The sequence below is a fragment of the Magnolia sinica genome, chromosome 3 (genome assembly GCF_029962835.1).
Source record: "Magnolia sinica isolate HGM2019 chromosome 3, MsV1, whole genome shotgun sequence".
NCBI classification, from domain to species: Eukaryota; Viridiplantae; Streptophyta; class Magnoliopsida; order Magnoliales; family Magnoliaceae; genus Magnolia; species Magnolia sinica.
Window position 1 is genome coordinate 18546336 of NC_080575.1, and position 72089 is coordinate 18618424.

Consider the following 72089-nt stretch of genomic DNA (forward strand, 5'->3'; position numbering starts at 1 on the left):
AATTCTAAGTTAAATCTTCAATTACACTACATCAATTAAGTTTACTAACAAGTAAACAGGCACTTCACCTTTACTATGTGTGCTTTCCAACAAAGCAAAATGGGACGAGATGTCAATTGACCTTTCAACCAATCATGAAAAACAATTTCCCTGGATCCTTTCACAACCACACCTTGTCTTGGGAAAAACTTGAATCATGGATGAAAGGTTCACATTCTTATATCAATGACATGGATAATTTATATAAACCAAGATCACTGAAACATAAATACTCTTAACTAAAATGAGATGAACTAATTTTAATTTACATTGCAGGTGGATTGTTAATGACAAAAATTTTAAGAAAGGGGACTGATTATATTAAAGTAGAAAATAGGAACAAAAAGTAGCAACCATAATTATTCGTTGCATGTTCGATGTTTCAGTTCAAAATTTCCATTTTAATTTTTGCTGCGTTGAGAGAATTGTTCAGGGCCAAACTAGGAAACTGCCCATGCTCCAATTTCTTACCCAGCAGATCATTCCTAATAGGCAAATGATCCTTAAATAAAAACTGACAGAAACCATTAGGTATAGAAGTAATTCCTAATAGGCAAATGATCCTTGGAGCCTATAGAGATTTATGTAACCTAGAATGTTAAATACAAATCCCAAATAATGCTGAAACAAAGGTTTGACTCAATATTTATGGGAGTTTTATGCCAATTTAAACATAAGGCACAATACCAAATTGAAGAATAAATCAAGTATTGTACCGCTAAACAGAGCAATACATTTTATTTTCAAAGAACTATCAATGCAAGAAATCTCTACTTGAACACAATGCCCAAACCTTTCAAAGTCTTATGCAACTTTCACCATTTTATTAAATCAAAGTCAAAGAAATAAACTACATCATGTTCAATTTGAAGAAGATGATCCACTCTTGCATGACATCCACTCTGCGTAGTTGCTCCAGCTAATGTTGTGAAATGGGTCGAAAAAATTAAGATTTTCAGTGACCACATCCAAAAAAAAAAACAATTGACATACCCCAAAATCATGCCTGAGTAATTCCATGTCCTGCTTGCACCAAAGCAATTAGCTAATTATTCCAAAGGAGTTACAACAGATTTAGAAGGACCATGAATCAATTTTTCATGAACAGTGACATATAATGCAAAGGAGTTTTGAGGCAGTACCTGTATTGCAATAATGAACTCTGAAACCAAAAGATAAGTGGGGCTCACATGGACTGCATCAGAATTTAAGTTAAACCAAAATAAAGAATACAAGCAAGAGATTAATGTGTCCAACCATATTCCACATCACTTCACCTTGTATAACTGTTAAAATAAAATTAATTTGTCCAACCAAACATCACCATCTAGTGGTCCGTATTCAACACGGAAAAGCTCATCAATTGAAGCGGGGATTGTTCAATGGCCCCTAGCACGCAACCTTGCTTTCCAAGCCAAGAGTGTCTACATGAGATTTGGACATCTATTAGAGAGTTTAAATGAAAAAAAAGAAGAAGATAAATTAAGAAAATCAATGGTTCCAATTTAACAAACAAATACCCATTAATAAGAAATCATGATGTCAAACTAATCTGATTGTGATGTACCATATCTGAAGTCGGGTCCACAGGTTGGGCAATTCAGATTAAGCCTTTCATCTGCAAACAAATAAAAAAAGAAAGAACTGTAAGCCCAAAATTGTTAGAGTAAGAACTTATAAGTACAGCCCCAAAATTTACCATTCTCTGTGGGCCTGATAAATTTATTCCAGTAAATCTTTCTTCATCTGCAACTAGTTGTAGAAGATCAATGAAATTACAAATTACACAAACATTAGTTATTACTTGGCTACTGTAAATGGTAGAACACTGATACATTACTTGTGATTTGGCTCAGCTCATATTGGGTTGTATTGAAGGGCATTTAAAATCATGATTTTTTTTTCTATTCTATTTGCAGGAGAACTGTATCAACATTGCTTGCAAGCAGCTTTAGAGAGAGAATGGATGAATTAATCTTGTCTTATTTACAAAGACAAGGAAACCAGTCTACAGTTGCCATTTCCATCTCAACTGTTTCACCAGCAACAGAGTTGGCAACACTCATCATGTGCATATGAACCCTCTCATAACTCACTTGTGAGTTTACTACATTCGAAATCTTTTACATTCCACTTATATTTCATATGTTAGTTACCAAAATCTTCACTTCTTTGTCATTCCCAAAAGAAAACTAAAATAAAAATTGTTGCAATCTTGCATGGTTATAGGACTTAAACAAGCATCAACCAATCCTACACGACTACCCAGCTTCGGGACGGAAAGCGGGACATGCAAACTACCTGATTTATCAGCTTGGGAACAAAAGAAGTGTGGAAGAAAACAGAACATTATGATAGAATAATTATGTGAAATTAACAGCTACAAATCAATAACAATAGAACAAAATTCCAACAAAACTGATTCAAAGCTTGTATGCAATGGCCAATATCTCCAGACCAAATTCATATGTAATATGCCAATATCTCTGAAACCACTTTTTTTCCACCCAATCAATAACACTGCATAATTCCCCTGCTACAACTTTCCCATTGAAACTGCTACTGAAAAAACAAAGTGCTCTTCTGAAAGAGAGTACGTCTGCACCTTACAAGTGCTGAAATCCATTGCAGCCCCAGCTGAAAGTAATCCACGTCCATGGTGATTGCTAAAATGTTGGAGACAGGTAGCCAGATCGGCACAAGGACATTCAGAACTGATCCACTTCAGTTGGACTAGTACCAGCATAATAGACTTGCAGATGACACTTACAATAGAAAGCACTTACCATAAATTTAGTCAAGTCCATGACTTAGGCCCATGAGGATGAATTTCCTGTGACAACTTGGCGCCCATGAGAATGACCTTCCTGTGACAACATGGCACCATGTCAAAAGAATGGCAGCACACTAAAACCCTCATCCTATAATTTGAAAACAAAATCCAAATAGGAGGTGAGATAGAAAGGATTATTAAAGCACACCTGAATCGACCATATGCATCTGCAAAGTCCAGACCACTAAGAGGATGGGCTAACGATGAACATGTAATTACCGAAAAAATAAATTTCCAGATTCAACATATGTGTGTCCCATTTTATGATAGGATTGACCTATCTTTGGACAATGGCATGTTCGTCATGGACACTACTACTTAATACTCGACATGTTTACCATCTAACCATTTATCTTTAAATTGGGATAGTGACTATTATTCATTTTAATCATCAAGATATGTCCTTTAGACAGCAGATTAGTAGTAGGGCCCACAATTTGAGCTGTACAATAAGTTTGGCAGGTGAACCTGAGCTGAAAAAACAGATGAAGGGGTGGATCTTTCACAACCATTACACTGGGAAACACCTAACTTGCTGTGCATTAGCTTTATTCCACACTTGTGTGGGCTTAGCAAAGCTCTATCTGTAGAGATACATGACATATTATCTTCCTGACAAAAAATACATTATAAGTATGTATGTGTTTGAATGCAGACCACGCCATAGGAAACAGTGCTGATTGAATGCCCACCATTAAAAACTTCTCCAGGCTACAGGAGTTTTGGATCAAGTTGATATTTGGGTTTTCCCTTCATCCAGGTCTGTGTGACTAATCAACAGGCTGGATGACAAACAAACATTACAGTGGGCCTTAGGAAGTTTTTAATGGTCAGCGTTCAATCGCTACTGTCTCCTGTGGTGTGGTCTACCTTTGGTGTGGTCTACCTCGACATGGAGGGAGAAAGAGAGAGAGGAAGAGAGAAACGGAGAGAGAGAGGGAGAGGGTGCGAGAGAGAGAGGAGAGGGTGCGAATCGCATACCTTCCGATGCAAAAAATGAGAAACTAAAACCTCTGAAATGAGCACCCAATGGAAACGGAATCTCGCCCGAAATGGAGATCGAGTTTTGGGGTTTCTTGAATCCGAAAATGAGAGCAAGAGAGGGAGAAAATGAGAGCTAGAATCGGGTTTTAGGGTTTCGGTAATCCAAAAATGAGAGCGAGAGAGGGGGAAGAAATGAGAGCGAGAGGGGGAAAATCGTTTCGGTAATCTGAAAATCGGAGCGAGACCAGGAAAACGAATTTGGGGTTTAGTTGGCGCACAGTGTGCGTTTTACACCGTTTGGCCAGTGATGCTGGTCGGTGCTCTGTGGGCCCCACTATGATGTACGTGTTATATCCACACCGTCCATCCTTTTTGAGATATCGTTTTAAGTCATCAGCCAAAGAATGGGGGTGATAAAAATCTGTAGTGGACCCCAGCTCTGAAAACAGCGGGGAGAGTGATTCCCACCATTGAAACTATCCTAATGCCCATTCATTATCTTTTGGGCCCACCGAGATGTGGTTCACAAATCCAGCCCATAAATTATGTGTGTGCCACTTGGATGAGGGGTCATACCAAGTTTCAGACGCATCCAATTTTCAGGTGAGGCCCACCAAGTTCTTTTATATGTTTTAGGCATGTCTTGACATGATTTTAGATGGTATGGCCCACTGGAGTTCCGTATACGGCTGATTTTTGGGATATACCATAATTTAAAGGGGACCCATCAAATTCACAGTGTTGATGTTTTACACACATCATGGTGGAGCCCACACAGCTTGACCTCATGGGGAGTTCCCATGACCTAATTGTGCTAAAATTTTGTATATATAGGTCTAATAGTTTGTTGATCTAGACCATTGGACTTATTCCCCATCATGGATAGATCATACCCAATTTCTCAATTAGTTGATTTGAGCATTTTGGATGATCCAATATTTGACGTGGACTTTCCATTCATTCCATACAATAATGGGCAATGCTCTTGAAAAAATCACAATGATTAGATCATGCAAAGAAATGCCTAATATATTAGGCAATGATTAACAAAATAGCTAGTAGAAATTTACTAGTTAAATTAACTAAGTGGAAAAAATTAATAATTATTGATTTTTGTAGCTATATGTGGATATTTTAAAACAATTTTCATTTATATGATTGAAATAAGAAAATACCAACATAACTTCTTGTTTTTTTTTAAAAAAAAAAAAGTTTAAAATAAATAAATAAAACAACATTACCTGCGAAGATTTCAATCTCCTCATATTGTTTGAGATAAGAGTTTTGGATCGCACGCGTGTGGGGATACCGTTGATACGGTTGTAAGAGCACATGATGTTGCTAACGTCTCCTGGCTTCACACACATCTCATCTCCTTACTTCACACACATCTCGAATGGACGGAAGAACGTTTCCACCATGTCTTGCTCAGTCACCTTCAAAAAAATTATTTAAAAGATACATTTATGGTGAAGATCCAGGACATTAATCAGGGATACCACATCATGAACTTGCCCAGGCCAAGTTTGCTCATCAGTGGGCCACATTGAATTATTGTCACACAAACGTGGTTTTGGGACAACGCAACCATTAGCTTGATCCAAAACCGTTGTGTGCCCGCCTCAAGAAACAGTGTTGATAGAACATCCACTCTTGTGTGCCCCAAGAAACAGTGTTGATGGAACATCCACCGAGATCTGGGATATCCTTTAACATCCTAAAAGATCCCACTTAAGATCTTTAGAGGATAATATCGGATCCCGACGATCTTGAGAACCACTCATCTCACGGACATCCCAAATTACAGCCAACATATCAGGCGAGAGTCCTCCTGAAATTGTATTCTGGTTCTCTTATAAATATATAGGTACCTCCCACTATCCAAAATACGTTCACTGAGAAACCCTAAATACTTGACTAATATTTCTTTTTTGGAGATCCTACCATACTCTATAAAACCTCGATATTGACTTAGGCATCGAAGAGTCCCCTATATTGGCCACGGTCTGTTGGAAAACAGCACCAACACATTTCATGTACTCCCATCCAAACACAACTAGTAAGTCATTTATTCCCAATTCATTTACCTCCATTTTCATTTTCCATTTAACTTCATTTATAGGCTATCGTATGTGCCCTATATTTGATTTGCAACTAAGTACTTTTATCTTTTTAATTTTTTGATGCAAGTAGATTCCTCGAACTTCTTCTCTGTGTGGAGCCATCATGGAGCATATAAGTAGGTATACTGTGTAACTAAGTCGTTGTAGGGCCATTGCAATGGCATTGTAAAATCCATATCACACATGTTTGCTGGTTAATGTCATGATATGAGACGAAAAATCTCGAGTAAGATATAACACTAAGAAATGTACAATCACCTGCCATTGCAACCAATTACATACATCTGGACGGGCCCCATGGTAAGGGCCATCACTACCCAATTCGAGTCCCAGATCAAGCTGATGTTTGTGTTTAATCCATGCTATCCATTTATTTTTAAAGATCATCTTATGACATGAGACAAAAAATGAGGCATGTACGAATTTGAAATGGACCACGTTACAAGAAATAGTGTTAAATGAGCGTCAGCCATTTAAAACATTCTAGGGCCCATAAAAGTTTTGGATCAAGATGATTTTTGTTTTTCCCCTTCATCTAGGTCCGTATGACCTAATACGCAGTTTTGGCGTAGTGAGTGGGCCTTATGAGGATTTTAATGATGGATATCCAATCACTATTGGTTTCATGTGGTGTGGTCCACCTGATATTTATATACCTCTCATTTTTTAGCCCCACCTATGTTTTAACTCCACACCTTCCATCCATTTGGAGAGATCATTTTAGAGCAATATCCATAGTTAAATCCTGAGCTCCAGTGGACCCCAGCACAGAAAACAGTGGAGACAGTGACACCCACTGTTAAAAACTTCTAAAGGCCACCAAAGTTTTACATCAAGCTGATATTTGTATTTTACCTTATTTCATGTCTTTTTTAACTTTTGAACAGGTTGGATTTCAAATAAAAATTATGGTGGGCCTTAGGATAGTTTCAATGGTGGGAATCACTCTCTCCAGTGTTTTCTATGGTGAGGTCCACTACATGTTTTTATCTGCCTCATTCTTTGGGTCACGCTCTAAAATAATATCTCAAAATAGATGGACGGTGTAGATACAACACATACATCATAGTGGGCCCCACAGAAATTGGTGACGTCACTTCAGTAGCCAACTCGCTACTCAAACCTGTATCTAATCCGCGTCCGGCGTCCAGCGTCCAGCAAGAACCTCTCCCCCCTCTCTCTCTAACTAATCCGCGTTCCCCTCTCCTCTCTCTCTCGCCCTAATCCTCTCTCTCTCTCTCTCTCTCTCTCTCTCTCTCTCTCAACCTGTCAGTAGCTAGACCCTGCCCACGCACGCCCTCGCTCTCTCTCTCTCTCTGAAGCTCGGTTGACAGGGATTTGTCGAACGTGAGGTCTCTCTCTCTCTCTCTCTCTCTCTCTCTCTCTCTCTCTCAATGCCGATTTAGGAATTTGGGGATTTATTAATTTATGGATTTTTGATTTGATGAGGACCCTCATTTCGGGATTTGGGGATTTTAGGGCTTACAGATTTGAATGTGGACCCCGAATTGGGGTTTTTCTGATTTTACAAATTAGGGATTTGAGGATTTTGGGGATCTGAGGATCCAACCAGAATTAGGGATTTCTGATTTTACAAATTATGTGGTGTAGTCTTCTTGAGCATATGTGATTTGAATAGTGGTTGCAATTTCTTCAATCTTAGATCCATTTCGTGATGTTTCTCTTCAGATTTGCATATGTGATTTGAATAGTGGTTGGAATTTCTTTCATTTTTAGTTTGTTTTTACTTGAATTTTGTTGAGATGGCTAGCATTGGATTCTCAATTGAATAAACTTCCCTGGATTTGTTGATTTGATTGGGTTTTCACTTTTGATTCGTGGAGCCCACACCCGGACCTTTGCTTTGAATATGGACTACTCCTTTCATCAATTTCTTACTGAATTTAATCCCTTAAATGTTTTACTGTGTTGTCCGTATTTGACCCTTAATTCTTGATATCATCTGGAGTGTTTTTATTACTAGAAAACTATAAGTATGGAATGATTTTTGTATTGAATAAAATTTTCTTACTTGTTAGATACATAGATTTTAATTGTTGGTGCATATTTTTGTACTACTCTACCCAACCAATGTTTTTACATTCTTGTTGGAATAATTCCTTGTTGTCTATCATTTATCTTTCAATGATTCATTCGCCAAATTTGGTGGATTACTCTTATTTTATGGTGCAGATATTGAACTGGATTAATTCTACTGTTAACTATCAGTGCTAGTTTCAAGATAATTGGTAGAAAGTGCCCTTTGATTTTGAATTTTACATTGTTGTTTATAACTGTCATCATGAGGGCTTTTCAAGGACTCCGACGATGTTTGTATCTATTATCTTTATATGCCAAGTTGAATCTCCTGTCATCAGCAAGTAATCATGCAAGAACATTATGTCCTCAATGCATGATGAAATCAATTTCAATCAGCATACCTGAGACTGGAGGTTTGCTAACCCCTCATGTATCCTCCACTAGTCCACATGCACCTCTATTTGGGGCTCCACATGCCAACCTGGCAAATGTTATCTATGTATCACGTGTGAACCAGTGTAGATCATCTAGCCAGAAACTCAAGCTATTCAACTGTCAGGTCAGCTGCACGGGAATAGGCAGATTTGGTGGCCTTGAAAATGACTGTCCAATGTTTTTGTTCATTTGTGGCTGGCCTGAGTGGTTTTCTGGACTGGCTTTTGGCTGGATAATCTACACCGTTTTCCACCTGATACGTGGCCTGGATGTCATATGCACGTGCCCAGTTAGCATGCATAGCCACATGTGGAGGTGCCTGTGGGGCTAGAACCTCAAAGTAGTGAGCAAACATCTCTTTATCTACTGAAACTTAATGTTTTACTGCTATGAATTTGTTCCGCTTCATTTTATGGGTTTTGTATTTGGAATGTGCTGAGATAATGTTACTGGATTAATTATAATCTGGGTATTTTTCATTTTCTGTTGTTTTTATGGGTCTTTTGTTGTTTTTATGGGTATATATGGTCCATTTAAGCAACGCCACTGGATGATTGTTTCGGATTTCATACACATTTACCACATTTAGAAATGGTGACTTTGATACAAAAAAAGAAAAAAAAAAGAAAGAAAAGAGAAGAAAACAAAAGAAAGGTAACTAGTAAACTACGTCAAGTGTTCTAGGTTTTATCTTTCTCCAGCAGTTGTTTCATGAGAAACCCTTGTTTGGATTCTCATGTTGATGGCCACAAAAATCGGATATGGATAATTTCTGATCTGGGTGTTTCATTTCGAAACTTTTCCATGGGGTACTCTTGAAAGTGTGCATGGGGGTGTAAGAGTGCGTGTGTTCTCACATTTCAAAAAAGAAAAGAAAAAAGGAACCATTAATCAGTTTAGCTTGTGTTTGGCTTAGCCTCTGAGAACATTAATATGTGATTTTGGATTTCTACTCTTACACTATTAGTAGAAAATCCAAAAACAGTTAAATAATATTCATGTGGATTTGAAAGAAGTCTTTTGTTTTTTCCTAATACAACACAAAACATCCCCATTTTGTGATTTTTGGAAATCTACTAAGAGTAGAAATTCCAAAATCACAAATTAGTATAGCCACAAGTGCAGCTTTTCACTCAATTTTAAATGATGAAAATGTGTCCTATTATTATAATGAGGACAGAGCCCACAAAATGCAGTTATGTTTCTTTTGACTCCAACTGAGTGTAAGGTGGTTTCAACATGGAGATCATTTGAATGCACAATTCAATTGAACTGTGTTTGGCTCAGCCCATTAGAAGAATAATTTATTTTGTTCGGATTTAAATACAGGCTTATGGACAAAAAAAAAAAAGCTCTCAATTTAAATACAGGCTTATGGATCATTTTGATGGCATGAGAATGTTCAGATTTGCTTACATTGCAGTTTTAGAAAGAAAAAACTTACCAACAGAATGTGGCTTAATTGGTATGCCAGCAATTTATTTTGTTCAAGGAGGAGGTTATTCCAATAGAGTGTTATTGTTCAAGAATGAGGCTCCGCCGTCCTGTCCAGTAGAGGCAAAGGAACTTTATTAAACCATTTTGGTTTGTACTTGAAAAGCAAGCTGCTTTTATTCTTGTCATGGATGATTTGTTTGGATGCACATAGTTGATTGCAAGAATATGATGTTATTAAAAAATCCTCGTCTCTTGATTGAGCTGAATATTTACATTCATTTCTTGTGTGTGTGGAAAGCATTTGATATATGGGTGTTCAGTTGAACATAATTGCAATAATTCAATCTGTTGGGTCATCCATGTAATCAAAAATTACAGTGAGTCTACGACTCTAAATTGCAATAATTGCATTCTTCGGTCATAGCATTCACTTCTAATTCCATCCTTCGTTGCCTTGCCATTCATCTATCTCAACATCCTTGTTTAGCTACACATTATATAAACATTTTGTTGTCTAACATTCTGTTCTATAAAAGCATGGCTGATCTGATAGCTGTCCTATAAAATCTCCCCTTCATTTTGATTGGTATGCAGGGATCACATAAACTTCTGAAGCTCATCTCTCTTTCATCTACCTTCTCTAATTCAATGAGCAACATTCTTCTCAATCTCTCTGTCGTCATGAATTATTGACCCGAGATGTCAGAAATGGTCATTTTGGGTTACCTTGTGGCAATCAATCTTAATTAATTCCTCACTTTGCACTCATATCATTACTAAAATTGCTAAAATTGCATTCCACAAACTCTATTTTTATCCCATCATTTTTGAAACTTTAGATTCTGAAACATCCCTCCATATTTCCAACTTTTAGGCATATATAGGACAAATTAGGATGGCACATTAAAATACCCATATTGATGCCTGCAGGCTTAGTGACCCTCTTATTTAGATGGTCACATTTTCGTTGAATGCAGACATAAAAAGCTTGAGATTGGTTCGTGCTGAAAAATGGATTCACTTTCAAGGCTTGGTGACTTTTGCCTTTACATCATTCCCATTACCTATTTATTTTTCAGATTGTGAAGGAGACTTGGGTACGGGCTGGACGGTGTGTTAGGGATTTCACTCTCTACACTGGCTCCCTTGGGACAGCATTCTTACTTTTCAAAGCATATGAAGTCACCAAGAACAAGAATGATCTCAATCTCTGCATTGAAATTGTGAGGGCTTGTGATACTGCTTCACGAGAATCAAGGTACTTGTGTGAATCTTTTTCTTAGTTAATTTCGTATATCTTTCACCTATCTTACTCGATTGATGTGAATCTTTGCATAGGTACAATATCCAGGCTATCTCTAAAATGATTCTGAAGAATGTTTAGTATGAGAAATCATTGAAAAACTCTGCATTGATCTTTCAAAATAAAATAAAAAATATGCATTGCCTGGGTGACTATATGGTGTAATAACAAACGATCTTGGGATATGCTGTGGATTGTGCGTGAAAGGAGCCTCTAGAAGGAGCATTTTGTTTTAAGGTGGACCTTGACGGGTATTGCACTATTATCATCATGCTGCTTACTGTGTGCATCTTTGTATATGCAGACATGTGACATTCATCTGTGGTCAGGCTGGTGTGTGCGCCCTTAGTGCCGTGGCTGCAAAGAACGCTGGGGATCATGCACTGCTCAACCACTACCTATCCCAGTTCAAAGCGGTAATGCTTTGAAAATTTGTTGGCTAGAAAGTTAGTAATGGTTGTCTTCTTGAGCCGAAAAAGATATTTATGCGGTAGTAAACCATTGTTTCTTTGTTTGGAATTCTAAATGCTTATTGGTTACCCTTGTAACTCTTGTGTACTATCCATTTTTTGTTCCTCATCGGATGTACTACCTCATTTGGCCATCACTTCTCTTGGGGGTTTCTGGACTCTGTATGAATTGCCACTTCATAGGGTATGGTCGTGAAGGAAATCATCAAGGATGGAATACGATTAGCCAACAAGGGTAGTTGCCCATTGATGTACGTAGCATTTATTTCGGTCCAATAAAGTCAATTCATCATAATCCTTTGGTTTGTTTTTCTGAATCTTCATTCGTCTCATCAATGCCTCTTCTATTTATATTCCTTTTTTTAATAAAAAAAAAATTAATTTTTCTGTCCTTGGTATTTATTTAATTTCTTTTCTATGGAATTTTTTGATGTTGGTTTTCTTTTCTTCTCTTTTCCATCTTTGTGTCTATATTTCTCAGTTTATCTTATATGGAGGCTTTCTGAAACATATGTTGAGTTGCTGGAAATCCTTGCACTTTGATCAATGGTCTCCATTTAGGAGAATATACAATGGAATTTCAGAGAAAAAAAAAAAAAAAAAAAAAAAAAGGGAAAAATATTGGATGGCTAGGGACTTTAAAATTTCAAGAATTTTAGTGTCCCCCATCCATGGTGTGGCCCATCAGACCAATGGTCTGGAGAACTTGGACCATAAGCCCCCATAGTAAGGAATGGCTGCATCGGAAGACTTTTCATGTCCTGATGCATCCAGAAACAATTCAGTAAAGGCTGTTTTTAAAAAGTTTGGTTTCTGGACGCATTTCTTATGAACTGGTTCCATTTTAGAATCTCTACCATGTATCATGAGAAGTAGGGAAAAAAATTTGCATGCAATTAGTTTCTCAAATTGCTTAAGCTATGCATTATTGAAGGACATGGAAGGGTTACAAACCAAAATAAAGAGCACTTGGGTAATTACGAGGTGGAGCCATTACTTGGAAAGCTACTACTTTTTACGAGCTGGATGCTGTGATAATTCAGAACCATTTAAAAAAAAGAAAAAAGAAACAAAAAATGGTGGTGACTCTTCAACCATACACATGACAGTTTCAAGGTAATCCAGAGTGTTCAAATCTCTGAACCACATAACCAAAAGTTATACTAAGAATATCACTGTAACCATCTTTTTTGCCCTTGGAATTTGGACCATTCACCAATTTACTTTTAACCCTCCATTTGGCATCCATCAATTGGATGGTTAAGATTTCTTGATCAGGGTGATTTTAGAGAGATGATCCATACACAACATTTCTTACGGGATGGTATGGATAGATGCACATGAATGCCATGTGTGAGGATGAGTCACCACCAATTCAAAATGGAGGTCAACCATCACAGTAGTCCACTTCTTATAGCCACTTTTCTGCCCTGTTATCTCACTTCTTCAAACTGCTTCCTCTAAGGCAGAAGCTAATGTCCACTGCTACTACATTAAGTGCAAAAGCGCACCATGCCACTGTATTTTCAACTGTTCTGCATTCCTATTAATTTTAACACATGCAACCTTACTGGTACTGGAAGAACGCATGCTATCATTTTACCTGTAAGCCATGCAGAATCTCAGGCATGGGAAGCTCAGGAAAATGCGCAAGATCAATGAATCCCACCTCCTCTGCCCTTTTAGCTGCTGCCATAGCTTGCAGACACAAACTTCAAAAGAAGAAAAGCAATTCTGTAGATCTGTATAGCAACAGAATCAGTGAAGTATGTTCTATGGATTGAATCAGCTCTTCCATTTGCTCGATCCTTGATTGGGAGAGACAGGGCCATGCTTGAAACTGAAGAGATGGGAGCTTCAGACCCACAACCAAGAGCAGAAAGAATAAACCAACCATGTTTGCTGTCAATGGATGGTGGTCTTCCATTAGATTCGACCTCCTCTTTTAATATCGGAGGACATAAGAGAGGTGCAGTCCTACGTGGAGATTCTCCAATGCGATGAGGTCCCTTGCTTATAAAAGCTAAAAGATGAATACTTCTCTCTCTTAGTTGTGAATCCATTTCTTTCATGGCTTTACTCCATGAGTGCTGATGTTTCACGAGCATGCAGATAAGCATGAGGGTGTTCTCTGTTTCTCTCAGTGCTGTTAGAGAGGTTAGTACCCTCTGAGTTCGGGCTCTCTTCTTGCTATGATCGTCAGTCGGGACGTCTGGTGCGGAAAGATAGAATAATATCAAATACGATTTCTCGAAAAAGTAAGGAATCATGCTCTCCACAATATCGATACAAGATGGATCATCCCCCAAAGAGCAAATCATAGCGCTGACAATAGCCAGTCCTAGTCCCCAAATGTTATGAGGGTTTTCTTCTTTGTCACTTTCTTCTTGACCATTTGGAAAAGGCTTGTCATCCAATAAGAGAGCAAACAACACCTTTAGAGATGAAAACAGATTGATGGTTTGAAGCATCTCAACACCTCCTCTGATGCATGCATGGATGCTGGTCTATGCACATCCACCTGTCTTGGCTTTGATACACATACTCATGGGCAGTATAGGTGCATGCTGGATGACTTGGATAAGTTGGACTTGGATGGTTAGTCATATTTACTTGTGTTTGTGCTTGTTGCTTGATTCAATTTGTTTTGTTTTCCAAGTTAGTGAACTTTATTTTCTCAATAGAAGTTATAAGTTGTTGAGTATCTTTGGTTTTATGATTTTACTTGTATATTCTTGTATTGATTGCTCAAGCATAACGATAAGTTGTTGAGAAATTTGTTTAAAATTTTTTTATAGTATATATCTGTGGGTTTAGATGGATGTGAATGTGAATGTGAATATGATGAAATATATTAGATAACAGGTGCATATCAGGAAGAATATGAAGAGCTATATTGTAATAGGTGAAGAAAAAGAGCAAGAGTTTAATATTATCCACGTTTTTTACCTACGAAACATCTCGTAGGCAGGCAAAGTATTGATATTTTTACCTACGCAACATTTCGTAGGTGAAAGTGTCCTATACATTTTTAGCTACGAAAATAGTCGTAGGTAAAAAGCTTAGCTCAGTTAAAAATTATACTTATACCTACGAAACATTTCGCAAGTAAAAGCCTCATGCACGTTTTTAACCTACGAAAGGTTCCTACAAAAATGGCCGTAGGTAAACGCTTCAAGTTAAAAATAATATTTTCAGCTACACACCATTTCGTAGGTAAAAGTGTCATACATGTTTTTTAGCTACGAAAATAGTCGTAGGTAAAAATCTCATATGAGTTAAAAACTACTATAGAAAAATTATATTTTTACCTACGAAAACTTTCGTAGTTAAAGGTCTTAGGTAACTCTAAATTAAATATTCTATTTCTAGCTACGAAACATTTCGTAGGTAACGGTCCCAAACAGTTTTTTACCTACGAAAATAGTTGTAGGTAAAAGGTGGAATGAAAAATTATATTTATACCTACGGAAAGTTTCGTAGGTAAAAGTCAAGTAAACTCTTCAATTTTAGGTTTTTCAAAAAATCAAAATATTACTTACCTATGAAAATTGTCATCAATAAAGATGACTTTCTACGAACTTCTATGACGTAGGTGAAAGAAAACTTTTCGATTTTTTGTTTTTTCAAAAATGCAAAACACCCTTTACCTATGATATGGTTGGTTGGTGAAGATGACTTTTACTTACGAAACTATATTTTGTAGGTAAAAGTAAACTTTTCAATTTTTTTTTTTTTCAAAAATTTCAAACACCCATTACCTACGGAAGTGTTCGTAGGTAAAGATGACTTTTACCTACGAAATCTAATGTCGTAGGTAAAAGTAAATTTTCAAGTCAAAACACCCTTTACAGCCTTCACCTACGAAAATTTTCGTAGGTAAAGATGACTTTTGCCTACGAAATTATATTTTGTCGGTAAAAGTTTACTTTTACCTACGAAAAAGATTTTCGTCAGTAAAAGTCATCTTTACCTACGAAAATTGTTTTCGTAGGTAAAAGTTTCGTCGGTAAAAACCATATTTCTTGTAGTGTGCAAAGTACTTGTTAATGAACAAACGTGCAACTAGCTGTGTCTGGGGCCCACTGTGGTATATATATGTCATTGGGTCATGCAATAGTGGCATGCCACTGAGGCCATGGGTGGCTGAAGAATCATGCCAATGGGCTATATGATGGAAAACAATGGAAAGCCGCGAAAAACCTTCACATTCACATGGTGGATGACTTGATGGTCAGATGGGTCTGATTATTACGTCTATGATATAGGGTCCAACAACTTTCAAGGCCAAAGCAAAAGCAACGGTGGATGGGCTATCTCTATGTTTGGAGCACGGGTTCTCTACAATGGAAACGGAGAGTGACTCTTTAGCCGCGGTGGCCTTCTTCTCTAAGGAAGGCCGGACCCATGGAGCTTCCAGTACTAGAAGAAACATTTTAATTCGATTCCGGTCAATGCCCAAATCTTGATCGTCCATATTCCGAGGGAGGCCAATAGTGTGGTCGATGGCCCGGCTTGCATGGGTAGCGCCTCTAAGTTGGCCAAGTAGTTCCCTGTGACTTAAACCCTTAACTTATGCTAAGGGTGCTCATCCGAGACCGGTCGAGTCGTGGGGTGGTTAGGCAGATGTAATCAGTTGCATGGGTTTGAGGTTACCATATGTTAGCCCGGCCTTTTTTTTTTTTTTTTGCTGTGTATGTCCAAGTGTATATTGTCTATATAGTTGCCTCATACTTTCATTTAAAAAAATAAAAAGATGGGCCTGATCATTTGACATCTCATTTTCACTGCGGCAAAACATTTTAGACCGGTTGTACTCCATGCATACATAACGGTGAGCCCCACAACCCAACTAGTTGTGTTCAATAAGATGTAGCTAGGTGAGAGACATTCATGTTTCCGTAGATAAACACCAAGACAGAAACATTACAATTTTAAGGGAACCTTTTTTTTTTAATTTTTTGACCAAGATTATATTTGTTTTTTCCCATCATTCATGTCTTTTTTTTTTTTTTCAAACAAATTCTTGTATTCCACTGAAAAGAAGAAGTTGTACAGCCCAATGGACATTCGGGCAACCCCCACTAACAAAAAAACAAGGGGCGCCTATCATAATGGGCAGCCGCAATCGGCCACCAATGTAAAAAATCCCTCTAAGATCCCACTGGGTTTGACCTTAAAGAACCTAACCCAACCTTATCTAAGAAGATCAGCCCACACACCTTCATAGGGAAGCCATTCACCTGGTTATAAAAGGAGGTGGATTGGCAATTGCTCCCCTCACGGGCTTGTAACACCTTGAACTTTTTAATACCCGACTATTGAAAGTTCTCGACTGTTACCATGAAATTTACCTTAATATGTACATGTGTATAATACCAATCAAGTCATCCAATTGTTGATTTTAAGACAAGATCATCATATGTCCAAGTAAATCCACTTTGGATCATCTTCTTACAAAACTGACATACACCCACCTTTGTACATGACTACATTACTAACCATGAAGCTTTCCTATTTTGAACATGTCATCCAACCATTCATCATGTGGTTTAATACATGTGCATTCCCTTGATTAATTTAGTAAATAAGTCTCCATCTATAATGATTTAGATGTAAGTTCATTTGTCAGAATTGTTTAGAAAAGTACATATGACTATGTAGAACCATTACATTTCACAAAACTCTTATATCAGCAATAATTACGAAAATGCGACTAACCTAGACCCTTGAATTCTAGATCACATGGTTCCTACGATCCGTTTGATGTGAAATTTTATACCTTACTTATGTATTGTAAATTAACCATGCACATCGAATTTCAACCCTTGGACCATTATAAAAGTGACCCAATTGACAAATCATCCCCTTAATCGTTGATTTTGGCGTCCGTCAAATGTCATGAGTAGTCGTAGTAGGATATTTTCTTTCATCTATATCTTTTTGATCTTACCAATAGGTTGGATGAAAAATAAACATCATTGTAAGGCCCAGAAAGGTTTCAACGGTGGAAACCATAGTAACCTTGTTTCATGTGGTATGGTTCAATTGATCTTAGGATATGCTTCAACTTTGGGCTCAACCCCTTAAATTATATGAAAAAATGGATGGACGGAGTAGATCCCTCAAAAACATCACTATGGACCACGCCTTGAATGGTGTGCGCACGCAGCACACGCACTCCAGCAGTCCACCGAACGCAAAGACGGCCGACGAAATTCAAAAAAGAGAGTTTTTCTCCCGAACGCAACGAACAAACGGACAACGTCCGTTTGCGACCATCATGGCCCACCATCATCACCTGCATGGATGATCCAAGCCGTAAAATACCTAACAAAACTTAGGTCGAATTACATGAAGGCAAGCTTTCACGCGTACACAAGATCGATCACAATTGAACTGCGTAACCTGAAAATCGGATAAAAATTCATTTTTCGTCGCTGATAGCGTGCGTCCCTGCAATACCAATCACTAGATGAAAATCATCTCAGCCATCCAATCTCCTCTAGCTGGAGATCCGATTCCGACCGAGAATGCGGAGAAATTAGGAAAGTCTTCCGACTTTGAGAGTGGAAGGAAGAGTCCCTCCGCGAGGAGACAGCCCGATCCAAAGACTTCCACGCCCGAAACCGGACATACAGCTCAAATCTGTGTCGTCCAAACTTGAGGAGTGGGGAATCGAATCCCCTCCATGGAGTCCGTTTGGAAATATCCCATGCAGAATCGCTGGCCACTCCACTTCTTCCATACGCATGTCCGTTTTGTTCTCTACCGCAACGAGCTGCGTAAGGTCTATGCCGTTTTTCTTGCTGCGTAAACGAAGTTATGCAGAGGATTTCCGGGTTCAGACCGCTATAAAAAAGGGCTACAGCGTCCAACCAAGAAGGAAAGAAAGAGAGAAAAGAAAAGAAAGAACGGAGAGAGAGAAGAAAGCTTTGGCCGTCCAGCAGCAACGTCTCAGCGAAAAAGAGAGAAAATCCGACGAAAGAAGGAAGAAAGAAAAGAAAAGAAAAGAGAGAGGGAGGTTTGGACGAGAGCTTGGTCCGTCCAGACCAGCTATCCGGCCATCAACTAGAGGAAGAAAGGAAAAGAAAAGAAAAGAAAAGAAAAAGAAGAAAAAACGAAGACAAGAAGAGGACTGATCGCCAGAAGATCATCCAGAGCCGAGTTTGGCGCAGGTCTGAGCATCCACCCATCTTACCTTATTCTCTTTCCTTCCTCTTCTTCTTCATCCTTCTTTCCTTTTCCTTCAAATCCATTTTTCCAGCAACCGAATGAAGGACTCCACCATGTCTAGCCGAGTCGACTCGGTGGAAGAATACTCCTATAAAAATAAAGATAAAGATCTCAAACTTCTAAGTTGAAGCTTCCGAACGAAGGTGATATCTAGAATGTTTAGATATAACTCAAATATGCTCAGATTCGTTAAAATTTGCTAAATTTAACATTCACCTTAACCTATGCGAACAATGTAAACTAGGATAAAGCTTGATCTAGGAGTGCGCCTCTGAGTGTATAATCACGATAGACGACGATCATATAAACAAAGGTGAGGGCTTTCTCCTTTAAGCTTACGTGATTTAAAGTTGATATTATATTGATATTTACAAGCTTTCATGACACTTGAACTTTCCCTGTATTTGTTTGCCAACACCAACTATTTATCCTTTGGAAATATTGATAAGGAGTGATAATAATCATTCATGGCCTTTCAGAATTTATGTGAGGGTTTTATCTTTTAAGCTTATGGTACTTTAAGTTGACATGCATTATCTCACCTGTTGCATACTATGATTTCATGTTGCTATGATTTCCTTCCTGCAATTATTGAATTTATTATCAACAATAATCTACCCTTTTGGGAATTGTGATATGATGTTTATTATAAGTGATCTTTATGAATTTATGTGGAGTGATGGAAACAAGCCCTGTCCTTGCCTTTATCAATTTATTGAGTTAGCCCTTATTACTCTTCTCTTTATTGAGTTAGCTATTGTCACTCTCCTTGTTAGTGAGTTGGCCATTGCCCCTCTTCTATTTGTTGAGTTAGCCGTTGTTACTCTCTTTTTATTGAGTTGACCATTATCACTTTCTTTTTTGTGAGTTAACCATTGCTACTTTCTTCCTTACTTTACTAACCTTGTGTTATTTACCTTTATGGCTTGGGCATGTGTCTTAATATTCCAAAACCCCCATGATTTGTCTTATGTTCTCTATAAGTGCAAGTGATGTGTTAAGAGGTATCATAATTAGTGATTCAATTATTTTATCATGAACGTAATGTGCTCTAGGTAAAAACCCTCTTGGTTGACATGTAATTCCATGAGTTTTGGGTAGTGGTGCACAAATCGATGTAAGTAATTTGCAATACGTGTTACATCACTTACGAGATTAAATGTTACAAATAGTCACTCCATGAACAAATCGTGTCACGTAATTCATCCTACTCATGTGTTGTATCGCCTTGACGTGTTTACGTAAATCCACAGTAGCATTGGATATGTCGGTGAATCTCCGTAGTGTGAGAATGCGGGGCGATCCGGGTTTTACATGAATCGCATTCCACATTATAATGATCACTATGTATGATGAGCCGTACACACTTTGTTAGGCATACATGTAGAGTATTTGCTCATGTTGATAGCCTCATAGTTGTGGAGTACGGGACATATCAGAACTCTTGCATTACTCTTATAAATCTCTTGAATCATTGTTAATCTTAAAGGATGACTATCACTATGAGTAGAGCGTTACCCCTCTCTAACTGTACGAATGATGCAGGTGATGTACAGATTGAAGACGTAGAGGACAATCTCCCTATGAAGGATTATGCTAAAAGAATAAGAAAATAGTTTCATGATTTACTTTTATATTTTTGCTGCGAACTCAATAAATGTAATAAGCTCCCATTAAGAGGGCATTTGATTATTTATTGAATTCTTTTACTCTGATGAAATAATCAATATAGTCAATTTTATTCTCGTGAATGTTACCTTCATGAATGTATTTGAATGTGATCTAAATAAAATAATAATAATAAAGTACAAGTTTTAAAGCATCCAATTTGTACATTATTAATACTTGGTTTCCTTGGGCATAAGTATAAACAAGGTCATACTGTTTGCCGATCTGTTGCCTTCCGTCTGAACAAGCTTGAAAGAAAATATTCCTCTTTGTTTCAAAATGTTGATCCTATAGACCCACGGTCTCCACTGCCAGGGAGTACAGGACTTCCCCAAAAGGAGGTTAACCATAACCTTAAAATCGGATTCAACCTCAATCTTATCTTGCCCACTATTTAGACACAAAATGAGACCGTCATAAATCACACGGAGTTCAGCTCTGTTGTTGGAACCCACCTCGTAGCCTGTCGAGAAAGTGAAAATAAAGTTGTCATCGTCCCTTATGCATATGCCTCCCTCACCTGATAAACCCTGGTTACCTCTCGCCGAACCATCCACATTTAACTTGACCCGGTCTCTAGCTGGTTTCTCCCACTTGATGATCTCTGATCGATATCTTTGTTGTGGTGGGGTCTGAATTCCCAACCCTTCCACTATCTGATCCTGGAGGTGGGTGAACACAGTCTTGCCGTTGAGTATTGTCTTGACCCACCATTTAATACGGGTGACAAAGACCATAGCCTTCATGGGTCTTTGGTTGTATCTAGATTCATTTCTGGCTCCCCATATCTCCCAAAGGATCAAGTTGGGGAGGAGTTTGCAAATGGGGGCTGGAGCGCTACCTGGAGCCGAAGCTCTACACCATTGTATCATTTTCCATTCTATTGAATGGTGTAGCAGGGGGAAATCCCAAATAATGAGCTAAATGATTCCAAATTTTAGTTGCCTGCTGCCCATAGAGGAAAAGGTGCGGTAGCAACTCTGTCTTTGGACTAGAAATAGTCCCATCTTCACAACATGAACATCTAGAGGCTAACGAAATACCCTTGGACTGAACCTTATCGTCCATCGAGGTTGCACCCTGCAACAATCTCCATAGGAAAATTGAGATCTTCGAAGGTATCTTACCATGCCATGTCCAGTTCAACCACCTCGTGGCAGGGGCCCTATCTCTGCTCAGCTTCCAAGCCGACTTGAGAGAGAATGAGCCAGAGGAGTCATAAGGCCAAAAACACACAGATCTGTCCTCTGATGTGGCGAATCCTCCATGAAAGATGAAGTTTAGGACTTCCTGGGATAAGAAAGAATAAACTGAAGATGGAGGAAGCGGCCTAGCTATACCAAGCAAGTCACTAACCTTCAACGATCGTAAAGAGTCTGGGACAGGGCTTACAGTTAGCTGCTGGAGGGGGCCCAGCCATGTCCAATTAATGTTCCATAGGTTCTGCTCCCCTTTACCCACTTGCCAGTGCACATTGTCTGCGAGAATTAGCAAAAACGCTCTGATTTTCTTCTAGAGCGGGGAGGCGTGGCTAGACATTCTGCTTGAAACTGCCATCTCTAGGTCTCTGTGATGTTTAGCTCGCATGAGAGACACCCAGGGCCCATCGTTTTCACCAAATTTTACATCTCATTCCATCTTCATTCGGAGAGCTGCCATGACATCTTTCAATTTTTTAATTCCCAGTCTGCCTTCCCTAATGGACCTGGCGATTTTCTTCTAAGCAATCCAATATAATTTTCTCTTACCCTTAGCCCATCTCCAAAAGAAGTGTGCAAAACTACACTTTAGATTAGCAATTACTTGGCCTAGAACATGTGCTAATATCATGACATGAAGCGGAATACTCCCCAGCACATGTCTGATCAGAGTCACTCTACCGGCTTGTGATAGGTGCCTAGCATTCCAACCACTGACTCTTATATCCACTTTGTCAATAAGAAATTAGAAATCTACTTGTTTAACTTTGCCCCTGGTTAATGGAACTCCCAGATATATTGAACTCCAGCTCTGGATTTGGCGAAACCTAGGAGACGCTCAATGACCCGATCCTACTAGCCGATAGATTGTTTGAGCAGAGGAAACAACTCTTACTACTATTAATTTCTAGCTCAAAGCTGCTTGGAAGAATGAGAGGAAGTTCTTGGCTGTAAGGAGCAAAGCCCAACTCCTGTTCAAGAATAACAGGGTGTCATCTGTGAACTAAAGGTGCATGATGAGCGGACACCCGAGCTGAAGCTTGAAGGGTTGACACCAGCCTCTAACTACCAGTTATTTGAAGCTTCTGGAGAAGGCTTCAGCTACCAGGATAAATAGCCCTGGCGACAATGGATCTTTATCACGCCCCAAACTCGGAAACCGGACTCACAAAATTCCCGATCACCGAATCCAGTGCCGACAGCCTCCGTAGCACCCCATTCTCGGCTCCCAGCATGCTCACACCAGATTCTGATCTTGGGATCCTAAAAGGAGAATTTTCAACACGAATTTATCTCATAAGAAGCATAACCATAAGATTACCCAAATCACAAAAGCAGCATCATTATCACATATCTACTAATATAAATATTTAAATACAGTACTGAAAGGGAAATACATATATATATCAAAATCAAAGCTCCAAAAGATCGTTGCACATCCCAAGCTCAACACTGATGTAACCTAGCATCACCTGCACGCATCTATCGTGCATAAGCTTATAGAAAGCTTAGAGGGTGGTGTAAGTGTGTGCACAAAGTTCCAAGTATACAATATAATACCATATCATATAATATTGGGAATACTGGCAAGATTATGAATCATACGATAACAGAGTAAGCGAAAATACTGACAAGATATCATAATGAACTAAATATCAGATATCGAGGATGCAATATAATATGCAATTCAGAAGAGCTACGAATACTATCAGCCTCATCTAGATCATACAAATACAGAAACATAGCAACCCAAAATGCCATATATCAAGGTTGTAATGTAATATGCAATATGTGTTGTGAATAAAATGACCAAGATGCAGTGTGAAGTCGGGATGATACTACGTGGTATCGCAAGTTATGGGGCCTATCATAAAGGACTTCTATCCAAACCAGTCCCATACCTAAATTTAGATAGATTAACTTAATGTGGTAAGCTCCTGATCTCAGGTTAGTCGCGTGCCCCAATCGAAATCTTGGCCATTATGAAAGCACACATAACGAATAGTTGCACACCACTAGCTCGAGTGGATAGTGAATGAATGAATATGATGCTGAATATGCAACTCCTGCCCCACAAATCAGTACTATACATATCTGGGATCATCACCGGGGTCTAATACACTCCACAACAGCTTGCCACCCCATCAAGTACACAACTGGGTAAGTGGAAGAGACCTTATATCCGCCTACCAATATCGGTCCAGCTCGTCGATAGTGGACCCATTTATGAGCTGGTCAGACTCAGCCTAGCACTGCCTACTCCCTCAGGCGGGTAAGGTCACACCCCCTCTCAACCAACTACAACACAGTGGGAGACACGACCTCCTGGTCTTTGACACTCAAACGCTCATGTATCCACTCGGTCTTGACGTTGGGGCGTCCTCTAGTACCAAGAGGGTTTAGGAATTTTCACCTAGGGCCATCTATGGCAGCCCGATGCTAATAACAGATTTTTGGTGTCCCATCTGGCCACCCACGACATGCCTATGGAGGCTACGGCCCTGATATCATTAGGGTATGCAGTAATCACAACACACAATGCAAGATGCATGAGTCATACAATCCAGTCATGCATCAATCCTGCACATACCGTGCGCTCATGTGAGATAACATTTACCTATCAGGGAATCTCATAATAACCTGCCCAATGACATATGCAATGGTCAACCAAATCTCATAACAAATATGCAGATGATGCGTATGGGCATGTATCATGATGCTATACAGTCACATACTCATAATCAATATCAGCAATCAGCACCGATAATTAATAATCGGCCTCAATAATCTAAATCAGCCTAACAAAAGGTCTAAGGGAAGGTCACAATGTGGACATTTATCCATCATTGCCCATCAATGTGGACATTCAACCAGCATTACCCCCAAGCAATGACATATATAAAGCTAAACATAAAGTGGGCCCATAGCCTCACACAAAGGCCTAATATACATCGCAATGGGCCTCATACAAGGGCTACATACACACCACTATGGCCGCATCATATGGTCCTAATACACATCACGGTGGGCCGCATCACATGGGCCTAATGCACATCATGATGGGCCGTATCACATGGACCTCAAATACATCACAATGAGCCTCACTCATGGGCCTCATACACAACAGGTGGGCCCTGCTCATGGGCCTCAAATACACAACATGTGGGCCCTACACATGGGTCTCGTATGTATCAAATAGGCCACGTATCAGGGTCTCGAATACATCAAATGGGCCACACGTCATGGGCCTAATACATGGCATAATGGACCGCACGATAAGGGCCTAATACACATAATAATGGGCCTTGTGTACGTCAAATTGGGCCTCATCATATGAGCCTCATATATGCCAAGTGGGCCGCATGAACAGACCATACCAATGGGCCTCATATACAGTCAAGTGGGCTGCATCAATGGGCCGCACTAACGGGCCTCATACACATCAAGTGGGCCATAAATACATCACATGGGTCTGATTCAAAGGCCATAAATACATCACAACGAGCCTTACACAAGGGCCTTATCATATCGGGGTGGGCCTTGTACATTTCAAATGGGCTCCATACACATCATCTAGGCCTCATGTGGCAGCCAAAACAAATGGACGACGTGGCTGTGAAGTACATCAAAGTGGGTTCCATCATCAAATGGACTATGAGAATATAACACATACATCATGGTGAGCCACACCTATCCAACAAACGGTATGGACAACGAGGTTAAAAATACATAACATCAAGGTGTGCTCCACGGCAGACGGATAGTGTGGAATACATAACATCAAGGTGTGCTCCACGACAGATGTACATTACATAATCAAGGTGCGTCCCACTTGCCCACACGTGTCACACATGTGGGGTGGGCCCACTCCATCAAACAGATGGACGGTATGAATAAAACACATACATCAAGTGGAGTCCCACCGTCCTTTGCTGGTGGACGGTGTGGATATACTTCACATACATTATGGTGGCTGGTGGGAGGTATTCCAACCAATCCACTTCCGATCTAGGTGGGTCCCACGTGGGGCCCACCACATGCATATATATTTAATTATATATAATATTATATTATAAAAAATGCAACGTCCAGAGAGTAAGAACGCCTAGGATGGACGGTTTGGATTTAAACCATACATCAAGGTGGCTACTCAAAGCTCTTGCCTGTCCTTGCAAATAGGATGGACGGTTTGGATGGAAATCATCCATCATGGAGGTCCACGTGCTGCACTCAGCACGTCAGTAAGGTGGGCCCCATGTAGCTGGACGACGTGGGTGAAACAATACATCATGGTGGTGTCCACCATCCACCCATCTGGACGGTGGAATAAAACATGCACATCACGGTATGCACCACCGTCCAATCATCTGGATGGTGGATGCAAAACAGATGGATGGCTTGATAAACACATGCACGTGGAGTCCACACGTGCATGAGTCCCACAGCTGCTCTGCAGCATGGATGAATCACATATATTAAGAGTGGGGTCCACAGGACCGTCCAACCTATCCAGCACAATCCAGATGGTCTGGACAGTGTGGATGAAACAATTACATCATGATCTGGTCCCACAGGGCCATCCAATCTGTCCAGCACCGTCAAGATGGTCTGGACGGTGTGGATAAAACAAAAACATCATTGTGTGGCCCAACAACAGGTGGGCGGTTGGGATCCAACACATATAATCAAGTGGCACACACTGAACTTACTGACAACAGTCAGCAGATGGGTCCCACCATCGGATGGTTTGGATGCAACACACGCATCATGGTGGGCTCCACGGTGATGGATGGCGTGGATATGTCACAAGCATCGGGTGGGCTACACATCAAGAGGGACAGGGAAAGAGAGAGAGAGAGAGAGAGAGAGAGAGAGAGAGAGAGAGAGAGAGAGAGAGAGAGAGAGAGAGAGAGAGACGATCGTGAGATGGGAGGGACCCCGCCACTATGTGCCCTCCCTATACATGCATACATCAAGATGGGTCCCACATAGGTGGGCTGTCAAATCACAAAATCAACAAATAAAAGCACCCACCATTGATCTCCTCTTCCCTTCTTCTGCCAACATGATCTAGAGCTCCAAGGAAATGATTCCAATGGTCGAGATGATCTTTGGAGGGTGCAGATGGGAGATAGGAAGTGGGCCAAGTTGAGCCGACTTTAATATACAGGACATGACTCAAGATCACGTGCAAATGTTGATAACAGATCGCGGGTCGCCAGAATTCGACTAGGATGACCGCAAAGGCATATGGATCGGTTCAGGCTAGGATACGGGTCTCACAGTCTCCCTATTACAAGCCTCTCGAGGATTTGAAGAACCCTACCGCCTCCCCGTTAACGAGGAATGAAAACTATATTTTCCCCTAGCATGTTTCCATCAGGGCAACCCATCTGTCGGTGAAACCAAATTTGAGCAACACTTGTTTAAGAAAATTCCAATCCACCCTATCGTAGGCTTTCTCCAAGTCTAACTTGAGAATGATGTTTCCTCCATGAACCTTACTGTCTATCTCGCGCATCGCTTCTTAGGCCAATGCAATGTTCTCAGTAATTGATCTCAAATCTAAAACTTAAATGTATTCTCAAATCCCTAAACCTAAACCTAAAACTATAACCTAAACCTATAACCTACAACATTAACATAAACTTATAACCCACAACATTAACCTAAACCTATTCTCAAATCCCAAAACCTATAACCTAAACCTAAACCTATATCCTAAATCTAAACCTTAACCTATAACGTATAATCTATAACCTAAACCTATAACATATAACCTAAACTCAATTCCCTAAACCTTAACCTATAACCTAACCTAAACCTAAACCTATAACTTACACTTATAACCTAAACCTATAACCTAAACCTAAACCTACAACCTAAACCTAAACCTAAAACCTAAAACCTAAACCTAAACCTAAAACCTAAATATATTCTCAAATCCCTAAACCTAAACCTACACCTAATCCTAATCTCAACTCCTTAATCTAAACTTGAAAACCCAAACCTAAACCCGATCCCGAACTCGAACCCGATTTCCTAGACCTAAACCTTAACCTATTCTCAATTCCCGAAAGCTATAACCTATAACCTAAAGCTATAACCTATAACCTAAAGCTAAACCTTAACCTAAACCTACAACCTAAACCTAAACCTTAACCTAAACCTAAACCTATAACCTTAACCTAAACTAAAACCTATAACCTAAACCCTTAAGCTATAACCTATAACCTAAACCTAAAACCTAAACCTAACCTTAACCTATTGTTGTTTCTATATTTTTTAAACTCTCTTTTAATTCATTGCTTAGTTCAATAAGATTGTAAATAATCTATTGCAACGAAAAAGAAAAGGGCTTAGTTTTTGAGTTCTTTTAAGCTTCCTTATCATCCATGCATAGCACTGCAAACCTTTACTAAACTGTAACTCTAATCGGAACTTTATGTGCAATCTGATCAAGTGCATTAACATCTAATACTATCCCATTCCTTTGCAGCATAGCATTGCCGTATTTATGGGCCCTTATGCTGTGATTCTTGTTCTCATCATCATTGGACTCTCATGCATGGGAATCAAGGATGTATCCCTTCAACACATGCCCCTTTTTACAAAGCTTTAATTTTTGTTGTTGTTTCTATTAACTTGAATTGAAACACTTTTTTGCATTATTTGCTTGCATTAGTTTTATTTAAATGATCATTTTTATTTTAAAAAAGTGTGCCCACTTTTTTGGAAAAAAAGAAAAGAAAGAAAAGCAAATGAAGTTTCTGCAATTCTTCATAATTCTGAATTATAATGTTTTGTTGGTTGAATATTCTTTTATTAGGTGAAAGACACAAAACAAAAATTGTTGCTATTTTTTATTTTTTTATTTTTTTTAATGCAAGAAAATTTCTAACGGCTTTAGTCCGTCTATATTTTTCAAAAATATTCAAATCTGAGACAGTCCATAACTGTCCTTTTAAGGTTCATCAGAGACGGCTCATAACGGTCCTTTTTAAGGATAGTCCATGACCATCCTTTGTAAGGACAGTCCATGACCGTCCTTTCAAGGTTCATTAGAGACGGCTTATAATGGTCTTTTTTAAGGACGGTCCATGACCATCCTTTCAAGGTTCATCAGAGACTACTCATCACAGTCCTTTTTAAGGACGGTCCAGGACCTGATGAGCGTCGAATATTACATATCAGACCCCAGTTATTACCTGATTTTACATACATGATAATGCTTAATGTCATATTGTAATTGTGTTTTTATTGCAGGATGTAATCAGGAGCGTGGACTGAAAAAGAGTACTAAAAGCATGGATTTGACACTCCGAAGTCACCAGAGCAAGGGACGCACTCCAGAGAACCAATACTGAAAAATTTACATGCCAGGGATCCGAGGAAATCAAGCCGTTCATGTTAAAAAGGCCCGAAATTGGTGCAGAATGCAAGATCACATGGTTCCCGCCATCTGATTGGCTCAAAACTTCATACATGGCCTAAGAACCATGAATTAACTGTACATATCAAATTTCAGCGCTCGGATCACTATAGAAGTACCCCAAATGACAGATCAGCCCATAAACCGTTGATTCTAGGCCCACTTGATATCTGGAGCTGCCTCAAATCTGGTCTCAACGCCTTAAATAGGGATACTAATTGAATGAATGGATTGGATTTGGCAAGAACATCACAGTGAATCACGTACATGTAACGTGTGCATAGAGTGTGCACACGCCCGCATCGCACCGGAATCGAGAGACGGGTCAACAGGCGCTGACCTGACCTCCTTCTCAAAAAAGAAACTTCCATTTCCTATAGCGTATAATGGACGTATGCTATCCGTTTTGCGGATGTCAGTGGGCCACCATCATGGCCCGTACGAATGATCCAAGCTGTCCATCTTGTAGAGGGCCTCGAAAGGATAGAACTTAAGCTGATATTTTGTGCCTATGTACATACAAGTGTGCGCTATAGAGGTCACAAGAGGACTGCCCTACGATGTTCAAAAAGATCTCAACGTGATTGCTTCTTTGGGCCATGTCAATGGACATTCTAAACCAACCATTCCTAACCAAAATTTCATCCTAAATCCAATGGACGGGGTGGATTTCCTCGAAAACACTCCTGTGGGGCCCACCAATCATGTCAGTGCAGTCACATGCATAAGCTTACACACGTCTGTGAAAAAGGGATTTCTAGATGGTTATGGCCCACCATCTTTCATCAGATGGAAGATCTGATCCATCAATCATGTAGCTCAGTCAAAAACGTCCCAGGAGACGTTTATTTTATGGACATAATGTAAGGAACATGGGATGTGGGAGGCACCAATTTTTGCTACGCAAGAGTTATACATGAATCTAATTTTTATTGTGCAAAAGTTCCTCCGCCCCTGGCAGCTATAAAAGGAGTAGGACGTGGAGAGAGCAAGGAGAAAAAGGACGGCCAGAGCTTAAGGAAAGGAGAGCTTGGAAAAGAAAGAGGAGAGAGAGAGAGAGAAGAAAGAGGAGAAAGAGAAGGGAGATGTTTTCTTTTCATAAATTCTATTTCTCCTTCTTTTTAATTGATTTTATGGATTGCTAATTTCTTGTCCAGGGCTGAGATGAAGCCACTAATTTGAATGACTCTTGTTTATGGTTGAATTCATCTTGATTTGATTGATTTGTTTCTTTCTTTAGTGTGCTTAACTGAAATTTTCATACTTCTCCATTCTATGAGCTTAACCAAAGTCTAGATGTGGATGTTGTTTGGATTCTTATTCTAAGTGCTTGTGTCTGACCATGAACAGGTTTCCCATAGAGGAAGAAATATGGGTCTACATCTCTTCATGCCTGACCATGGATGGAAAGATGTGATCCTTATGCTTTAAGAGATTATACATTCCGTGTGCCCGACCAAGGAGTGTGCTTTATTTATTTTTATATTAATCTGAATTAGGGTGAATCAACAGGTAAAATAAGGGTCAGGATAATTAGGGGTGGATTCGAAAGTCCTAGTCTTCTCCTTGATTGAATTTTCCTTATTGCTCTCAGTTATTTTTCATAGATTTGTGATAGTTTACTTAATAGTTCGCTAAACCTTTTGATGGATTAGTTAAGAAGAGTCGTAAATTTCGAATTATGACAACCAATTCTCGTGGGAATGATCTCATAATACGTACCATATCTACATCTGATTCGTATACTTGTGAGTTTAAAATCATTTAAATCAGATGGTTTAAATAAAACATCAAGTTTTTGGCGCCGTTGCTGGGGACTATTTCGGTCTAATTGGATTTAGGATTCTCTCTTATCATAATTCATAGTCTTAGGATTTTACTAACTTTAGGTTAATTTTTTTTTTTTTTTAGAAACTAACCTATTTCCTGTTTTGTAGGGTCCTGACATAAACTTCTAATTTAGTAATCCCTTTCTAAATTCTCTACTTTTTCTAATTTCTATTTTAGAATTAGGGTTTTATTTTTTAGAAATTTTCTAATTCTAGGCTTTCTTTTTTAGAAATTTTCTATTTTCTAATTTTAGATTTAGATTCTTCTTTCAAGTAACTTTATATTTTCTAGTTTTAGAAATTTTTCCCTTTTTAGAAACTAACTTAGCTTTTTATTTCTAAGATTAAAAACTTTCTTTTCTAGCATTATTTAAGGAAATTTAATTTATTTTTGTTTTTATTATGTTTACAGGAATTGAGAAAGGAAGCTGTTAAATAAGATTGTCTTCAAAAGGAGGAGCTCCCAAATCTTCAGACATCCATCATCTCCTTTTCCGAGTTCTTCCTTCCAATTCTCATTTACATAGCTTTCTCTTGTTTTTAGGAATTCATAATTTTTATTTTTAGTTTTATTTCTCTTAGGTTGCATCTTAGGTTAGTTTTCTTTCTTACATTGTAATAACATAGTTCATACTAGGACGTAGATCTCTGAACATAGAACTAGCACCTTTTGATCCTGAAATAGAAAGAACCTTTCGTAGAAGATTTAGAAACATCCTATTTGAAATGGCGGACGAGAATGGAACTAAAGCTCTTAGAGATTATTTAGGTCCTGTCTAATTCAATGCGCCTTCATGCATAGTGTTGCCCGCCACCACGGCAGCACACTTTGAACTTAAACCTGGGGTCATACAATTGTTGCCCTCCTTTTACGGTTTAAATTAGGAGGATCCATACCATCATGTGAAAGAATTCCTAGACATTTGCTCTACCTTTAGGTTCCAAAATTTTTCAGATGATTCGATCTGTTTGCGCCTTTTTCCTTTTTCTTTGAAGGATAAGGTGAAAGCATGGTTGAATTCTCTAGGATTTGGGTCCATCACTGCATGGGACCAACTGTCTAAGAAGTTCTTAAACAAGTTCTTCCCGGTTCACAAAACTAATGCTCTCCGTAGAGAAATTTCTAATTTCACACAAAAAGAGGGTGAACACTTTCATGAATGTTGGGAAAGATGGAAGGACTTACTTCTTAAATGTCCACACCATGGTTTTGAGAAGTGGCAATAGGTTTAATACTTCTATGACGGTCTGACACCCCAAAACCGTCGCATGGTTGATGCCACTAGTGGAGGGTCATTCATGACCAAAAGTGATGTCGAAGTGTGGAATTTCTTTGAAACCTTGTGTGAAAATTTCCAGTAATGGGACTACTCAAATAGAGGTGAAAGAAGTCCCCAACTACAGAAGAAAGGTGGTATATATGAGGTAGGAGTCACGCGAGATCTTTATGCCAAGATTGATAGCCTGACAAAGAAAGTGGATCCTTTGATGATGAATAATGGACCTCCACAAACAACTCAAATCCAGTCATGTGTTATATGTTCTAGTCCTGCCCATCTTACGTAGTCTTGTCCATCTAGTGCAACATTTCCAAAATTTCTCTCTGAACAAGTGCATGCTATGAATACCTTCCGGAGACCTGGGAATGATCCTTACTCAGACACCTACAACCCAGGGTGGGCTAGACATCCAAATTTTTCTTGGGCAAAAGGACCACAACAAGGAGGACCATCTGAAAATTCTCCAATGCAACCGTACCCCCAAGTTGGCAGTCAACAACCTCAGCAGTTTCCCCAGTATCAACAAGTACCTCCACAATCTAGGAATCCATCTCTTGAGGATACACTCAATCTTTTTATGCAGAGTTCACTTCAATTTCAAAAAGACACCCAACAAACTTTACTAGCTAACTAGCAAAGCTTACATGCAAATGTACAATCCATTGCCAAGCTGGAAGTATAGTTGGGTCAACTTGCTGCCACATTGAGTGAGAGAGAGAAGGGCAAGTTCCCTAGTCAACCTGTGGTAAATCCAAAAGGACAGTATGAGATTGGCTCTAATTCAAACCAAGAACAATATCATGAGCAAGCCAAATCAATCATTACCCTTAGGTTCGGTAAACAGATCGAGAATGAAGTAGAGATGCCTAGGGAAGAATCAAATTCCAAATCGAAAGACCAAAATGAAGCGGAGAGACATACTAGCGCATTCAAAGTCCAAAAACACTCTGACTCTCCAGGAACCACTCATGTGCCATCTTATGTACCTAAAGCACATTTTCCTCAATGTTTGACACCAGTTAAGAAAGGAAACAACTTTAATGAAATATTGGACATGTTTAAGAAAGTGTAAATCAACATTCCGTTGCTTGATGTTATCAAGCAGGTCCCTGCTTACGCTAAGTTTCTTAAAGAATTATGCACTCAAAAGTGTAAGCTGAATGTTCATAAGAAGGTCTTCCTTGCGGAGCAACTCAGCTCCATGATTCAATACAACACCCCTCCTAAATTTAGGGATCCAAGAGCTCTTACCATTTCTTGTGTCATAGGAGATCATAAGGTTGAGAAAGCATTGCTTGATTTAGGGGCCAGTGTTAGTTTGTTACCATATTCTGTATATGAACAGCTAAGACTTAGTGAGTTGAAACCAACTAAAATAATATTACAACTAGCTGATAGATCTATCAAGGTGCCCCGTGGTGTTATTGAGGATGTACTAATCGAGGTTAATAAGTTTTATTTTTCACTGGATTTCATCATTCTAGATACTCAGCCCGTCCAGAATCCTACTAGTTAAATTCCGGTTATCCTGGGACGCCCATTCTTGGCCACATCCAATGCCATCATAAATTGCAGGAATGGAGTTATGAAGTTGTCTTTTGGTAACATGAAGATTAAACTCAATGTTTTCAATGCTGCACAACAACCAGTAGACTCGGATGATATATTTGAAGTGGACATGATTGAGAGTCTAGTACATGAATCTTTCCTTCAATCTTTCGAAGATGTACTTAAGACTTGCTTAGCACATTTTGGCATGGATTTTGACATAGAGAGTTCCATCCAAGAAGTCAATGCATTGCTCGACTCTACGCCTATAATGGAGACTACAAAATGGAAGGTGAAAGTGGAACCTCTTCCACCCTTTGAGTCTAAACCAGTCCCATCTATTGAGAAACCACCTAAACTTGACCTTAAACAATTGCCTGAAAACCTCAAGTATCATTTTTAGGTCCTTCTGAGACCCTGCCTATCATCAAAACTTCTAAACTTGAGAAGGAACAGGAGAGCAAGTTGCTTAAAGTGTTTAGAGAAAATAAGGCAGCTATTGGGTGGACGATGGAGGACATGAAGGGAGTAAGCCCCACTTTATGTATGCATCGTACTGATCTTGAAGAAAACGTGGAAACGTCGCATGAAACGTAAGGGAGGCTTAACCCTAACATGGCGGAAGTTGTTCGAGTGGAAGTGCTTAAATTATTAGTCGGTGGTATCATTTACCCCATTTCAGATAGCACAGTTCAAGTTGTTCCCAAAAAATCTGGGATTGGTTAATCAAGATGTTGAGAAAATTTAGTTGGCGGACCCAAGTTATCAAGATTGATTAATTCATGGTCCATTCTTGTCTGGCTGAAGATGTTATACTTAGCGCTCCTGGGAGGCAACCCAGCTTTTCATTCCATTTTATTTTCCTAGTTAGTTAGTTCAATGTTTATGGGTAACATTACTACAAACCCTCACGAGACTACAACTCATCCACTAGGGGCAACCTAGGGGTTTAAAGGCTTGTTACATACGCTAAATGCAATCGAGAGCACCTGCAAAAGTGGTATAAGTAGGATCTTCTTTTTGGGATTTTATTTTTATTATTTTGCTTTTGTTGATTTCTCTCGTGTGCTGAATCACTTTTACGTTGATATCTCTGAGAAGCCTCTTAATTCTCTCGTTCAGGTACTATCTTTCCATCACTCTTCTTTTACTTTCATTGTTCTATGTGCATTGCATGCTTATTTTTTTTTACATTGAGGACAATGTAGATTTTAGGTTGGGGGTGGGAGATTAGGTTACCTAATCAGTATTTCTTAGTCTTGAGCAAAAATTGTGAATATTTTTAAATTTTTATGGAATTTCTTGTGAATTTGAAGTGATTTTGAAGGATAATTGTGATTTTAAAATTACAAGATACAGACTGTTGGTAATTTATGACTCTGAGATTCAGCCACCTGTTAGATTTCACAGTTAAGTTTGAATTGTTAACCCATGATTAGAAGTTGTAAATAGTGATTGAGTCATGATTTCATATATCACATCTCGCTGACACATTAAGGTTCCGATTCGATATTGAATGATTAACTTGGTAATCAATAAGCATGAAGGGAACCAGCCTGAGAAAAAAATTTATTTTCATCATGTTCAGTAAGAAGAATTGAAAGGGTAAGCATAATCTTCACCATAGGTTTGCTCTCTATAGATGAAGATTCAATTCCCCATGGTTGACATTTAGAAAGAGTTAGGCGACTAGTTTTCACCATAGGTTTGCTCCTTATAGGTGAGGATTTGATTCCCCTTCTTGGTATTGCTATTCATTAAAATATAAATAAATAATCAAAGGCTGGTAGAATGAAAAGTTAATCTGTAAGGCAAGTGTTGGTTTCAGTTGTCAAGAATTCCATTGTTAATTACCAATGATATCATGAAATTGACAATTAGATCTCTTAATGATTGTAAGCTGAGATTACACTATATACTCATGGAACTCAATGTTTAGAATTTCTTGATTGATGGATTAATACTTAGAACTTGATTATGAAGTTTACTGCAAGTTTGATTCCAAGAGAACATTCCACTCACCATTCATGAATATTAGAATTCTCGCATCTTGATTATTTGTTCACAAGTCACTCGGGTTTACAGGAATTGTCTTTTATTTCTGAAATTATTTTTCACATGTTTTGCTCGAGATTAGCAAAATGCTAGTTGGGGGTTGTGATAAGGGTCGAATATTGCATATCAGACCCCAGTTATTACCTGATTTTACGTTCATGATAATGCTTAATGTCATATTTTAATTGTGTTTTTATTGCAGGATGTAATCAGGAGCGTGGACTGAAAAAGAGTACTAAAAGCATGGATTTGACACTCCGAAGTCACCATAGCAAGGGATGCACTCCAGAGAACCAATACTGAAGAATTTACATGCCAGGGATCTGAGGAAATCAAGCCGTTCACGTTAAAGAGGCTCGAAATTGGTGTAAAATGCAATATCATATGGTTCCCGCCATCTGATTGGCTCAAAACTTCATACATGGCCTGAGAGCCATAAATTAACCGTACATATCAAATTTTAGCCCTCGGATCATTATGAAAGTGCCCCAAATGACAGATCAGCTCATAAATCATTGATTCTGGGCCCACCTGATATCTGGAGCTGCCTCAAATCTAGTCTCAACGCCTTAAATAGGGATACTAATTGAATGAATGGATTGGATTTGGCAAGAACATCACAATGGATCACGTACGTGCAACGTGTGCATAGAGCGTGCACACGCCTGCGTCGCACCGGAATCGAGAGACGGGTCAGCAGGCGCTGACCCGACCTCCTTCTCAAAAAGGAAACTTCTGTTTCCTATAGCGTGTAAGGGACAGATGCTGTCGATTTTGCGGATGTCACTGGGCCACCATCACGGCCCGTACGAATGATCCAAGCCGTCCATCTTATAGAGGGCCTCGAAAGGATCGAACTTAAGCTAATATTTTGTGCATATGTACATACACGTGTGTGCTACAGAGGTCACAAGAGAACTACCCTGCGACGTTCAAAAAGATCTCAGTGTGATTGCTTCTTTGGGCCGTGTCAATGGACATTCTAAGCCAACCATTCCTAACCAAAATTTCATCCTAAATCCAATGGACGGGGTGGATTTCCTCGAAAACACTCCTGTGGGGCCCACCGATCACGTCAGTGCAGTCACGTGCATAAGCTTATGCACATCCATGAAAAAGGGATTTCCAAGTGGTTATAGCCCACCATCTTTAATCAGATGGAAGATCTGATCCGTTAATCATGTAGCTCAGTCAAAAACGTCCCAGGAGACATTTATTTTACGGACATAATGCAAGGAACATGGGACGTGGGAGGCTTCGATGTTTGTTGCGCAAGAGTTATACATGAATTCGATTTTTATTGTGCGAAAGTTCCTTCGCCCCTGGTAGCTATAAAAGGAGGAGGACGTGGAGAGAGCAAGGAGAAAAAGGACGACCAGAGCTTAAGGAAAGGAGTGCTTGGAAAAGAAAGAGGAGAGAGGGAGAAGAAAGTGGAGAAAGAGAAGGGAGATATTTTATTTTCATAAATTCTATTTCTCCTTCTTTTTAATTGATTTTATGGATTGCTAATTTCTTGTCTAGGGCTGAGATAAAGCCCCTAATTTGAATGACTCTTGTTTATGGTTGAATTCATCTTGATTTGATTGATTTATTTCTTTCTCTAGTGTGCTTAACTGAAATTTCTGTACTTCTCCATTCTATGAGCTTAACCAAAGTCTAGATGTGGATGTTATTTAGATTCTTATTTTAGGTGCTTGTGTCTGACCATGAACGGGTTTCCTATAGAGGAAGAAATAGGAGTATACATCTCTTCATGCCTGACCATGGATGGAAAGATGTGATCCTTATGCTTTAAGGGATTATACATTCTGTGTGCCCGACCAAGGACATAGAGTGTGCTTTATTTATTTTTATCAATCTGAATTAGGGTGAATCAACAGGTAAAACAAGGGTCAAGATAATTAGGGGTGGATTCGAAAGTCCTAGTCTTCTCCTTGATTGAATTTTCCTTATTGCTCTCAGTTATTTTTCATAGATTTGTGATAGTTTACTTAATAGTTCGCTAAACCTTTTGTTGGATTAATTAAGAAGAGTCGTAAATTTTGAATTGTGACAACCAGTCCTCGTGGGAACGATCTCGTAATACCTATCATATCTACATATGATTCGTATACTTGCGAGTTTAAAATCATTTAAATCAGATTGGTTTAAATAAAACATCAAGACCGTCCTTTGAAGGTTCATCAAAGACCTTATAACGTCTATATTTATTGACGGTCCATGACCGTCCTTCTTTACAGGTAGTCCATAACTGTCCTTTAATTGTCCATAGAAATGACGGTTCATGACCGTCCTTTAAGTAATACGATGCCCTAAAATAGGACGACCCTTGCGACGGTCCTAAATCATCCTTTATTGTCTTTTGAGATGGTTTTCAACCGTCCTTTTTTCCCAGTTTTGGCATAATGTCCCCTGCGCGAACACTCCTTGTTCAATAGAAATCAGTTTAGGTAGAATATTGCTCAATCTGGATGCCAGAATTTTTTAGAAGATTTTGTAGTTGACATTGCATGGGCTGATAGGACGATAGTCAGAAAATTTAGAGGCTGAGGGGGATTTAGGGATTAGGCAAATCAGGAATGATGAAAAGGCTCTAGGGAGAACTCCCCTTCAAACAGGTATAAGGATGCTTTATGGATGTCTTTCCCCACAATCTTCCAACACTTTAAGAAAAATGCAGTAGAAAAATCATCTGGGCCTAGTGCCTCGTCCTTGATGGCGCAAGCAGCAGCCTGGATTTCTGTTAGGGAGGGAGGCGCAAGCAGGGCACCATTGTCTTGCTGGGATAGCAGCCGAAGGATGGCCAAGGAAAAATCATTCAGATGGGAGGTGGGTTCCGCCTTAAATAGCTCTTCAAAGAAATTAACTACTGCTGATTTAATCTCCTCTTGGCCTAAAATGATATTTCCTTCCGCATCCTTGATCGAGGTAATAACCAAGTGCCTAATTTTCTCGCTCGCCAATGCATGAAAAAACTCAGTATTTTTGTCTCTTTCCCCCAGCCAGGAGTTTCTACCTTTTTATTTCCAATATACCTCTTCCATAAGCTCCAGCTAAGCTAGATGCTGCCTACCAATCTTTTTTGGAGTAAGTCCTCACTTAGAGAATTCTGCATTATGTTTAATGATCTCTAGATCTTCCTCAGCTCTTTTAATCTGGTGAAAAATGTTTCCACAAACTTCTTTATTCCAAACCTTTAGTAGTTGTTTCACTTTCTTCAGTTTAAACTGGATGTTGATCATGGGCTGACTCGAGCATTCTCCTTCCCGGGCATTATTGATCACCTGCTGAAAAGTGTCGTGAAGTGTCCACATTATGAGGAAATAGAATGGTCTGGCCTTGGGTTAGTACTTACTAGGAAAGGATCGCATTAAGGGAGCGTGATCCGAGTTGGCACGGGGTAAGTGGTTCACTCTAAATGACGGGAAAACAGCAGTCCATCAGTCATTGAGGAGTACCCTGTCAAGCTTGGCCCATATATACCCAAGCATTTCCTATGCGGCTGTTGCTCCAAGTGAATTTATTCCCAACATAGCCTGCGTCTAGGAGACAGGAATTTGAATCACTTCTGAGAAGTTGGCAATGCTAGCTCTATCTAGGTTTCGGGCCCCCAATCTTTCTTCTGTCGCGGCTACTGCATTAAAGTCTCCTCCTACACCATGGACCTTGGATGACTGCTGAAGGCAACCATCTCACTCCACAACATTCTTCTTTGGCTTTTGCAACAGAGGGCGTACACAATGGAAAGCAGGGTGGGCTCCGTGAGGTTCTACTAAAAAATACTTAGCAATAACATTTGGTTAGAAATAGAAAGGACAGAGATATTTAGGTGATTTTGGTAAAACACCCAGATTTTCCCCCCTGTCTCATGAATTGAGAGAGAGGAGTGGAAACCAAGTTTCAAGCCAATGAACACTCACCTTTCCTCTCTCATCATAGGCTCAAGTATCGCCATTAGCCATGGGTTGAATTTCCTGACCAATTTTTCCTTTATCCGATAGTGGGCACGTTGCCCACTCCTTGGGCGTTCCAAATAAGGGCGTTATCCATCCACAATGCATCCTGAATTCACGGCCCTCCATTTCAACCTCCAAAGTCTATAAAACCATTCCCCTTCTTCGTTCTGCCTTGTTACTTTCCTGCATTGGAGCTTTCTCCTTCTCCCTTTTGTTATTCATTGGGCAGAAGCTTCTAAGGTGGGAATTTCCTTGATGATAGAGTTGTTGCCCTCAATTTGTTCCAACAGATGTTGTTCCAAAAGATGGCTATTTGATTCTTACATTGGAAAAATGAGGGGGCAGACTTATCTGACTGGTCATCTAAGACCTTGTTGTTTTGGGTAATTAACTTGCAGTCCCATGTCCAAGGAGTCTTGAACAAAATAAGGGGATAGGTCCACTGCTATCTGACCCGTTCTATCTGCCTCATTGAGATCCATCGCCTGAGCCTTCCAACCAGAACTCTCCCTTCCTGAGATTGAGCCATAATTATGATTCATCAAGGGGGCTCCTAGCTAGTCCTGGGGACCCTTGTCAGACCTTAAAGGGGAGCATCCAACTGATCTCACATGTCCTTTGATGGCATTTCCTCTGTTTCTGTCTATGCTTCTGCCAACACCTATGAAGAATTGGTGAGGACTTCCTGCTTCATGAATAAGATCTTCACCGTGGTATGGAAGAGGTTGGTTTAACCCCTTAGGGCTAAAGGCTAAAGCCATGCCTTAACTCTGCTATGTTATCTACTATCCCCACTCTGGGTTCCAGGGGGTATAATCTGGTTGATGTTCGCATTTAAAGTGGCCTTCAGGGGCCGAAGCCACCTTATTTTCATGAATCCGCTCTACACCTTGCTGAGCTAGAGCTTTTCTCATTCCTCTAGGGTCGGATGTTGAAGGCCTTAGGCAGCCCTCTACTGCAGTAACATTTATACCCCTCCTAGGATCCAGGGATATATATTCCAGAAGAGGTGCTCACCTGGACAGGTCCATGAGAGTCTATATGACCTTTATTGGCTAGGGGACAACATCCAATTGAGATTGGGTACTGGTTCGGATAGGCCCAAGGGTGAGAAGAGTGGTCTGATTTGGCTAAAGAACCATTGAGGTATCTGAGGTTACATTTGGTTGTGGCTTCGGTTCAGTCCCACCATTCATTGGGGAGGTTGGTTTGGAGGCAGCGGGAATGCCAGTGAGATAGGGAGTGGATGCAATTCCACTGTCATGTTGGATGGGAGGTTGGGGTGCCAGGTTAGAGACAGTGGCTATCACTATAAGAAATTCCACTTTTACCCACGAAACAATTCGTAGGTAAATGATATAATTTCATAGGCAAAAAGTTTTACCTATGAAAATTTTCGTCGGTAAATTCATAGGTAAAAGATCGTGGGTAAAGGTTTTTACCGACAAAAAATGTTATCGTTGGCAATGGGTAAGACTTTTACCTACGAAAATTTTCGGAGGTAAAAACTTTGTTAAGACTTTTGCCTACGAAATTTGTCGTAGGTAAAAACTGTGTTAAGACTTTTACCTAAAAATACTTTTACCTACGAGAGTTTTCGTAGCTAAAAAACTTTGTTAAGACTTTTACCTCCGACTTTTACTTACGAAAGTTTTCGTAGCTAATAACTGTGTTAATACTTTTACCCACGAAATTTTGCATAGGTAAAAACGATGTTGAGGCTTTTACCTACAAAAGTTTTCGTAGGTACAAACTGTGTTAAGACTTTTACCTACAAAATTGGTCGTAGGTACAAATGTTGACGAAACATTTTCCTACGAAACTTTTCGTAGGTAAAAACTATATACTGTTCGTCAATACTAGTAAAGACTTTTTACCTACGAAATGTGATGTTGGTAAAAATTGTTGCCGAAACTTTTACCTACGAAATGATGCATAGGTAAAAAAATGTGAATGAACCTTCAGCTATGGTCAATATCCATAGCGATTGGTTACATTTTTAAAACAAAATTATAAACATTCATTCATTCAATTACCACATGCATAATCATTCATTCATTCAATTACCATCATTCATTCAATTACAATCATTCATTCATTCAATAATGAATCAATTACAATTATAATAACAATCCTTCATTCAATCAAAGGAAATCATGAAATAGTTTCAAAACAGCTTATTAGAACAATTAAGACACACCATTACTGGAACAACTGCTCAACCCAGTGCAGTCCAGTTATGGATCATGGTTCTCGAAATCTACTTCGAGTCTTAAAGAACATCCAATGAAAATAATGTATCAAATCCACTGTGACTTAGTTCTTGTACTAAGCCTTGTGCCTTCATCAAATTACCAAGGTTGCTATGAGCATCAACCTGCTAATAAGGGGATGATATGCAAATAGTAATTTCAATGCATCTACAATAAAAGAAGGAAACTAAATGATAAAACAAAATAAGGATTGACCAAGCGAGGGTCCAATGCAAGAGCCTGGCGACAACACTAAGCTGCCTCATTAAGTCTTCCTTTCCTCATATATGCACTAGCTAAATTTGATCACGCATCACAGAAATTGGGGCGAAGCTGCAAATCTTAAAGAATAAATAATATAAATATGCACACACACACACACACACACACACACATGTATGTATGTATGTATGTATGTATAACAAAAAGCAGATAAGAAAGGCAGTCTTGTCCTCTAGTCAGTGGTAAAGATCATCAAAAAAGGGAAACAATATTTGTTTTAAAATGTCTCCATGTGAACTTTTTTACAAAAATGTGGGCAAGACAATAATGATCACCTGGTATGATAATACAATCGATTTACTCATTGTTGCTGGAAACAACTTGGGGTTGACAACACCTGTATGATTGCATACAATTGGTTGCATGTGAGCTTCAGAGGCAACAAAGCTCATTTGCCAATGTGTCAAGTGTAATACATCTAGCTGTAAACAGTGGGATCCACCATGAAGATGACTTGATGTAAAAATCAGACCGGTCCACTCAACAAATAGGCACTCATTTGTATGTTGAATCAGACTGTCCATTCTTCTTGTACAAGGCGATCGGCCCACATGAGTAGACTGGCCTAATTTTTGTGACTAGTGACTCATGGTGGAGTCCATCGTATGCAAGGTGTATATGCTTAGACACATGACCCATGTGATCTGGGTTGCATGTGAATTTCGCATGCAACCCAGTTTAGTTAAAGTTTTCTCTTTCTAAGTGATGGTTTAGACTGTCAAAAATACCAGCCCGTAACTGAAAACTGAAGTTGAGTCATACCAATTCCATCTAACTCAACCATCAAATTCAAAAAGCATTGTATGTGTCAATGACTCTTAGGGATTTTTTATTCTTAATTTCCTAACTAAAATAACTACTTTTAACACTGATGTGTTGGGGATGAATTGTGTTGTGTATCCTGGAATGAATCATTAGTGCAACATAGTTAGGAAGTTACATAGCTTACATATTGGGTGTGAAATAGGATCCTCCACTCACTGGTACACAGGTCTATTGCTAGTTGTTTCAATAACAATTTTCAATTGATTTGCTTTGGAGATGTCACATCTGAATCAACGGATCCACTTCCCTGGTCATGAACAAGAATATATCACACATTGGACTTCAAGCAACATAAAACTTTCAGTAAAAGGAATAAATGTAGCAAGTAACAGGCATGCAAGTTCATAGTCTTGGCTTCATCAATGCAACCCATAAAATCAACCTAAAGATAACCTGGTTAGTTCGTAGATAAATAGAATTTTGCGTTTGAAGAAAGATCATATATAACAAGTTGTTGCAGGTCTACAATGAACAATGAAGGAATCAAACTCTTTGCAGGCTACAGTGCATAATCCTGACCAACCAGACGATTCTGATCATCTAAATATAGACCATTTTTCTTATAATGTCTATTTTTGGAGCAATCAACCGAATGGGAGCATAACCTTAACAATGCAATTCTTTAGAACCATACAAATCCAAGAGAGGTCCCAAAACTAGAATGATTGGACCTATTTTTCTTTAGATGGATCCAAAATTCACCAGAAATATTTGCACATCCAAGTGTTGAACAAATCTCAAAGTGTGGACATCCATATGCCTCACAAAAATATTCTCAAGAGCACAAGTTCATGAGTGCAAAGATGTGAGTCCAAGGGTATGGATAGCTTGTTCTAGGAAGGTTCTCGTGTCTCTAGATTATAATATCTACGGTATATAGAACTCCTAGAGAGACACTCTTGTGCCTCTTTAAGATCCCTTTCGGCCATCCGTTGGGCCCTGCCATGGAATGCTATAGCCAAAAAAAATTACAGATCAGATATTGCAACTGTCTAGGTTAAGGCCTTGTTCTAACTAAGGACAATCATCAAAAAAAGAAAAGAAAAAGAAATACATTTAAGAAGAGAGCTAGATATCAAACTCTTCACTGTGACAGTCAAGCTCCATCCATATTGCAAATAATCTGGTTTCTCAAGGACCAAGCATATCTAAGTGGATTGTTATTTTGTTCCAAAAAAGTTGATGTAGAGAATACTGACAATGTTGTTTGTCGGTTCTAACAGCCAATTGGCCAACATCTTCATAAAAGCTACCAGTCGATGATGAACAAGGGATGTGGATGTCTTAGGAAAGCTAGGCATGCGTGAGACCTACATTCCAGCTTGAGTGGGAGTGTTGGCAAAATTGTAATGTCATGGTGTACATACAGGGCATTCGAGCGGTGTGCCATTACCAGTTCTACTTATCCTTTCTATGTTTCTCTCTTTATAACTGTTCTTAGTTATTAAAAATAAGTAGAAAAAAGGGTGGTTCATGGTCAATGGTACAAACCTCTTCACCAAAAGACCATGGCTCATGGTCAATGGTACATGCTATCATGTGTGGTGTTGTACATGAGCTTTATTGCATATACTTGTACTCTTAGAGAAAAGCTCTTGAAGCGTTACATACCTTTTCAACAATCTGGTTCACATTTTCTTTTTGTTTTATTCCAACTGCAATGGCCAGTAAGTTATTCGAAGCTTTCGCGTTCCCCTGATTCAAAAATATCAGAAGACATCAATATGAAGTGCCGAAAAAATAACATGGTAATACTAATGAGGTGATTTGCTGCATACGTGCCAATGTGGCACATGTGCATGATCCTGGCTCTTCAGGTACGAGAACTGTTAACATGACCTAGCCTGTGACACATGTTTGTTGCATATAGAGGGTTTGTTACCTTCTTTTCTAACCATCTTCTCATACATTTATGGCACACCTGATCAATGGAACTGAAATCTGTAATCTAATTAAGATTTTGCCTAATTGGTATACTTTTGGCTGAACACCCATTGGGTGCACTAGAAGAGCAGTCAGGATTTTGTAGATGTGTACTATATATGCCAATGGAGATTACTTGTGCAACTACACGTGATGACTAACTACTCGAAGAGTCCATTTAACAAGACATTAGGAGACAATTCTTTCATTTTTCTTGTTTTTATTGCCACCTATAGATGACAAAAAGCAACACGGGCATCTAATAATCCGTATTTAACAATGAAGGAAATTTAGTTTTGGTTCCATCGCCAATTGAAATTTGCATTTGTTTCACACACCTTTTTATTTGGGAAACCCCATAATGTCGCATCTCCAAGTTATAAGTCTCACGGATTATACCTTTTGGTAATGAATCAGTCCCATGAGGTCGACATTGGCCCTGAAACAACAGAAGAATATGAAGTATAGTAAACAATACTAACATTTCATTCATGAGAAAATGCAACGAAATTGAGCCCCTACGAAAGTGTTGTACCTTGCATCTATTATCAGATTGAGTAATTGGCAACGGATCAACCTCCATCATCTCCCATTTTGATATTCTCTGTACAATGGATCCCAAAATGCTTTGAATGTGAGATGTGTTTCCAAGATATTGAAATACTAGGAATATTAATGACTTAAATAAAGGGTAACATCATGTGGCCCAAGACAAACAACCTAATCCACCATCTATACATTTCATAGTGAGATGACAGAATTTTAGAAACCAGAATCTCACCAAAGAATGATCTAGCATCAAATCGGAATCGACTGACCAAAATTTAATGTGCAAAGCTTCTAACATACCAACCTCTCTAAGAATTGCAAAATGCACTTCACGTGTAGCCAGTGCTAGCATGATCAAGTCAGCATCCTGAAATGACAAATGCAGAAAGTCATATCAAGAAGCCAAGAAAATCAACATAAAAGCTTGCAGACAACTAGATATTTGAGACAAAAGGTGGAGACATTTACCAACCCATACAAGCAATATTGTGTATTCGGGTCAAACCCTCGTAGATTTCTTTGCAAGTGAATATACGATATTATCTTGTGCTCCCCCTCACCTAGCACATTGGCATCAGAAAGAATAACCTTTGAAATTCTCATGCAGTTAGAGTTGCATAAAGATTCCAGAGCCAAAGAAGAAATAGGAGAGAATAAATCAATGGTAACAGATAGATTTTTGTGTGTACCTTGATGCCATGCCACCCTCGATCCATGTTCAATCTCAGGTGTATGTAATAATGAAGAGCTGATGATGGCATGCATACAAGTGGCAATAGAATCAAGCTAGGAAAACTAAATGTACAAATAGATGAACAGATCCAGAAACATACATGCTTCAACAACAAAATATAGATATAAATAAAAGTAAAAACTTGAATCAACATGACAAAAAACCTGAATCAAGACAAATCTGGGGAAAGCAGGATTCGCATTACTATAATCACAAGCAACCATAGCACTACCCATTTGAAAAGTCAAACAGAAGTAATCAAACACTGCTGGTAAAGTTAAAGAAAATGCAAATGATGTATCAAACAAAGGCGGAGATTAAGAAAAAGTTACAACAAGAACTAACAGCGAACTGATGATGAAAAGAACATATCCAGTTAAATTGCACCGCACGGTATCAATCTTCGCCTCATTGTATGCTAGTATCGCAAGTTTTCCAAGCGCAAATGGTTGATACACGAGTAAGTACTCTAGTAGGGTGATACTTCTATGAAAGTATACAAACACCAGGCATCATCAAATTCAGTGTACAAATCCTCCACTATCCATCCTAAAGTACAATTTGTATTGGGTCCCTACTCATGCCTCAGTGGTAGACGTAAGCTTCAACACTAAGAGGTTCGAGTGCCCATGTGGTGTGTGTAGGTGTAAATAAAAAATAAAATTAAAAAAAGAGTAAAATTTGTATTAATATGGCTACACTGATGAAAACGGTCACCCCTCAAATCAAGATACCATCTAAGATGATGGAAAGAAGCAAAAAGAAAAATCTGTCATGCAAAATAAGGGTATCATAAGCATATAAAAGGAATGTTACCATGCTATAAACAAGTAAAAGGAGTTATTTGCACTGCTACATCTTATTGATTCATGTAACATTTAGCCAAAAAGGCATCACAATTATAAGTCACAACTATAAACTAACTAATCACAATAATAATTTAAGACAAAAAAATGTAATATACAAGCTCATTAAGGTTTGCAAGGACCATTTTAGGCAATAGAAGGCAATGGAACAATATACACAATTTATCTTCATACTGATAACAGAAATACAATGCTAAGTAAACAAACATTTCTAACAAACATCTAACTCATGGCAAAAACTTATTAATTCTAGATGTTATGGTTTCTATTGCTCACATTAATTCCTCTGTTATTTAGTTAATTCTTGTTTCCTTACTAATGCATATACATGGCACCTTGGGTTATGGCATTGTAAAAAATAAAATGGAAAGGCTATAAAAATGCTTATTCTATAATACTGTTTGGGGCTTATTGTGATGTAAGGCTGACATCCAATCTCTACATAAGGTTGTTTCCTTCACATTCACTCTGTATTAGTACATAGCAGGCTAGCCTTGTGGGGCATGGGGTTGGGCCCCTAACTTGGTTTGAGGATCGAGCTCGAGCTTGAAATCTAGGCTTTGTGTTTGGGCCATGCTAGGTTGGGGTCAATTATGAATGGCTTGGTCCAATAATCAAGTGGGTCACTATTATACAAAAGGGTGGATGATATGAAGACACTTGTGAGGGTTCTATTCAACTTCCATGTGTAGTTTAACAACAATTTTTGGATCTGGTGTCATGTTTCTATCATCAACCATTTATATGATAGGACTCATTACAGATGGAGGGGATATCACCAGAAATTTCATAATCTTAGACTATTTCAAACCCTTAATCATGTCACTCTTTTCCTTACAAGTCCTGCCCTAGATTGTCTGAGGCCTTTTTAGCCCAATTAGGGCTCGGGCCGGACTATAGTCAATGTTTAGGCCCTAGCTAGACTCATTGCCATGACAACCTTGTATACCAGAAGTCATGCGGATGTAAAATATGAGTGGTACCATAGGGAGCAATTGGGATGGGGATGCCCACCATTAAAACCTTTCACATTATGTGGGGCCCAACATGTTTAGTATATGCCATCTAATCCATTCATAAGATGCACCCCATATCCTTCAAAAAAAGAAAAAAGAAAAAGAAAAAAAAAAAGGAGATGCGCCCCATCAGGATGCATTGACATTCCAAATACCAGGCTATTCCAAAACTTGGGTGGGCTTCACCATTTGATTTGAGATTTTCGGCATTATTTTACAGTGTGGTCCACCCAAGTTTTGGATGGACCAAATTTTTGGGCTCCATGGAGAATGAGGGGGCTCACATGATGGATGGAGTGGATGTCTTGAACACATCATGGTGGGCTAACATTCTAAGGGAGTCGACCTCAATTCTATATACTATATATGGGGAGTTAATATGATACTTTAGCTGGGTATGATTTTGATATGCAAGCACCTAGAAAATGTACACGAAACATACATTAACTCACATTGAACCAACTAAGTTGTGGGTCACATTGTTGCTGAGCCAGTCCAAAGACTAGTTTGTTCAAACAATCCTGTGGAGATTTGTTTGCTAAAATAGGACTGTTGGATTGGAGGTCTTTTAGCGGGGGGGGGGGGGGGGCGGGGTGCGGACAGACAGAGGAACTTTGATGGATGTTATTTAATTCATTTTCCCTTCTGTAAGAATCATCCAATAGAATGGTTAGGAGTATTTGATCAGTGTGATTTCCAATCATCCAAGGTAGAGTCACATGTTCCTAAGTAAAGATACTTACCAACATGTAAATGAAAATCTTCCATGATTTCTAATCAAGAACAAGCCTACAACAGCATCTCAGCAAATTATAAGCACAAAAACCATAAAAACAACAAGAAACTAAAATAACCACATGAAAAGTTAGCACATAACACCAACCAACACAAGAAACAAAACACAGATTCCTCAGATAGAAATTTCTTCCATGATTTCTATTCAAGAACAAGCCCATGAAAAAAAAAAAAAAAACATAACCCTTACTAAAAAATATATATATAATAAAAAACATAGTCCCTTCATAAAAACAATAAATACTAAGCAAACATCATAACATGGATGAGAAAAGACTGAAACTTTTCTCCAATCATTTCAAATTCAAAAACGACAAAAAAAAAAACCCCATAAATACAACTGCAAATGAAAAATACCCAGATCATCCATTCACAGGATCTATACACCCTCCGACCACGAAATCCATAAAATCAACAAAAAAATGTGTGTGTGTGTGTGTGTGTGTGTGTGTGTGTGTGTGTGTGTGTGTGTGTGTGTGTGTATTATATATATAGTTATTGGATTTTAAAAAATAATAAGAAGAAGAAAACATAATAACTTAGATGAGAATATTGAAAAAAACTCAAAATCTCTCCAATCATTTCAAATTTAAAAAAACAAAAGACCCATAAAAACAACAGAAAATGAAAAATACACAAATTATAATTCATCCAGTAACATTATCTCAGCACATTCCAAATACAAAACCTATAAAATCAACAAAAAAAAATGAAAAATATCCAGAACATAATTCATGCATATCAAGCAACCAACACAAAAATCCAAACATGATGTGCTCGAAAAAGCAAAAAAAGAAAAAGAAATCTCGAAAACTACTGTTCTTGGATCCAAACAACAAAAAGAAGCAGAAATCGCAACATAAATAAGAAAAAAAACTAAAAATTTCTCCTATCATTTCAAATTCGAAAACAAACCCAACAAAGGAAATGAGAATCAAAGCAGTATTTGGTGATTTTTACTTACCTGAGAGAGAGAGAGAGAGAAAGAGAGAGAGAGAGAGAGATTGAGATATTTTCCATTAAAAACCCAACGTAGGGTCCATGGACACCATTAAAAACTTCCTAAGGTCCAAAGTAAGGTTTACTTGCCATCCAACCCTAAATCCCTAAATCCCCAAATCCCTAAATCGGTATTGAGATTGAGAGAGATTGAGAAAGAGAGAGAGATACCTCATGGTTAACCGAGCTTCAGAGAGAGAGAGAGAGAGAGAGAGGGTGTGCGTGGGTAGGGTATTCGGCAACGGTCAGCGAGAGAGAGAGAGAGAGAGAGAGATCAAAGAGAGGAAGAGAGATACACAGAGAGAGAGAGAGGAGGTAGAGGATGTGAGAGAGACAGAGAGGGGACAGGGTCGAGAGATCAGAGAGAGAGAGAGAGGAAGAGAGAATCAGCGAGAGAGAGGAGGGAGAGGATGCATGAGCACTGGGAGAGGAGGGAGAGGGGTGAGAGAGAGAGAGAGTGGCGTTGGGAGTAGGGCGTCTCTTCGATGCCCTACTTTGACTGACGTCACTAAGTTTTATGGACCCCACTATGATATATTTGTTATATCCACACCATCCATCCATTTTGATATATTATTTTAAGTCATGAGCTAGAGAATGAGGCAGATATAAATCTGTAGTGGACCCCACCACAGAAAACAACGAGGAGAGTGATTCCCACTGTTGAACCTATCTTAAGGCCCATCGTATTGATTATTTGAAATCCAACCTATTCAAAAGTTTTAAAATACATGAAATAAGGGAAAACACAAATATCATCTTGATATAAAAATTTTGTGGCCTTTAGAAGTTTTTAATGGTGGGTGTCACTGTCCCACTGTTTTCTATGCTGGGGTCCACTGGAGCTTTGGATTTAACTCGTTCTTTAGATATTGCCCTAAAATGATCTCTCCAAGTGGATGGAAGGTGTGGATATAAAACATACATCATGGTGGAATTAGAGGTATATAAATCTCAAGTGGACCACACCCCATGAAAACAATTGTGATTGGTTATCCATCATTAAAATCGTCGTAAGGCCAATTGTACTGTTTATTTGACATCCAGTCTATTTATTAGGTCATACAGGCCTAGATGAAGGGGAAAAACAAAAATCATCTCGATCCAAAACTTTTATGGCCCCCAAAATGTTTTAAATGGTTGACGCTCATTCGACACTGTTTCATGTAATGTGGTCCATTTCATATTGGGATATGCCTCATTTTCTGTCTCATGCCATAAGATGAACTTTAAAAATAGATGGATGGCATGGATTAAACACATACATCATGGTGGGGCCCACAGAGCACCCACCACCAGTCATTGGATGGTGTTAGGGGGAGTAGCCAATCTATTCCCCTTATTTGTGGTGTGGTCCATTTAATCTTTGAATATGATTCATTTTTTGGAAAATTCTCTAAAATGATCCCAAAAAATGGATGAACGACGTGGGTTAATCTCGAATTTTCGGTAAATCCGAAAGTCAAGTGGACCATACCACTTGAAACAGTGTGGAATAATGATTTCAACTGTTGATACCTTCCATGGGTCCACTGTAATTTTATTTGACATCCAACATGTTCATAATATTAAAAAGATATGAATGAAGATAAAACACAAACACATCAGCTTGATCTAAAATTTCTATGGCCTCTAAGATTTTTTTAAAGGTAGATGTTCAATCACACTATTTCCTGTGGTGTGGTCCACTTGGGCTTTTGATATGCTTTCTATTTCTTCTTTATACCTCAAATTATCTGTTAACATAGATTAATGGAGTGGATAAAATAAATAAAAAATGGTGGACCACACAGAGTTTACTCTAGTAAGGGTAATGAGTAACTCACCTAAGGGCTTGTTTGATTTCTCATTGCAAGTGTAAATACCAGGTGAATGGGTAATTATGACCCTTTCACCTGTTTAGAAAATTTTGGAAATTCCTACCGTAGGAGTCCCTGTTGTTCACCATTGTCTCCTAGGCATGGTTGGGTGACGAAACCCTTCCTAGCTTTCACAATCTCATAATGAAATGAACATACTTAAAGCTATCATAGATCTACTATAATTTGAGTCACAATAAACCATTAAAAACTAAAAGTATTCTTTAATAATAAAACTAGAATCCATAAGAGTTCAATAACCATGAATCAAAGCAAAACCACCTTCCTAATCACGCTACAAGCTTCACCTCTTAGCCCTAGCTAAGAGGCTTAGCCCATCATAGACATGATGAGGCTAGGAAAAACATAAAATCTAAATCAAAATCAAAAGGAAAAGGAAAAGGAAAACGCTTGTTGTCGGCCTGAAAATCGTTCAAAAGTGCTAGTTGAAATTTTTGGACCTCAGTGTGACATATATGACATATCTGTTCCATCCATCCATTTTACCACAACATTTTGAGACATGAGCTAAAAAATTATGTAGATCCAACACTCAAGTGGCCCACACCAAAAGAAACAATGGCCCTAAGAAGCTTTTAACGATAAGTATTTGATTCACTTTTTTCTGTAGCGTGGTCCATTAGAGCTTTGGATATGCCTCATTTTTTTGGCTCATGCCATAAATTCATCTGGCATAATGGTTGAACGGTGTGGATAAGTGACATGCATCACGGTGGGGCCCACAACCATTTTACAGCCTTTTCGATTTTTGTGTCACCTATACCGACGAAAATATATTTCATCGGTAATAACATTATACCGGATTTGTGCCAACGCTTGTCCGTCGGGAAAGACACTTTTACTAATGAAAGTAGTTTTCGTCGGTATTAACATTGTACGGGATTTATGCTGATGGTTTATGTCCATCAGGAAAAACACTTTTACTGACGAAGACAGATTTTGTCGGTGATTACATCATACCAGATTATTGCTGATGGTTTATGTCCGTTGGGAAAAACACTTTTTCCTACAAAAATTAAATTTTGTCGGTAAAAGTAAAATTTTTAATTTTTTTTTCAAAAATTAAAAACAGCCATTGCCGACGAAAATTTTCATTGGTAAAAAGGACTTTTACCAAAGAAATTACAATTTCATCGGTAAAAGTAAACTTTTACCAACGAAAATAATTTTCGTCGATAAAAGTCCTTTTTACCTACGAAAAAAATTCATCGGTAAAAATCCTATTTCTTATAGTGTATGAGAGCATGAGAAGCATTCTCACAAACAATTATGGGGTAAAAATTTTGAGGATCGCTAGGCGAGTGGAAGGACTTGATGACCCAATCTCTTATCGATTCTAGCTCTCTATTTACTAACTGACGAGGAGGATCTTTTCAATATGTGATTCGTTGATTCTCAAGAATTCCAATAATTGGGAAGGATTTACCATTCACCATCCAATTCCTCAAGCTATGTAAATTCGACCCTGCTGTGAGTTTGATCTGAACTCTGGTAAAGGCCTGGAATATTCCTAGGGTCACCACACTGTTGATCTTCACCACTTCTCCATAGGTTCTTGCTAATTTCTCAATAGCAGCTGGGTACCATGAATTGGCCGAAATCCCCAATAATCGAATTCAAACGCCCTAACTGAATGAAGCAGATTCTGAAGACCATGTCACCACACCTGATAAGCCCATTTGAAGAAGAAAGTTTGACTCTGCAGCAAAAGCTGACATCACATGCACACATGTAATAATTCAAAACAACTGTCATAAATGAAGTCTACTAGTTGAGGCCATAATATTCAGTCGCCTCCTGATACGGCTCCTCATCGTAAGAGTCTTCCTTGACTGCAACCACCTCCAGATCCGTCGTAAGTCCATCTGCCCCTGTATCCTCTGTACAGTTGAACATTGATGAATGAGTGGCCAGTTCAGTGTGGTCTCCCCTCAAGATTACACACCGCCGCCCTAGACAAGAAATAACATAAAACATTAGGCACCCCAAAACATAGTAAATTCAGTCTTATTATATACATGGATGTGTGAATGCAATCATCGCTTGTGGATGCTCATCCGTGTGGACATTGGGCCCGTCACCCATGCAATCATCGACTTGGGAAAAACTCATCCAGTCAGACAAAATATATATATCACGTATGGTAGTGATAGATACTGGTCTGTGTCATACATGCATGATTAGCCATACTATTATTAGTCTCATTTCAATCAGCCAATTTAATAAGCTCAAGGTCACTACAGGGGCTTATCACCAGCATAGGTCGATAGCTTAGGCATAGGTCTCATACCACCATCTTCGGCTTATGAGGTGTGAGACCCGACCCGAGTTCGCATGTGTGCATGTATGTGTATAAGTATGCATTTCGTTTATTTGGGTCCCGCGGTCCTACTGGTCAAATTTTGGTGACCGGCGACCTTTGGATAGTGTTTGCCATCATCCTTGAGTTCGGTCACATAAACCTAACTCGGATCGACCCGAAAACTATATCATTGCGATCGCATCGTCATTGCAGTTCCAATGACACGTCTTATGTGTCCATATGATGTATAGATCATAAGTTGTGTGTATCTCATGTTATACTCCTTGATCATGATCGCATGGCCCACCTAGGAGTGGTGTGCATGTTTTCCTAGATGGTCCCATCCCTAATGCATAAGTTTCAACACACACTACCCAACACCACCTAAAATTCCATAACCTACACTACCCATCACCCAAACACCACCCATATGCCTACTAACCTATTAAACCAACAACTTTAGTTGTAACTCCCTACTTACAATCATCTCTCCTCTCTAATCAAGGTAAGAAAGTAATGATTACTTAGCTTAAAAGAGGTTTCTCTCTCTTTCTCTCCCATTTCTCTCTCTCTTCTCTTCTTCCCTAGCAACTTCCCTCCATTATTCTAGCCCATCCTCCCTCCATTCCAGCCCCATTTCCCCTCTAATCCTTTAAATCTAACCATCTAAATCCAATCTCACCCATTGATATAGATCCCTTAGTGCATTAGGAGCTAGGAGGTCCAAGTTTAGAGCCATCTAAGGTGGGTGTACTCCTAGGATTTTAGATTTCTATTTTCATGTTCTTAGATCTCTTTTTTTTTATGAGAAGTGTAAGACCCATCAATCAATGATGGAGATCATACATCATCCCTTAGTTATGCCAAATAGCCTATTTGATGCATGCATGCCCATGCATGGGGTTTTCCCTCTATGGGCCCCCATTATAGAGGATTACTTGGATTACATGGCATGATAGGTCATCTAGACCTTAGAATCATGGTTGAGATGGCATCCCAACCATTGATCTTGAATCTAGGACATGCATGCGGTAGATCTTTGTTGTAACATATGAATAGAAGGAATGTATGGTGTGATTGATGAAGGGGGGGGCCTCAATGTGGCGGAGCCCCTCTTCTTGTGGCCGATTTTTTTTTATGATAGAATTTTGATCTTACATGTGTGGCCCACCTTGTAGGCCAACAAAAATCCAGACCAACCATGGAGCTTGGACGCCCATAACGATCCATCCTTAGACATGTGGCCCCAAAATTCACCTAAATGGGACACATGCAAGGGATATTTGATGATGGGAAAGGTCTGGACATTTGTGGGGCCCACTGGGGTGGTCCAGTACACAAATTCTTGGGGTTAAATCCCATGAAAAACCATGTTTATATTTTAATTCTTTCTATTACATGTTGCTGTCCAAATCTGTCTGGACAGATTTTTGAGCTGACTTGAGGCTAGGATTTGGGGCTTTTGGTGGGGAATTGTATACCAAAAGAAATATGATTTTTGAATATGGGTATCCCACCTATAAGCATGCCAAATTTCAGTCCCAATTGACCTCATTTAGGTCCCCAAAAGGGTGGGCCAATATGGGTACTTGCTAGGTTTTCTGCTGTAATTCCAGTAAGGTTGTAATTTGGAAATGTAAAATTTTAAAATAGTTTCTGATCAGGTGGGCCATTTTGGTAGACCCCACATTATAATACATATATGATAAAATGTTTAAATTTAATTTCCTCAATTTTTGGACATCCAGGGCCCACCCCATTTAGTGCTCAACCATGATCTATCCAGAATTCTGCACTTAGCAGAAATTCTGGACAGATTGTAATTCTGAATTTAAATAAAATACTTATACTAGTTAAAATTATAAAATTTTGTATATAGGTGCCCCACCCATTCTATGACCTACCTATAAAATTTTAGGGCCAATGGACCCCATTTGGGCATCCAAAAGGGTGGGTCAACATAGTGCGCTGCCAGAAATTCCTACTGTACAGTCCAGCAGCATAGTTCCATAAAAATAAAATTTTAAAAATATTTTTATAGAATTTAAGCCATATTTCTAGGTCCCACCTTATTGTAAGCTTGATGATGGACCTTAAGCCCAAATTTCAGGAATTTTGGAGGCCCAGAACCCACCCATTTGGATGACCCAAATTCAGGACAGTGGATAGCTATTTTTCCAACAGCATTCCACCCTGGACAGGTTGGAATTCTAAAATTTATTAAAATATTTTTAGGTATATAAAAATTATAAAAATTTATATGAATGTGATATACACATTTTTTGACCCACCTACAAATTTTTGGGGCCAGTAAACCCCTGTGTACACCGTGGAAAGGGCCGGACTGCCCCACCACGTTGCGACGTCCAGGTCAGTCTGATTTTCTGGATAGACCATTTTATTTAAATTAATTAAAATATTTTTAGGTGTCTAAAAATCTTAAAATTTTTTGGGGGAATGTATCACCTATGTAAGTATCACCTTATAAAATTTCAGATCCATCGGGCCCTTGTATTGCTGGTGGTGCGGCTTGGAATGGCTCATCAGGTAGGGACGCCCAGGCTGGGGCGTCCAGCCTACCTTGTGGGCCCCCTAGATGTGTTGTATATCCCATCATATTGTGAGGATTTTATAGGATAATTCATGCCTTTACACCCTAAATTTTGAGTTTAATTAATGCATCATTGAGGCCCACCTTGTTTGGGCTATATGGGTATTTATATATAACCAGATTTTTGGACTCCTTGTAAGCTCAAATGGGCTGGAACCCTTGAGATAGGCCTAGTGGATTCTTGGGATATATTCTCCATGGTATTCTGTTGGGCTACTGGCTGGAATGTATGAGTGGTTGGGCCCTTGGTTGCCCACCAAAATAACTAAATTCTTGGCTAGGCTGTAAGGCCCAACTTACTTATCTTAAATACGATTCCCGCCCATGTGTTGGAGTAATGGGCTGCCCACTATACCCACCACAATGTATGGACTTGGTGGCCCTTATGTTTGGGCCCTAACCTTCCTTATGGGCCCATATTATTGCATGTAGATTTGGCTGTATATTGCCCCTATTGGGCCTATGAATTATGTGTAGCCTTGGGCAACTTTATCGAGGCCCAACATGTGATGTATCTATATGTATATAGCTGCCCATCTCTTTCTTATGGTGATGCTCGGGCCACGGGCCTTGATCTTGGGTAGATTATTATTAGGCCGCCTTCAAGAGACAATGGTGGTTGAATGCCCACCTTGATATGCCCCTCTAGGCCCTTGTTAAGCCCATTTTTGCTTCTATGGGCGGTTAAAGGTCCACCATAGACCATTGCTAGGCCCATTCTTATTATTTAGGCCCATGTCATTATCTATCTAGTCTCATGGGCTACCCTAGGCTATTGGGCCCCTATTAAGGTTGCAGTCCTTTTGAGAAACGGTTTAAGTACCTAAACCCTACTAGTGAGGAGGGGAGGACATCTTCATCGTATTGGCGTTTCTTATTCATCTTCATGGCCCACTCCCATACGCATCATATGCATGCTTGGCTGAGATGTGATTGGTCATGGTTATGCCATTTGGGAAGGATATTGTAAGGGATGAAGTTTTCCCCTCTTGAGCACGTTGGATGTTTAGGTACGATGCATGGCTGTTTGTGTGATTCATGCATCTGACATTGCATAGTATGATCGACATTCGCCCTCACTTCATCAGGGCCTTGCCTTCACAGGGATATTCGTGGATGGCTGGACGTGTGGACACAAGAAATGATGTTTAAGCATACCGGGTGCATAGGATGCCCATGGGTGAAATTTTCAAAACTTCTATGGTACCTAGGATCTACTCCAACGCCATGACCGAGTGGAAACGTGAGTGCACGAGGGCCTTACACCTGTAGGCCGTGACTCCCACTGTCGTGTAGTCGGTTACATAGGGATGTGGCCTTATCCACCTGTGAGGGAGGCATTATTAGGCTGAGTCTAACCAGCTCGTGAAATGGGTCCGCTACCATCAGGCCTTGTTGGTGATTGGCTGTCCACAGGCAAGTAGTGAGGTCTCTTATGCTCGTTTGACTGTGCGGGTCTATAGAGCGATAATCATTCAGCAGTGTAATGGACCCCGGTGATTTTCTTATGACTGGAAATGTATTTAATATGTGGATTGGATATGAGCTCTAACATTACTTGCATCGCATTAGCATTGGTTGTGTAAGCTCCCTTCATGCACTGCCTTGGTATGGCATCCAGTACTCATTACATGGTATTCATGATAAGCCTTGGTAAGGATAGTGATATTCTCATTGAGCATGTTCTTTTCTTGTACCTCCTACTATTCTTCTATGCACCATTGACACACACTTTCACCACCCTCTAAGCTTCTATAAGCTTTTGCACGATTGATGCATGCAGGTGATTCTAGGCAGGTGTCATAGAGCGGTAGAGCGTGGATTAGAGCTGAGCTTAAAGACCCAGTATTGCTGACTTTTCTCTCTTTTCCTATTATCTGATGTATGTCCTTTTGGGCCTGATGTAAACTTGTAAAAGTTCAAATTCTTAGTGGATTTTGTAATGTGTGTCCTTTGTTATTCTTAGATATACTTGATGTGATCTTGGGTATGCTCATATTGGAATGATTATACTGTTATGAAAATCCTTCTTGTAGGATCCCAAGATCGGAACCTACCTCAGGAGCCGAGAATGGGATACTCAGAGGCTGTTGCAGCCAAAACCGGCCATCGGGTTCCTTGTGAATCTGGTTACCGAGTCTGGGGCATGACATGAGGCTACCGTCTTTAGGGTGTGTGTAGAACCCACCAACCTGTAGTTGCCAAGGGGACTACCACCATATGCTAACTTTGAATAATACGTTGAAGTTGTTAAATGCGGCGATTAAAATGTAACGACATGTATGATTCAAAAATGAGTAAATGACGGTAATTGTAGAAGCTACAACGTTCATTTCATAGCCAAGTAAGTGAAACCACCCCATGTGTGATAATCCCCACAATCAAATGTCACCAACCATAACCTCCAGGTTGGGGTTCTATTTACATCACAACTAGTCTAGTTACACCCTAAATATGGACTCTCCTTAGTTAAAGATTTCCATGGAGAGATTTCAATGATGTGTGTCTTATAAACAATAGCATGGAACCTAATCATGAATAAGAAATTAGGTAGCAATACATGTATTCCTACAAGTTACACGATCATAAGTTTATAATCCAAAAACATACACTCAATGGACTAACACATTGCGCATATAGTGAGTGACTAGTTGAATGACTTGGATGAGTTTAGTACACATGTCCAAGCAAACTGATCAAGTATAAATGTGAACCTAGGGCATGTTTCTAAACCTAACAGTCAAATATTTTATTAAACGCTAAATAATCCCATCAAATGAGTTAATTATTTCTAAACATGTGGATCATTAACTAAGTAGATATACTAAGCTGATACGATCCATTTCCAGGCCATTAATCACCCCCTTTGAGATAAAGTCTGGATAATCCAATCAAAAGCAAATCACTTGTAAATCATAAATACTAAATAACCATTAAATGTCTCTACATTTCTAGATTATCATTCATAGTTATAAAAAATTAAAAATTAAAAAAAAACTACTCTTAATCCAATTGGGGGTAGAAAGCCCAAGGGGGGAGAAAAATCATCACCAGAAAGGTCGTAATATGGCCCTTGATCCGATCCTTATGCATAGATAGTGGACCCAGGTTACGTAAGTAGTTTCCTAGCAAGACCAATTTGCATTAGACAAGAGTCCCTATGGTAAGGTTATTTGGCCCTATTTTAAAGTGACTGGGCCCATCAAGTTTCTGTCTCATAGATGGCCCAGGTCAGGCCTGGTGTCCGCTTCAAGCTAAGGCCCTAATTGGGCCTGGGTTATGTTGCATGAATGAGCCCAGGAAACTGTGTGGGCTGATCTTCATTTGGGCCCACCAGTCGTTACATGCCAAACCCCATGAGGGCAGCGGCCCACCTATGAATATGGTGAGGCCCATCCGGCTTCATATGGTGCAACCCATCTTTATATATATGGTGAGGCCCACTGCAATACGGCCCATTATATGGTGTGGCCCACCTAAATGTAAGGCATGGCCCATTGTAATATGTGGAGTGGCCCACTGTAATATACAGTGCAGTCGATTGTTATATGAGGCCCACCTGTGATGAGCAGGGATCGAACTGGCCGATGGTTTGACCCACCTAGTTTCCATCAAACAGCTGGGCCTCGGTCAAGATTACAGCCCAATGAAAGCCTGCCTTCAGCCTCCTTTACTGGACCAATCACAACCGAGCAATTAGGCTGGTTTCGTCCCATAACCCAGGTCCTACATGGTTCGACCTCGGCCCTAATTGCGGCCCACATAACTGAAGGTGATTGATGGTCTTCAGGGCACGACCCACATTTAAGTCGCCTTGCCCAACCAATGATGGTGCGGCCCACTGAGTTTGATACTCAAGTGCAACCCACCAAGATTTTGCACAACGAGGCCTATTTCAGGCTTGATTCTAGCACGACCCCGAACCTGGCTTTAACATGGACCCAGGCCCTCTGAAGGGCTGCCTCTATTTGGATTTCTAGTCTGTACAATGGCCCATTTCTAGTCATATGTACGACCCATGATCGGCCCAACTGATTAGCCATTGCTTGGCCCGTTGAGGCCTGGTCTTTGGGCCTGTCTGCATAGCCAAAAAAGCTGAGTTTTAGCCTGGTTTATACTGCCATCGCAAGGGCTGGGACTGACCCAGACTAGCTCTGAATGTGATTGCAATAGCTAGGTGTTGTTGGAAGGAGAAACGAGCTAAGGTAGCTGTCCATTTGGCTTGGTTTCAGCCCATCGTAGAGCTCGGTTAAGAGCCTAATTTCTACCACAGCCCTGGCCCAGAAATCTGCCATTATTTAGCCTAATCTTAGCCCAAAATGGGGCCATAACTGGATCTGGTTTCAGCCTCAAACACCACCTTTCTTTGTCATGGATTTAGCCTAAAGCACTGCCATTGATTATCTTAGTTCCAACTTGACTCCCTGGCCCGTTAGAGCTTAGCATGGCCTAGTTTCATGGCCTATGTAGAAGCCATTTTCTGCCAACCACCAAGCTCAGCTAAGGATCTTCTTTCAGGCCATTCCAGGGCCCATGCAAGGGTCTAATACCATCTCCATTTATAGCCTATCAGAGATCCTTCCACCACTCGAAAAATAGTCAAATTTTCTACTTAACCATGACCATTATTTGGCATAGTTTCGGTCCGACACTGGGCTTACTGGCTCGCCTGGTTTATGCCCAAAGCATAGCCATTATTTGGCATGGATTTAGTCCAAGACACCAACACTGGTTGGCTTGGATTCGGCCCTACTTGTACTAGCTGCAACTCCAATAGCAATGTGCTTTAGGTGATAAGGAAATGAGGGAGGTTTCAGGTTACCTGGTCTGCTTTGTTACCAACAAGTCAACCTAACTTAGTAGCAGCTACAACGATGAAAACCTGTAAGGTGCACTTTGGGTTATTGTGACATTTAGAAAGGAGGGGCTGATCAAATCAGATTAGGGACCCATACCTGACAGGTTCCAGATTTTTGGTTCGCAACCCAACTCTTGACCAAGTCAAGCCGACTCGCTCACTCATTCTCTCCCTCCCTCCCTCTCTCCCTCCCTCTCTCTCTCTCTCTCTCTCTCTCTCTCTCTCTCCCTTCTCTCTCTCCTTTCTCCTTTCACTCTTGCTAGCATGAATCTCAAGGCTATAGGGCCCTTTTTATAGCAGTGGGAGAGAAGGTCCCAACGGTTGGAAAACGACCTCCCTATCGATGGCTCTAATTGAAAAATGGCTAGCGCGGGGCCAATCCAATCCTAGAGATGGATTGGTGATGCCCTAGCGCACCAGAAAATTAACTTTTTTGATCTAGTGGGGCCCATCTCGTGATCTCGTTTGGATGGGTTATGAAGGAAAATGATCAGCCCTCTAATGGCGGATCGCTTTACCATATATTTCAACATGATCTGGTCCGTTTGAGTGCACCAGACAGAACCTCTGACCAGCATGGGGTCCACTTTTTTGAGCCCCAACGTCAGTTTCAAACCATCTCACGAGAATCTCCATTTCTCGCTATTTTCTTGTGAGACAATATGTTTTTCATCTCCTTCTCATCTCATCCTGAACGAGTGGCTGGGTTAGTTCCACGTGGCCCTAGGAATGGCTAGAAATGTGTCAGCACTTTCTTCCCAAAGAGGAAAGTCTCTTTTGCTTTTCTTTAGGTAGGCCTTGCTTAGCCATTTCTGGAAAATAGAGAGTGTGGCTCTCCCTGGGCGATGGATGGCTAGGATGGCACGATTAGGCCGATCGAATTCCTCGTCCTTTTGTATGGACCTAAAAGCCTATACAGTTATATGAGGCGGGCCCTATGAACACAATGGATGGTTTGGATTGTCCAGATAGTGGCCAGGGTGAGCTGCTTTGGAGGTCAAATGTCGGCAGTTTGAATTTCCAAATGGACGGGAGAAACTCGTTTTCTCTTTTTGATTTTGGCTCGATCAAAGGCTGTTTGATCGAGCCCACCATTCCAGTACACATCGTGCACGAATGCATAGGGTGTACATGCACTTCGTGTGGGATCTGCCATGATGTTTGTGACAAATCCAGTTTGTCCATTTATCTTAGAATCCCCATGTAGGGGTCTCGGCCCAGTTTGGGGCGAGGCCAAGGCCCAAGTGGGCCATATCACGCTTCTCATGTTACTTTACGGCCAATATCATCAATCCAATGGCTGGACTGACTTGGTACTTGATTTCAACGGCTAAATGCTGGTTTGGGACGTATTAGTTGCTTGGTTCACTATTCACTAGCCCCTAGAGGTCGATTACTAGGGCGTTGCTTTGTTTCTTTACTATTAATTGACTCAAGGATTATTTTAATTCAAGGTGATTAATCAAAGTTACCTTCTTACTTGTCGTGGGGTGCAATCGGTTCCCAGGCCTCTGATGGATAGCTTCAACTTTGACTGGAAGTCCCATCCTGTGCACGTCAAGTTCAAGTTGTCTAGTTAATCGATCTTAGTTTTCATAGACGTAGTTTTAAGGGGTAACACCCATGTACCAGAAGTATGGGGTGTTACACATGTAGTGCATAACATGTGCATTGAATGAAAGCAATGTGGAACACATGATTTGAATGGCAAAACAAAAGCAAAACTTTAAAAAAAATGTTAAGAGATTAAAGGCTCTCTTTCACACATGCCACATGTGTGAAAGGAGCTTATAAAAAGGGAGGCATGAGAGATATCATGCATTGCAAAATTGTGAAACGTGGAAGTGGAATGTGTTGTGAGGTGAGGTGAGGAAGTGAGGAGAGGGTGAGAGAGAAGAGAGGGAGAAGAGATAAAGGGAGAGATTTTAAAATAAAAAAATAAAAAAAATAAAATAGAGAGGTTGCCTGCTAGTCATTCACACTGGAAAGTGAGGAGAGAGAGAGAGAGAGAGAGAGAGAGAGAGAGAAGAGAGGGAAAAAGGAAGAAAGAAAAGGAGGAGAGAGAAAAAGAAAAAAGAAGAGGAAAGAGAAAAAGGAAGAAAAAAGGCGGAGTTTTTATTTTTTAAAGGTGAGTATCTCTCACTTGATATATATATATATATATATATATATATATATAGACATACATACATATACATATATATATATATAGACATACATACATATGAGGCCCATGTGATTAGGCCTAACTTGATGTATTTGTGGCCCGCCCATTGAGGTAATTACTTACCATGCTTCCTAAAATTGTTATTTAATTTTTTAATTACATCGGTTGTCATTATTTTAATATGCCTTAATTCGAGTTTTATATTATCTTATTGTTAATCCTACATTAAAAATTTATTTTTTTCATTTTGACTTTGTTATTAGAATTATTGCAAAAATCTTAAGTTTATATAAAAATTTTCTAAATTCTTAGATGTAATAAAGCACGTTGCATGTTTATTATTATTATTCTTTTTCACATAGAACTTTAATTAAGATCTAATATATTACGTTACATGTTTATTTTTTCGTACAACTTTAATCATGTATGGACAATTTACATTAATTGAAAATTTTATTTTTAGTTCGATAAATTATCTACATAAAGTATTATGGATTGATCAAAAAATAGCAGTCATTGAAGATTTTTAGAAATATTTGATTAATGAAATATTAAAACCATGTATCGTTAAAATAGTTATGAACCACCAGAAAATAGGTGGGGCAATCAAGTCCTCTGGCTTGAAAATTCCTAAAGTGTAAATAGGTAGGATGATCAAGACCCTTGGGTTGAAGTTCTAGAAACCCAACCGGTACCTTTTGAAACCTCTACCATACCCTTTGAGTGGGTGAGCATGTCAGGATTGCAAAAGGTTCCCACTGTCAGGTTCGGTAGGGTAGTAGTCTGACCAACTAACGTATAAATGGGTCCCTCACCAAGTGCCCTTTGGATGGGTGAGCATCTCATGTAAGAGGTTCACATTGTCAGGCTAAGTGTTGTATTGGTGCGGGTTTTGGTCAACCGGTGTAAACTAGCCCCGGTGTTAAAAAGAATAAACCGCACTTGTTATTATGGAGTATAGCATATGTCGATTTCATTCACTCATTTTCTTTGAATTTACATTGAAAAATCTTATTTATTAATTTTCTCATTTGTTGCTTTACCTAAATAGGTATTGTATATTTTAATATATTTTATTCAAATTATATGATGTTATTTTTGAAACCTGTGTTGAGATTTCTCATTAGATTTAGCAGCTTACCCTGTTGGGATTTTAAAATTTCAAGATCAGGATCTCGTGGAGGCGCTTAAAGAGATTTTCTTTTATTTATTTTGTTTCTTTAGCATTTTCTAAATAAGAGTAATTAGAACATTAAGTATAGTATGATAGTATGGAGATGACATGAGTTTGGAGATAACTTTAAATAATCAGAACATGGATATTTTATTTTTCTTTAAATAAATGTTTAATTATTTAATTTTTGGATTGTTATATTTTATAAATGAGATCATTTTGTCAATATATGTGTGGATTATGAAATGTAAACATACAAAACATAAGTCATGCCTTAGGGTACGAAATCGTGGTCGGATATACCCAGGTGCCAGATTTCGGGGCGTGACATGGTCCCATAATCTCATGTGTGATAGAAAACTTTTGAGTTGATAAAAAACTTTTACACCTTGGGGCTAGTGTTAATCTGATATAATACTCGGTATATGAGCAATTGGGCCTTGGTGATTTGAAACCCACCAAAACAACCTTACGATTGGCTAACCGGTCGATTAGAATACCAAGAGGTATGTTAATCTCATGTGTGATAGGAAAGTATTTTTTTATTGAACAAGTGAGTGCCATCATAAATCAAAACACTCTCTCAAAATATAAGGATCCTGAAGTCTCATAATCTCATGTGTGATAGAAAACTTCCGAGTTAATTAAGCACTTTTAGACCTTGGGACTAATGTTAATCTGATACCATACTCGGTATGCGAGCAATTGGGCCTTGGTAATTTGAAACCCATAAAAACAACGTTACAATTATCCGACTGCTTGATTAGAATTACAAGAGTTATGGTAGAAGATGTGTTGATCCAAGTTGATAGATTTCATTGTCTTAGACGCATACCCGGTTACAAATGTGGGAATCAAATTCTTGTCCTATTAGGCCAACCATTCCTAGCCACTACTAATGCCATAATTAATTGCCGAAATGGAATTATGAAAATATCTTTTGGGAATATGACCGTAGAATTGAATATGTTTAACTTGCACAAACCACAAGAGGATGAGAACATGATTTATGAGGTGAACTTGATTGAAACATTTAAAGAAGAAGAGGCTCTTTCAACCAAAACTCCTGAATCATTGGAAGTCTACTTTAAACATGCTATAGATTCAAATGATCCCATGATAAAAGACATAATGAATTCCTTTCGAGATTGTGTTCCGTTACCTGATATTGGCTGGGAAGTTGATAACACTCCCTCCACTAACACTAAATTTTCACCATTACAGGTGGAAGAGATGCATTTTGAACCGAAGCTTACGACTTTGAATTTTAAAAAGACCACAATTGTTTACGGTCTCTCATTCACTTCAATCTACTAATATTGAGAAATTTTCTGATGCAGGTGAATCATATATTCGTTGGACACCTCAAGATGTAAAGAAGAAATTCATTAATGAGGTGATCACGTTTATCTAGATGGTGATGGTCCAAGACATCTAAACTTTCTCTAAAGCAGGTTATTAGATGATCTGTTGAAAACTTTGTTGAGAAATTTGTCTAAATATTTGCCGAAGGAAGAACCGTCACCTTTGGATAATTGATATATTATGATTAGATTTCTTACTTTCCTAGGATTAGGATAGTTGTTTTAATTTGTGTTTAGTCTTCGTGTTAACCCATTACATGCTGAACTTTGGAAAAACTTCAACTTCTTCTTCTTCAGGTACTATCTTTCCATCACTTCCCTTTATTTTCATTGTCTCATATGCATTACATGTTCACATTTGTTACATTGAGGAAAATGTAGATTTTAGGTTGGGGGTATGGATTAGGTAAACTAATCAGTGTTTTCTTATTTTTCGAGCAAAAATTTTAAAAATTTTTAAAATTTCAAAGTTAAAAACTTGTTTAGAAAGTTTTGCATAGTTAAGAATATTTTGAGTATGATGATATGATAGAGAGTTGAACCTTGAATAGTTTCAATTCAATCAACTGAGTAGACCATTAATAAGACCTTCCAATTGATTGACTAAAAGAAAAGTTTAAATATAACTTTGATCTAATTCACACATTCATACTTGATTTATTTTCTATGGAGAAGACTAGAATTTCTAATTAATAGTATGTATATCACTAATAAGTATTAAGAACCAAGTATGGAGATCTTCATCTACCTTAAAAGAAGAAAAAAACCAGTTAAAAAAAAAATAAGATCGATATAAAGGTCATGTGTTCAAATGAGAAATTCTCTGAAAAAGAATAAAAAGACTGAAATTAATATAAAAATGGGTCATCAATATAAAATCAAAAATTGAAAAAAGAAGGAAAAGGGGATAAGTTCGAAATCGGAGCTTCTGTTAATCCAATTGCCTTGAAATGATGTGGATTGCTAACATTATGAAACAATAGTTGTTTTCTATATAAAGTAAGTTGAGAATCACTGAGCACATTAGAAAATTGATATATGAACTTATACTATTAGTTAATTAATGAAGGAAGACTTGATCCAATTGTTTACTCATGAGATTCGGCTCTAAGTTTTTAATTTTCACTATCTTGCCCTTGAAATCCTACATATTCATACTTGATTGCACAAAAGGTTTTTTTCCAAGAGAGGTTTTGAAACTCAAGGATTGAGGATTACTTCACGCATGTTTTGCTCATGACTAGCAAAATGTTGATTGGGGTGTGTTGAGTGTAAAATATTGTGTATTTCCCCCTATTTATGCCTTGGTTTTATAAACATGATAGTGATTAATCGATCTAATTATGCATATTTTCATGTGAGAGGTAATTTTGAGAGCTTAAAGTGAAATTGATGCTAAAAGGAAGATTTAGAGCTCAAAAGAAGATAATGAAGAATTGACATGCCAAAGATCTAAGGAAACTAAGAGAGGAATGAAGATAATCGAAGATTTGAAGTGAAAAAAAAGGAATCCTGAAAATTGGCCAAAAAAATATATTATAGAATTCTAAGTCTAAAAAGAAAAAGTCCTGAAACACACCTTAGGTTCCACCGAAGTTTAATTTCGATCCCATCGAAATTGCACAAAATGGTCCAGAAAGAAGTTGAATTTTCAGCCTTAATTCAATCCGACCGAAGCCAACTTCGTCCGACCGAAATCACATAGAATTGCTCAGCGAGAAAGTGAGATTTTCAACCTTAATTCGGTCCAACCGAACCCAACTTTGGTTTAATCAAAGCATAAATTTTTGAGTAAGATTGAGGCAGTTTCAAAGTCGGTCCAAGCAAAGCTTATAAATTTTTAGGAGTTTCTAAGTACAAAATAGGGTTGGAAGAGTGGAGCAAAGTGTTGGAGAACTTCAAGGAGTCTTTCCTTCTTCCCCAATTTTCTTCTTCTAATTAGTTTTTTAATTTTCTTTAAGAGTTTTAGTTTCAATCATGCCTTTGGTTAGCTAATCTCTTAGCTAGAATTAAGAGGCGAAGCTTGTAGTTTATTTAAATGATTATCTTACTTTGATTCACGTTTATATTAAACTTCTATTGATTTATAATTTGAATAAAGAAATTTTTTCAGTTTTCTATGGTTTATTGTGACTTCAATTACAATTGATGCTTGGAAAGATGTTGATATCTTCTTATCTTGTTTTGTAATTGTGAGATCTGTAAAATTCGTGATCCACTATTCTCCTCAGCATGGTGGATGGTTGAATTCCCTAAGACCATCACAATGGTGCTTCATATAGGAACTAATTCAATGAAAAGTTTAGATTTGGTTCAACTGCTCTATCATCCAATTGGATAGGATAGGACTTTAATTCCAGTTGTGTTCATATTTGGTTAATTGATGAGAAGGAACTTAGTTGTTTACTTGTGCAATTAGGTTCTAGATTGATGAGCTTTCAACTGTATATCTTTAAATCTTACTCACATGTATAGGATTGCACAAGTTGTTATTTTCAAAGGGGGATTTGAAATTGAATTCTTGAAACATTGAATCTTCACATGTTTTACTCCAGACTAGCAAAATGCTAGTTGGTCATTTCATATTTCCCCTAGTTATGCCTTTGTTTTATGAACATGATGGTGCTTAATCAATCTATTTATACATGTTTTCAATTACGAGGTGATTTTGAAAGCATTACGTGAAAAGGATGCTTAAAGCATGGATTTGATGGTGAAAGTGTTATGTTAATAACCCTAAGTATTGTCAAATTTTAGTGTGCCAAACCAATTCAAGTTTGTATCTTGATTTGTATCAAGCTTGTGCATTTGTTCACATTAAATCTTTGACGTTCGTTCTGTTCATACTGAATCTATCTTGTCGATATATACGACGAACTTACCAAGATCTTCAAACTGGAAGAAAGTGAAGACTTAGTTTTCAAGAGCATTGCGGTTCAAGATCTGGAACCAGAAAAGTCCAAGAATTCAAGACCTAGTTGAAAATTATGTTTGGTATGTCGAGTTCAGGAATTGAAGATCGTAAGAATTAAAGTTACTGAAGTGATTGATAATTTGATGGTTTATATGTTCTATCTCACAAGTAAGGTATGATTAACCTAGATTGACCTTAGATCATGATTAAATCATTTCATACTTTCGGTCAGTCATTTTGGTCATTTTATAAGTGTAAAATTCTGTTCTTTCGATTATCCCTAGCACTAGCTCGACTAGTCCTAGTATTTCCTTGACCAGTCCAAGATTTGTTTTGAATTTTTAAATTTTTTTCGTTGTTCTATGACTAGTTTTGGAAACTACTCGACCAGTCGTGTGAATAGTACTTGACCAGTCGTGTAGTTCTCAACTCATTTTCTAGCAAGTAATCTGGATTCATACGACCAGTCGAGCAGGCCACTCAACCAGTCGTGGGACCCAAAAGGCCAGTCATGCAACTAAAAAATCTTATCGTGCCAGAATTTTTAAAAATCTGTTTGGATAATGCCAGTCGTAGTTATTCAAAGGCCAGTCGTGTGAATTGATTTTTCACCTATAAATAGTGCTCAAATTTCAGAGTTTTCTATTCAATTCCTATCATTCTTAAGCAATCACTCTGAGTTTATTTTGAGTACATTCTAAGCTAATTTGTTCATATTTTAGATTCTTTAAAGTATCTCTTGTAATTTGATTTTGAATCTCCATTCCATTCTTATATTGAAAAGGGATATTCGATTTACCCTTCTTGAGATCAAAATCAATACAAAGCCCTTACTGATTTAATTAAAAATCATCTAGACTTAGAACCCTATACACTTGTGAGACTAAACATTGAACATTTACGTTGTCATTAAGTTGGTTCTATCGGGCTGCTTCAGAATCATCATACAAATAAGTATTTTACTTTTTCTGTAATTCAATTCCTTTTTGGTTCATGAGATTGTTCCAAAAAATCTTTGTTTTTGGTTTGTCTAAGGTAATCCAGAAAACTCAGAGTGTGGGGTTTTTGAATTGTGTAAGCCCACTTGAAAGTCACAATTGTGAAGGTTTTAGGTGAACCTTGAAAAACCTATTTTGGATTAGTGAACGCTAATATCCCGAGGGAGTGGATATTAGGAGTGGAGTAGTTGTGTGGCTGTTGTTTAATAGTTGGTGTACATACAAGCGAACCACTATAATTCTTTGTGTTTAGTGGATGTGTGGTTTATTTTTTTTTATCTTTTATGGTTTAAGATTGTGGGATGTATTTGTGGATGTGAATGTTGTAATCTTTACATTTCAGCATTGTGTAGTGAATGTTGTAATAGATTAGTTTGTATTTCTATCATATCCTCTTCAATTTGAGTTTTTGATACTCACCCACATTCTAGTAAGGTTATCCTGCCATAAACCATTGGTTTTTTGTGTTAGGTTGTCCTTAAAACCAAGTTTGTATCAACCTCTCAATACTTAATTTTTGAAGTTGTTATTTTCTTTGGTTATTTGCATTTCATTTGGCTATCTTGTTGTTTTCATTCCGCTTATTATTTTTATTTGGTATTGTCCTATTCACCCCCCCCCCCCAAGACATTTTTTCTTGGCCTTTTCAAGTAGTATCAAAGCCTAATAGCTTGTTTATTTGGATTTAATTCCTAAGCTAACCGATCTGAGCATTTAAGATGTTAAATTTTGATAGCCTTTCTATCACTAGGCCCCCACCTTTTGCTGGCTCTAATTATGCTTATTGGAAAGCCAGAATGAGAATATTCTTGAGGTCTATTGATTAGAATGTGTGGTAAGCCACAGTAACTAAATGGACTCCACCTACTATTGAAGTTCTAGGCTTTGGTGGACCTACAACTCTAAAAGTTACTCCTTATAGCACTTGGACCACTCTTTAGAGAACTAAGAGTAGTGTCAATGCCAAGGCTTTAAATGCAATCACTTGCGCACTATCGCCAGATGAATTCAAACAAATTATATCTTATGATATTGCGAAACAAGCCTGGGATATCTTAGAAATGACACACAAGCGTACGACTATTGTTAAGAAATCTAAACTACAAATCCTCACCACTAGGTTTGAGGAAATACGTATAGAATAAAGTGAAACATTCATGGACTTCTATACTAAGTTGAATGACATAGTCAACTTTATGTGGGGTGTTGGAGAGAGCATCCTAGAAAGCAAAGTCTTTGCAAAGATACTACGCTCACTATCTGAAAGGTTTAATTCGAAAGTCACGGCCATTTAGGAACTTTGTGATACAGATCATATGCAAGTTGAAGAACTGGTTGGTTCTTTACAAACCTAAGAGTTAAACTTTAAAGCTCTGAAAGGTAAATCTATTGCCCATAAGTCTTCTAAAAGTATTTCTCATGAAAATAACAATTCTGATTTAGAAACTTCTGAAGATGATATGGCCCTTTTAGCTAAAAAGTTTTATAAGATTTTCAAAAGTAGAAAGAGGGTTGATGTTCAAAAACCTGTTGAAAAGAAAAGATCAAGATCTAAAAATTGGAAATCTTTAAAAGATAGCCAATGCTACAACTGCCATGAATATGGGCATCTAGCAAACAAATGTCCTAAAAAGGACAAACCTAAAAAAGAAAGGTATGTTAGCTACATGGGATGAATCTTCCTGCTCTGAAGCCTCTTCTGAGTCAGAAGATT

The 72089-nt window shown here is 38.7% G+C and overlaps 2 protein-coding genes and 1 non-coding gene across 6 annotated transcripts; 1 reads left to right on the forward strand and 2 right to left on the reverse strand.

Annotated features, from left to right (window-relative positions):
* Nucleotides 1–10928: 10928 nt before the first annotated feature.
* On the forward strand, nucleotides 10929–11959 carry LOC131238820 (lanC-like protein GCR2; the record flags this gene model as incomplete). Its single annotated transcript, XM_058236416.1, has 3 exons — nucleotides 10929–11149; nucleotides 11499–11610; nucleotides 11848–11959. Coding segments are annotated over 3 exons (429 nt in total), but the record flags the coding sequence as incomplete, so codon positions are not given.
* Nucleotides 11960–32132: 20173 nt separating this feature from the next.
* Nucleotides 32133–32239, reverse strand: LOC131241750 (small nucleolar RNA R71). The gene has a single exon (XR_009169311.1). It is a non-coding gene; the product is annotated as a small nucleolar RNA R71 (small nucleolar RNA).
* Nucleotides 32240–41939: 9700 nt separating this feature from the next.
* On the reverse strand, nucleotides 41940–46730 carry LOC131241450 (5'-3' exoribonuclease 3-like). Of its 4 annotated transcripts, none has more exons than XR_009169034.1 (8): nucleotides 46388–46730; nucleotides 46171–46258; nucleotides 46003–46065; nucleotides 45685–45753; nucleotides 45488–45588; nucleotides 44838–44921; nucleotides 43351–43473; nucleotides 41940–42244 (listed from the first exon to the last, which is right to left on the reverse strand). XR_009169034.1 is itself a non-coding variant. In XM_058240249.1 (8 exons), exons 1-6 carry the CDS (start codon nucleotides 46461–46463, stop codon nucleotides 43423–43425), a joined length of 435 nt encoding a protein of 144 aa, XP_058096232.1. In that variant the 5' UTR covers nucleotides 46464–46730; the 3' UTR covers nucleotides 41940–42244; nucleotides 42677–42738; nucleotides 43351–43422. The 4 variants fall into 4 exon arrangements, 3 of the variants coding, with proteins under 3 accessions (XP_058096232.1, XP_058096233.1, XP_058096231.1); XM_058240249.1 differs by lacking the exon at nucleotides 45488–45588 and adding an exon at nucleotides 42677–42738 and having other exon boundaries at nucleotides 46167–46258; XM_058240250.1 differs by lacking the exon at nucleotides 43351–43473 and adding an exon at nucleotides 42336–42452 and having other exon boundaries at nucleotides 45549–45588; nucleotides 46167–46258.
* Nucleotides 46731–72089: the final 25359 nt, after the last annotated feature.

Excerpts from the sequence above, each read along its gene's own strand:
- LOC131241450 (XM_058240248.1), bottom strand. The coding sequence starts at position 46,463 with ATGCATGCCATCATCAGCTCTTCATTATTACATACACCTGAGATTGAA. Across the intron at positions 45,754-46,002 it reads ATTTTGCAATTCTTAGAGAG|AGAATATCAAAATGGGAGAT; the intron begins GTTGGTATGTTA and ends TCCATTGTACAG. Across the intron at positions 45,589-45,684 it reads AATCTGATAATAGATGCAAG|GGCCAATGTCGACCTCATGG; the intron begins GTACAACACTTT and ends CTGTTGTTTCAG.